Here is a 71,436-nt window from a genome sequence, read left to right as displayed (position 1 = left end):
CTTAGACATTGTATCTAGTTGTCTGTGTGTGGTTGAAGTTGTAAGTGTGATTTTTCCCTCTCATTATATATTTTAACTGGCTGTTGTTTTTATAGATGATAGCTATTGATTTCTGATTAGTGATTTTATACACCTACTTTATCAATAGCTACTTTCTGATTGATCATTTACTTTTACATAATCACTCTTGCCAAAGTCTTTTATTTTTGCAATTTGGAAGTTTTGAGTTGTACTAAAGGCGTAAACTTGAAAGGCTTATTTTCAGCCCAATTCAATTCAATGCCATCAAATCATTATTGAGTGTTAAATATTGCTATGCTAGGCATAGTAGCCATACAAATAAGTTTATCATCTAATGAGACAGATACTGAATTTATGTACATACAATATGAGGTTGCTATAAATGCTATGGAAGAGGCTTCTGGAGTTTTGGTTTTTGTTTTGGAGGGCGAAGGAGTCATGATAAAAGATTGTCAGGTTGTATAGGAATTGGACAGGCAGAGATGCAGGAGTGTGTATAAAAGCAATTCAGGCAGAGGGATCTACATATAAAAAGAAAAATGCAGTCTAAGAAGACTACATGGTGCACATCGAGGGGATATTATGTGATTCGAATGGGTTAGACTAGGGGGTATAGGAAATAGAATTAAGAGAGAAAAGGCAGCAAAGGAAGGAGGGGACAATTATTATGTTTACATTCATTATGGCTGGAAATAAGGGGTCACTGAAGGGTTTTGAGAAGGTGAATGTCATAATCAGAACTACATTATAGGAGGATTAATCTGTGACAAATGGTTTGCAGCAGGAGGTGACTGGAGTGGAGGAAGGGAGATCAATCAACAGGCAGCCTAGACAAGAAATAAGAGGACCTCCTCTAGGATGTTGACAGTGGAAATAGAAAGTAGGAATAAAATAGAAGTGACACTGTGAAAATAGTTTTAAAAACAAGCTTTAAAAACTAATTAGACAAATAGATGAGGAGGACGAGGAAGATAGTGAGACTTTAATTGGCTGGTGATACAATGAACTGATTGGCAATAGCTGATAAGTCAGATGAAACTATTAAAGAGGAAAGAAAAAGCAACTAATCTGGTTTTGATATATTCATTTTGTTATAATAATTATCAATCGTTTACTGAGTAGGAATGTTTATCTCTATTTCAAGTCAAAAGAAATATTCTTTTGTAAAGATTTAGGATCACACATTAAAATTGTTAACATTTCTTTCAACCTGGATGGATTTCTCCCACTAATGTATTTAATCAAAATTTTCAATAAGCTTGGTTTCAAAGGAGAAAATGAAGGACAACCAAAAAATAGGGATATTAATAATAGTGGTAATGCACAATTATAGATTATCAATAGGGGATGATAGTAGATGTGTTTTCCCAATATACCAGGAAGCTCAAGGGGCAGAACAAACAAGACAGCCCTCCCCTAATAATTCATTTTACCCTTTTCCTCCAGATATGCTTCTAGTCACACATACGGAAGGTGGATTTTTCTAGCCCCTGCCTCCTGTATTCAGGTTTTCCTCCGAAGTGACTAGATAGAACTTTAGGAAATCATAAAATAGGCTCCTGACTCATTTCCCTTCTGTGGCAGATGTGGTGCCATGTGCCATTTCTTTAAGACAAAAGGAGAGTGGAGCTCAAAAGCTCATTGAGAACTGAGAAGCAATGAAAATGGCCAACATATGTGTGAAGGTGGTCAAGAGTCACAAACCTCCAATTATAAAATAAACAAGTCCTGGGGATGTAATGTACAGCATGGTGACCATAATTAATAATACAATATTGTGTATTTGAAAGTTGTTAAGAGAGTAAGTTGTAAAAGTTTTCATCACAAGAAAAGAAGTTATTTAACTATATGTGGTGACGGATGTTAATCAGACTTATTTGTGGTGATCATTTTGCAGTACACACAAATATCAAATCATTATGTTGTACACCTGAAACTAATATAATGTTATAGGTCAATTATATCTTAATAGAAAGAAAAGAAGGAGAGAAAGAAAGAAGGAAAGGAAGGAAGGAAGGATGGAAAGAAGGAAGGAAGGAAGAAGAAGTGGAAGGAAGGAAGGAAGGAAGGAAGGAAGGAAGGAAGGAAGGAAGGAAGGAAGTTGGAAGAAGCCAGAAGGAAGAAGCTTTGAAAGAAGGAAGGAAGGAAGGAAGGAGGGAAGGAAGGAAGGAAGAAAGGAAGGAAGGAAAGACAATGGGCAACAAAGAGGAGCAGGAATACATCTCCAGTGTCATTTGTTTCTGGGAATACTGACATATTGGGACGTGGTGGAAAGCTGAATCTCCCTCTGCCATACCCACTCGTTAAAAGTAATTGTTACCTAATCCTTGGACTGAGAAAGGGCTTCCGGTAATTTGGGGAAGGGCATCAGGCTCTGTCTTAAGGTTGGGCTGGCTTTGTTCCGGTCGAGGTCAGCACTCTGTGTTTGCTCTCTCAGCGGCATACTGGAAGAGGTTGCATCACAGACCTCCCAGGCTCCCCTCCCTCCTCTTAGCAATGGCTAATGCTTCACTAGCCTTTGCAGGTGAATTGGCTGCAGAGGAGAAAAGTTGAGCTGGGCCAAAAAGGAGGAGCTTAAACCTGTGTGCGCAATCTGGGGACCTGACTGAGTAGAGGTCGGGGGCCTGGTAAGAAGGCCCCGTGATCAGGTCTAGCCAGTGGCGGCTCTGGCCATCCTTGGAACTTATATAAAGGGACAATTGGAGCCTGGGAGGCCACAGTGCTGACACTTACAGGGCTCGGAGCACAGGGCACCCCAACATCATGAGTTGGTCCTTGCACCCCCGGAATTTAATTCTCTACTTCTACATTCTTTTCTTGCTCTCTTCAACATGCTTGGCAGTAAGTGTGCTGTCTACAAGACATATTTTTGTTTTAAACGGAAAGCTGAAAAATAAGAAAATATATGATAAACTAGTAAAATTTCTGCATTTTTCTTCTCTAGTATGTTGCTACCAGAGACAACTGCTGCATCTTAGATGAAAGATTTGTAAGTAGTTTTTATGTTTCTCACTGTGTTTAACCTGGAGAGGGGCAGAGTAATAAAAGCAATTCTCTCACAAATATTATTTGGCATTTTAAACTCTGTTTCTAACATAGGCTAGGTTTTACCTGTTTTTATTAATAGATTTTTTAAGGGTAACTTTTATCTGTATTTTAAATCACTCTACTGTTGTATTTTCAGGGTAGTTATTGCCCAACCACATGTGGAATTGCAGATTTCCTGTCTAACTACCAGAATGAAATAGACAAGGACCTATACACTTTGGAAGACATCTTAGGTCAAGTTGAAAACAGAACATCAGAAGCCAAAGAACTGATCAAAGCGATCCAAGTCAACTATAATCCCGATGACCCACCAAAACCAAGTAAGAAACTAAATACCAGCGACTGAGAAAGTAATTTGCAAAGTTCTCCTGCTATTGTTTTAGTTGTTCTATTTGCCTAATCATTTTTATGTCTCTGATCCCATATTACAGATAAGATAGACAGTGCTACTAAGGATTACAAGAAAATGATGGAAGAGATTATAAAATATGAAGCATTGATTATAACACACGAAACAAATATTCGGTGAGCATTTTTGTTTTAACTCATCCTCCAAGAGTGATTTCGTTTTTATTTAATATTCCGCACTTCAGTGGAAGTAATCTTTTTTCTGCATTTATAATATCCATCTTGAACATAATGGAGGTAGTACTTTTTTAGTGCAATATGAATTGTATTGAGTTATAATTGCTTTTTCATTATCATGTGGGAGAAAGATGCTCTAATGTCTTCAAATGCTGTTATCATCATATTATCACAATGTTTTCCCCACCCTCATTTGTCTTACCACATAAATTCAAATGGGAATTTGGGTGCCAAAAGTAGAATTCTCTTTATAACACTGTCAACGGATCAGTGGTGAGGAATTTGCAAGCAGAAGCATAGGAAGGATCTTAGCTACAAAAGTAAATTATATTGACGGTAGAACAGAAAAAAAAATGTGTTTTAAGAAACTGAGTGTACCAAACATTGTAAAGCTGTGTCGATCATGGGACAATGACCTGCAATTATGCATTCTCCTCCTTTCACCTGGAAGAGAAATGTCTCTGTTAACAGCTTCCGTGGCCTCATAAACTTTCTGAGCATAGGGTCACAGATACAATTTTAGTTTCTTCCTCAATTTTTTTTCTGAATTGTTTTCAAAGCAGCGTAAGAAATTACGATAAATGGTGGATGATGGCTAGGGAGAAGGAGCCCAGGAGGGATTTCTCCTCTTTTGGTATCAGAGGGGCATGGTTATTATTGCTGTGATTATTATTAGCTTTCTACGTTGCATTATTATTGCCCATCATTGAAGTTGAAGGAGACGACTGTGCAGAAATTTTCTAAGGTCCAGTGGAGACCTTAGAAATAGTTTGTTTATCTTTCTTTACTTCAAAGAAAGACACAATAGTCTGTGCATCATAGACAGTTTTCTATCATTTCTGAATATGTACAAGCAACCCTGTGAGAAATTCCAAAAGCAACAATTTTCACTTACCCCAGCCTTTTCCAAAGCTATGTAAATAGAAACATTAAGAAGGTTGGAGAAGTGCCTGTTGCTTTATTTTATGTAAGATAATGTCCCAGATACTTTTTCCATGTAAGTTATAGATTAAAGTCCTTAAATAGATCTTCAGTAGATACACAAGTGAAAAAGAAATGATGCTTCAGCACATGTGAATTACTAAACAGAGTCTTTCCTTCTTTAAGAATATGCAGTGCTAAGAATTATCATCAAGCAGTCTTCCTATGAACCAGGCTCTTTGCCCACTTAGGTCATTATCTGCTGCCTTTGACGCAGTTGGTAAAAATCAGAAAGAGCATTGTTTAATGACAATGACATTTTTTAATTGGCAAAGACTTTGTTATCTTCTTTTCCAGAAAGCTTAGAATTTTAATTTAGTAACATAATTTTATAATTTTTTCAAAAACAGAATAATAGACCAGAAAATAATTCTTGAGAAGACAGGGTAGTATTTTTAAATTAAAATATGAAATTATATCTCTGAAAGGAACACTCTGCTATCTTATTCTTCTGCTTGTAGATATTTGCAGGATATATATAATTCAAATAATCAAAAGATCCTTAACCTGAAGCAGAAGGTATCCCAGCTCGAAGGACAGTGTCAGGAACCTTGCAAAGACACAGTACAAATACAGGATACAACTGGGAAAGGTAAGTGAAAGGTCGATGTCGGGATTATGTTCATCAAAGCTAATATATGAAGTAAAGGAGATTTTATGTATTGGAATGTATAGGAATAGTTTTGAAAGTGTCTAGCCATTAAATCTAAAGTGTCCAATTGCTTAGACTTTTCCTAAGTAGCTAAAAATAGTGTGAAAGGAATGATGATGTGAGAAGAAAATGTGGGAAATGAATAGCTTGCAACATGTTAAAAGCTTATTTTTAAGGCTGAAACAGTTTTTGCTGGATTTCATACCACAGTAAAGGTTTCTTCTTCTTTAGATTGTCAAGATATTGCCAACAAGGGAGCCAAAGTGAGTGGGCTTTACTTTATCAAACCTCTGACAGCTAAGCAGCAGTTCTTAGTCTACTGTGAAATCGATGCATCTGGAAATGGATGGACTGTGCTTCAGAAGGTATGTTTTTCCTCACCATGTGTGTTTAATAAACACCAAAATAAACGTCTGCCCTGCACTGGATACTTTTACAAGTGCCTTATGAACATGAACTCAGGTAATTTTCACAACTTCCCTATGAGGTAGATATAATTATTACCACTTTTTACAGAAGAGGACACTTCGGCACAAGAAGTTAAGTAACTTGCCCAAGATCACATAACTAGTCTGTGAAAAAGTCAGTCTGGTTTCAAAATTCATGCTTCTACTCTATGTTAAACTAGCACTGCTGCTATAGATTCATGATAATACACAATCACAGCATCATAGTGACAGAAAACTAGAAGAGACCTCTTTCATCAGGTAGGTCAAGACCTATGGCTGCCCATTACAAGAAGATGAAGTTCCCCAGAGGACAGAGTTGGGCTGTTCCAAGACAAGGACCCTCTGTTTCCTCTACCAGCCTCTGACAGCCTCTGTAACTTCTGTTGACCTTTGACCTCTGTTACAACTAGTCCTGCAGGGGGCGCTCAGAGGGAGGGAGTGATGGAAGCTCTAGTTGGTAAACAGGTTGAGCAATAATAGGTTGACCTTTCCAACATCGGTGCAAGAATCAACAATATCAAGCTGGAGTGCTGAAGTCCTCCAAGTGTCTTTTAAAAATTACCGCTAATTTAGAGTTTACCATGTGCCAGGCACTCTTTTAAGTATTTCTCTTACATCCTGTCTTATAATCCCTGCATGAACCCTAAGAAGTAAGCATCATTATTCTTATTTGACAGATGAGGAAACCGAGGCAGCTTAACCAAAGTCATTTAGTTAGTAAATGATGGAATCATACCCTCCATATTTTCGACAAATGTTTATAATGTTTTCTTTATGTGCACTGATAGTCTGATCTCTCCTTTTGCCCATGCAATTGTGTATTTAGAGGCTTGATGGCAGTGTGGACTTTAAGAAAAATTGGATTCAATACAAAGAAGGATTTGGACATCTGTCTCCTACTGACACCACAGAATTCTGGCTGGGAAATGAGAAAATTCATTTGATAAGCACACAGTCGGCCATCCCATATGTGTTAAGAGTGCAGCTGGAAGACTGGCAAGGCAGAACCAGGTACTGTTTAGAAAGGACTTCTCTTTGTTGTCTGGAATGTGCACTTTGCAACCATCAACAGACCAATGGCAGAGACAGCCTGACAAATGCAAAGAGCACATCCAGCTCTCTTCCCCAGAAGTCAGTTTGGTTCTTGGGCAGTGCAAAGAGACAGGCCCTAACCAGGCTGGTCAGAGTGCCTTGATACAGTCTACTTACCCTGGACCCATACAGAATAATTGCTAATATTTATTGAGCATTTAATATTTACCACAAATTGAGCATGAAATTATAATTTAATCTAATCCTAATAACTCCATCATGAGACAGTTACTCTTATTAATCCCATTTTACAGATGGACTTTTCCAAGGTCACATTGCAGGCATATGGTAATGACTGGATTTGAACTCAGGTCGTTTGACTCTATAGCCCATCCTCTTAATGACTATCTTGGCTGAAAAGCAAATCCAGCTTCTTCAGATTTCCTAGTGGTTTAATTACCATTCATTCAGTCAAATCCATGAGCTACATTAAAATTAAATTAGCTGGCTCCTTTGCTGAGATAGATCCCCTCTATTCTCAGAGCTATCTGAACATTGTATATCTAATTAAAATTCAGAAAAATATCCAAACCTCTTGTTATGTCCTTGAAATAACGAAACGTATTTTGTGGCCAAATAAGTATATTTATTTTTAAAATTATTACCCAGAAGGTACCATAGTCAGTAGATTTGCTCCTGTCAGAACACCTCTCATTTCCCAAATACTGGAGATCAGGGAAGAAACTAAATACTTTCTGGAAATCTCTCTTCATGCACCAAGGCCCTTTCTTCCCTGCACTCCATAGAATTCTGGCCCTTATTCACAATTTTCTTTTCCAGGGGAAGCTCTCTCTGATCCTCTATCTCATGTTTTGTGGGCCAACACAGGAACCACTTCTTTCATACAATGCTCTAGGAAACCCTCCTTCTTGTCTCTACAATGCTGCCTTGGGAAATAAAAACCTTTTAGCACCTCACCCTTCAGATGGTATGAGTGGCTGAAGGAGCTGTAGCTCCTTGAAGTTGGGTACATTAATTAATAGTCACTCACTGTCAGCTAATTACTATGCTTTATGATAACTGTGTGCACAATGCTAAAAACACTTAGATAAAAGTGGAAAATATAAAATTAGTCAGATTAATCCACACACCTGGGTTTGATATTAGGATCCTAATAAGCAAAGAGCATTAAAACGACTGAAGTTTTCAGTTTTCGGCGAGATGCCCTAAAGGCTTCTAGACCATTGTGGGTGGCACTGATGAACTCTGAACTGGTTCATACAGCTATTGCCTCTTGCCAAATTTGCAGAAAACCTTATTCGATGAGCACATTTCAGATATAAGAAGCAAAGTTAAAAATCCTGAACAAGTGTCCTGTGGAAGATGGAACTTTTGAGGTCCCTAATGAGACTCAAGATTTGATTTCTCTTTGGCCTTCTTTACAGTACTGCAGACTATGCCATGTTCAAGGTGGGACCTGAAAGTGACAAATACCGTCTAACATACGCCTACTTCATCAGTGGAGATGCAGGGGATGCCTTTGATGGCTATGATTTTGGCGATGATCCTAGTGACAAGTTTTTCACATCCCACAATGGCATGCAGTTCAGTACCTGGGACAATGACAATGATAAATTTGAAGGCAATTGTGCTGAACAGGATGGATCTGGTTGGTGGATGAACAAGTGTCACGCTGGCCACCTCAACGGGATTTATTACCAAGGTATGGCTTTCTCCCTTAGATATATGAGTTAGTGTATAGTCTTTATCTTTAAAAAAGGTATAAAGAGATAGAAAGAAATGAGAAATGATTAATAAAGAGATTAGGGGGCTTATTATATAGTTCTTGATTTTAAATCAAAATTGTAAAGTACTATGCTTATACCTCAAATTGGTCCCTCTACAAGAAATCCACTTGCTGCAAAATATTCAGTGGTTTGTCACTGAGCTTGAAACTACCACTATCAGAGATGACACTTTGAGTTAGGTATCTCCTCCAGACTTACCATATATGTAATCTAGATGAACTAACATTACCATATTTGTGCTTGTTAACACGTTATAGTGTGGCTTAGCATCATGGAAGCTATGTATCAGATATAACCAGTGAGCAGTGAGCAAGTGCCTGGAGGATTGGAGTAAAGAGCAGGGAATTATTGAGAAGGGCAGGGGTCCATGAAAGCTTGAGAGAAGAGGAGTCCAGCCTGAGGAATGTAGACACTTATTTTAGGATGGGTGGGGGAAGGAGAGAAAGGCAAGCTATAGTTTGCTTTAAGGCTGGAATTGTCCTGAACACCGATTTTACTTACTGACAGCTACTGTTACTATCCAACAGTTATGTGTGGAGAAGCCCGCTGGTGCTAAAAACCATTAAGATGAGCAATCTTACCTCCTCAGGGTACTGTACCAGCCAATAGATGGTTTAAAACCTTCCTAAAAATTATTTAAATTTACTTTTTGGTTTTCACAACACTTTTTTTTTTTTAGAAATCTAATTTATCTTTGCACCTACAAACCATATAATTAGAAGAAATTCTCATGGAAGGTGCTTGCAGAGCAGCCATGTTGCTAGCCTGTGGTATACACCACTGTTAGATTCAGACAATGCCTTACAAAATTACATGCGATCTGATGCCCAGGGACAGGGAGTTGGCAAATCAACCTAGTCTCCACTTTATAATGGGGATGCAAAATAACATTCCAGGGGAGTTTTCTAAAGTCTCTTATACTTTGCAGTAAAATTGTATATTCAGATGACCTGAGACCATCTGATCTGGAGTTGTGACTCCTGCCATTCTAAATTGTTTGTAGAAAGATGGTCCATATAGCCAAGTCCAGGATGGCTAAGCTTAGGGAGAGAGACCAGTTGGGGAAATTGGGGTTCTAGCCCTATTAGTAGTGAATATATTTAAAGTATGGATGTGGCCAGGAAATACAACACAGATGTAAGGGATTATTTAATAATAAACTTATTTTAACTGATACTTTCAGTTAGTGTTATATCAGTTAGTGAAAATATCAGTTAGTGATATGACAATGGACTTCATAACTGACAGTTTTATAAACTCTCTGAAGTAAGGAAATCCAAGAGCAATGATATGCACCTCTACAATTTGTCTTAGGTGGCACTTACTCAGCATCATCTACTCCTAATGGTTATGATAATGGCATTATTTGGGCCACTTGGAAATCTCGTTGGTATTCCATGAAGAAGACCACCATGAAGATCATCCCATTTAACAGACTCGCCATTGGAGAAGGGCAGCAGCACCACCTTGGGGGAGCTAAACAGGTCAGACCAGAGCACCACGTTGAAATAGAATATGATTAAGTCATTTTGCCCTGAGAATTAAATGTACATTTCTTTTAACCCACAAAGTTTCAGAAAGTTTTCTGAAAGTTTCTTCTCATTTTCTTATACCGTATTTATTAATTTTGTCTTTTGTTAAGGACATTTAGCTTTAAATGGAAATTAAAACTTACTTTGAACTGTATTCCCAAATTAGTGAACTCAGAGTTATTTAAAATGTGTTTATCTGATGAGATAACATTTTAGCATATTTCTTAGGTATATGTGAAATAATTGCCATATTTTTTCATTTTAATGATCACACGTCATTTTGTCTTGGTGATTTTAAAAAACTATTTCTTAAATATTTTAGTACATGCTAATAAAATAGGAGTAAATTCTAGCATTTCAAATGCCTATTTTTTCCATGTGTATTACCCCTAAATCATTCATATTTAATTCTTTTTAAATGGAGAGAATTATATCTCTTTAATATATTTTTGTTTTGGTCATAGGCTGGAGACGTTTAAAAGACAATTTCAAAAGTGATTTACTTTTTTTAAAGGACTTTATCTGAACAGAGAAATATACTATTTTTCATATGGGACAATGGACTTGTAAAGCCTCACTTCATTTTAAGAGAAAAAAAGAACCCATGTTGAAAACTCCACTAACAGTTTTATGCTGGTGATAATTTATCTACATGCCATTTCAATAAACATTTTGTTTCCTAAGACTAGATACGTGGTACCTATGATTGACCATTAAAAATCATCACTTTCCTTCAATTTGGTAATTACAGTTGGGCGATCATCGGTAGTTGCTGAGTTTTCACTTTATGCTAAATATTATACCTTTTGGGGGGGGAGTTATGATGGAAATAAAAATCATAGCTTTTGCTGTCCAGGGGATATTAGATAAACACAGGAAAATACAGTAATCCAAGGAGAAAAAATTTGATATAAAAACAAAAGCACAAGTCACAACCACATAATTAAAGTGAATAGTGCCCGAAGTGCAGCTGAAGACATAGGCTGTTTGGGGATTCTCCCAGCAAAACTTTTTGAGTCCAGACTCCAGTGGCCAGATGTGGGCACTCTGAAAGGACCAAAACTCAGAGCAGAGAGCTTTATGGAAACAGTCTTCTCAGTCCCTCACTAACAAGTCAGCAGAGTGGAGCCATTACTTCGTTCTGAATCCAGGGATCTTGAAATTAGGGAGCCCCAACTTTCTGTAAGAAATAGTTAAGTCTTTAAGTTGGTATAAGGTTAACCGTGTAAAGTAATTGACTAAAGCTATGAAGGGAGGATCGGGTTGTTCTGAAATCCTAAGCTTTGGCTTTGGATTCTCTTCTTTTGCACAATTTCTTTCTTAATTCTCTCACTTCCTTGTTCTCATGCATCCTGATTTTAAAATATCCCATTGAAATAAAAACAGTAAATCAACCAGATATACAACCAAGTGCTTGCAAATCTTTGGGAAATAGGGATGTTGATTTGTTGTTTGCAGCATTAATTTATTCATGTATATGTAAAACATTCATTCAATTAACATATATTGATGTATCGAATGCCACTGTGCTGGATACTGAGAATATCGCGTACAGTACTAGCCTCTCTCCCAAACCTGCTTTATTCCATCCAGTTCTCAAGTTCCAAAAAAACGAATAAGTCATCCTCCAGTCTTCCTTATTCCTCCTTCCCCATATCATAGATCCACCCCCTAAACATTTATCATATTCATTTCCTTTTCTGTACACATTGCCACATTTCAGCTGGGATATACAACATCTCTTGCCAGGATAATGGCAATCTCCTTCCTGTCCTTCATCATGCCTCCAACCTTTCCTGCTCCCACCTCGTCATGCTCTGAACTACTTCTAAACTCAGAATGCATACAGTTTACCCTTTGTCAGTATATAATGTCCTTTAGGTGGGCGATTTGGTCATAGATAGGAAGAGTCATATAAATAATAATATATTTTGATGCAATAATATCACCCCAGTGGTTTATCCCAAGAAAATTATCTTCGAAAAAGAAAATAGCTAGGTACAGAAATATAAATATAGCCATATATTTAACAACAGTGAAATTATTTAGCAGTAGAAGAATGAATAAGCAAGTTTGTTTTATTAGAAATTATTTAGAAATTATTTAGCAGTGGAAGAATGGATAAGCAAGGTGGTTTATTAGTACAATGAATAGAAAACATTGATTACATAATAAGCATTATATTTCATTATGAACATGGAAACATTTACAAAGTAATAAGTGAAATTTTGAGATAAAAACAGTTCTACAATGTTTATATGCATATACATTTTGAATAAAATATAATCTTGTTTATATGCATATACATTTTGAATAAAATATAATCTTGACATATATGCATTATTTGTACATATTTGTTCTTCCCAAACCAATCTGTAATGTAAAATTTGATAAAAATACTAAACACAAAATAAAGAAGTCAAAAAGTTTCTGATTTTTCTCACAGTCACTTGTCCAGTGGTTTTTCTGAAATAGCAATTATAACATTCTTTCAAAAACTCCCTGTTTTTGTAGCTGTTCCAAATACATATTTGATCTGCATGTAGGGTAGTCCAGCATTGATCGGTAGGGAGGGGCTTCTAACTATCTCTTTATACACCTCTATATTGTTTGACTTGTGATGAATACATATTAATTTTGTTAATTTTAAAACCCAATGAGATAGAGAAAAACATGAACTTCAAAGTTCTACTTGTTTAGTTGTTAATATTCAGTGGTGAATGTTGAAGGGCTACAGTTTAAGAACAAAAGCATGAGATGTACGTCCAGACTTAATTGGATCACATCTCCACAAATAAATGGAAATTGAAAGGATTATCTTGTTTGATAAACTTTTAGAAGTCTACTTTTAAGTGAAACAAAGAGTTTGGAGCCTCATAGACACAGATTATTTTTCTTCACAGCTCAAATCACAGATAACTATTACCCCACCTTTCCCTTTACTTTCCTGGGCATAAAAAACTCAGGTCACTGCAAAATAGGGAGTCTCAGTATAATGTGCTGTGCACGGTTACACACTTTGAAAAACCTACAGAAAAGAAAAGTATGGGAACAAATATACTGATACCATGACTTCAGATTCTGCAGCTACAGGGCAGAGTTCTTTAATCAGCAGACAGGAGTAAACATTTATTGGACAAATATCAAGATTTTTAAATATACCTTTGAAGTACTATAGCTTTTTTTTCCCAATTCTCCTTATGTTTAGTAGTTACACTGTAAAGACTATGTTTCAGACTTGTGCGTGGATTGAAAGTGAGTGGGACATGAAGAAATATAAGTATAGATGACATATTTGAAATCTTTACAAAATCTAAAATTCCTCGACTCTGACTTTAACCAGTGTAAATTAGCCAAGGTATTTATAGTAGATGTGTTTGGTTTATTCAGATGATGAGAGTGAAAAACAAAGTATACATTTAATCCTGGGGAAAATATATCTACCTGATGATTTCTTATTGGTTTAATGTAGCTCAGGAAAGGGGAGGAAAAAGTTAATGATAATAAGATGAGTTGAAGATGGAAAATGAGTTAGCGATGAAGAGTGTGTGTGTGTGTGTGTGTGTGTGTGCGTGGTATGTGTGTGTGTGTGTGTGTGTGTGTTGGGCGCCCATCCCACAGAGGTAGAAGTGGAGTTAGCCAGACTCCTAGTACATTATTCTCATTCATCTGTGCTCAGCCACTTGATTGATTAGTTCTATTTTATTCCAATTTCCTTTTCTCCCCTCTGTCTCTATAATAAACAATCATTTAAAGAAGATGTTTGATGTGTGTTTCTTTATTTGTCTGCAATCCTATAAATCATGGATTTTTCTTTTGAACGATGTGTTTTTAATTATATAAGTGGCATTATGCAATAAATCAGTGTTGCTCAGAATACTGGTCCCCAAATTCTTTGTTACTGGTCTGTGTTAAATGAAAAAATTGAAAATAATCATGTAGAAACATTTTTCCTAAATTATATTTGCTCTGATTATATTTATTAATATTTTTCCTTTAAGGAGGAAAACAAACAAACTAAAGATAGATTGTTATTGGCCTTGTAAACATGAGCTTTGGCCCTACTAGTCTGCTAGGTGTGGTCCACTGTGAATATTAAGAATAGTTTTGACCGTTGGACTGTAGAACACTCTGTTGTATCAGGTTCGAAGACCTTTTGGGAAGACTGGCTGGCACAACTTCAAGCTCTTGCTCATTTCAATTTCATTGGGAAATATTTGAAGCTACAAACATATATCCAGGATCATGACATTTAATAAAGTCTACAACTGGGTCAAAAATGTGTTTCCCAAATGAAAATCCAGTATTCTTGGCCCTCACTCCTATTTCCCAGGTCCTCACCCAGGGTTTTGTCTGCTAGTAACTTCAAAAGCACAAATGACCTGAGATAGATGGGAATCCTCTCTAGATAAATCTAAATGTTGACTCTCCCTAAATAAACAGAGTAGGGCAGATTCCATTCTGTGATGAAAGTGACCTCTTTCAAATCCTTAGGGGCAAATAGTTAAAGTATGACTTAAAAAATATATATATATATAAAACTTAACATTTAAGAGACCTTGAGCAGGAAATGTTTTCCATCCTAATTTGTTCTCCTTACATCATAAAGCTGTGGCAAGGGTCAAATAAGATCACATATGAAATTGCTCCAGACATGAAAAGAAAACAAAAACAAAATTGAACTGTTTTTTTTTTCTGTTAAGATTGGTATATCTACATGATATTTGAATTGAATGGCAGTCAAGTTTAGAAATATAATTTTAAAATGTTAATTTTTTTTGCATTTATATTTTAATTACCTTTCCATTTCGGAATACTTTTCTTACTTACAAAAAAGTTTTAAAGATATCACAGAGACTTCCCTATGTCAATCACACAGTTTCCTCTAATTTAGTATCTTACAGTTCATTTGTCAAAACTAAGAAACCAACTCTAATAGTTACTATTTTCTAACTCTCACACTCTATTCAGACTTCATTATTGTTTACACTGTCATTTTTTCTGTTGCAGAATCTTATACTGGAGTTTTAATGTGTAGATACAGTTTTGAACTAAAACATACCTACAGCTATAGAATTTCTATTCTTTCTACACACATTATATACCACACAAATAAAAACTATTCCAGTCCTGCCAGATGTGATGGCATAACAAGTGTGTGAATCCCTGCATCTAAATACTTATAATTTGTGGAATATTACATTAATTTCAAAAGGATGAATAAATAAAATATCCTTCTCATTAGAGCTAAGGAAAATAAGATAGTCATCTCTGAGAAAAATGCGGTGGTTGCAGTTAAGAAACTGGAAATTTCCCAAAACTTTTTCCATTTTTACACTTGTAAAGATATCCTTATTGTCATGTGCTTTTAAAAAAAATAGACAATGACCCTTGTATTATTTGTTGCCTGTTCATCTACATGGCTTTCTGTCTAAACAAAACCCAATTCCCCATAGCTGTTAATTGGGCTTGTTCAGGGGGTGGAGAGCTCAGCCTGTCACTCAGAGCAGTGCCAGGCCAAAAGAGTGCCCTACAAAAGTGCCCAGTTAGAGAATTCTGGCACTGGAGAGATGACATGGGAACTTTCTACGTTGGGGCATTGAGATAGACATTCTAGGAACAATAAAAACTACCATTTCTGAGGCTTGTAATGTGTATATCCAGCATGTTACATCTACCATTTTATATAACCCTCACAACAACCTTACAAAATAAATATTGTCATCTCCCTTTTATAGATAAGTAAACTGGTTCAGAGAATTAGTTTGTCCATGTCACTTAGCTAGAATGCAGATCTCTCTCTCTCTCTCTCTGCAAAGCGCATTATCCTTCTGCCATACTGTGCTGCCTTTCTTTCCTCCCACAAACACTCATTAGTACTTGCTCTAAGTCTGGCATTGGACTAAACAGTGTGCATTGGCTTCATGAAGCTTCGTGTGGGGAAGACATGAAATAAACAAAAAACTTCCCAAATATATATTATCCAGCAGTGATAAAGTACTGTGAAGAGAAACAAAACTGGATTAATGGAATAACACCTGAGGGTGGCTGCTCTTATGGTAGAGTGGTCAGAGAAGGCCTCTGCAAAGAGATGACACCAGAGCAGAGCCCTGAATGAAGAACCGGAGTGCAAAGTACTGGTATGTGAGGGAACCATGGAACGATAAAGATGAGGCCCTCGGGTGGTACCTCGGAAATGCCCTGACGTGACACCAGAATGGTGGCATTCAGTCCAACTGTCTTCTGTTAACTTACTTTTAATCAGATTATGTCCAACAAAATCACTTTAAGCCCACCACATTACTCTCTGGGAACTGCTTTCATATTCACTTCTCAAGAACGGCACTTCTTGTGGGCAGAGGAAAACACCCGAGGAAGTCAAGCCTGGAACTCCTTTTCCTGTCAGACATTTTGCCACTTCAGCCACCGTAGACAAGTGTGATCCAGCTTTCCACAGAATCATTGCCCACCCAAACTTGGATGGAGCTCTAGGGCTCCCTCTGAACTCTGCAGTTGATTCTAGCTATCCAAGAAAAGCACATCAAGAGTGAGCTTGATCAGGCAAAGAACCTTCCACACATCAAGCAGTGAAGGAGGAGACAAGGAAAGCCTTGTTGTAGGGCTTTCATCCGTTTATAGCAAGCTTCACATGCCTATGCAGCCTACGGAGGCAGCAGATCAGCTTCACAACAGTGGAAGGCACTTATACTTTTGCTCAATGAGGGCCCACAACTTTTGGGGAGAATATATGCCAATAAAATATGTCAATTCTCAAGTTTATGATCTAGTGGAGGAGATGGACAATACTCCTACAATGCTAAATGCCAAGAATAGTATATGGTGTACAGAAGTATGGAAGAAGAGATTGTTTTTATATGGAATGATGAAGTCAGTTACTATGTAAGGTGTCTAACAAAGTGCCTAGCACTTAGTAAACACTCAATAAATATTAACTAATACTATGATCAGAATTGGCTTCACACAGGAAGCAGAACTGGAGGCAAGGTAAGATTGCCAGACAAATTATGGGATGCCTTTATATGCATTTCAGGTAAACAAAAAAAAAAAGTCTTTTTTTGTATAAATATGTCCCAAATATTGCATGGGACATATTTATACTAAAATGTATTTGTTGTTTATCTAAAATTCAAAATTTAAATGGGCATCCTGGTTTTTTATTTGCTAAATCTGGTCATTCTTAGCCAAGGAAACTTTTGATATGGCAATAAAGAGTGAGGAAAATAAATTAGCAGGTCCAAAGGCATGAAAACAGGAGAGAAATGGTGTTTTCAATGGCACTTTGTGTTCTCCAATGATTGTTAACACTTACTGAGTACTGGACTTTGTGGCAATCACTGCTTCGAGGACTCTACAAAGATTGATTCATTTATTCCTCACAAAAGCATATGTGGTAGGTTATCATAATCCCCTAAATTTTAAAAATGAAGAATTTGAGGAGATAAAGTAATGCATCCCAAAGCCAAGAACTGGGAAATGGTACAACTGGGATTATGAACCTAGGATGTTGTTTGGATCCAGGGGCTACTGTCTTAACCGTTTTGGAAGAGGAACATAATCTGTTCAAAGTAAGCTTTTTTTAAAAGTCATTTTTCAAAACTCAGATTATTCAACCATAATTCTTACATAAAATGAAATATCATTTGTCAACTCTCTGCTTCACAGTGGGATACAGCTAGCCTGCCTCAGCCACTCTCCATATTCCCGCAAGTACTCAAGTCTGGATACATCCTCCTGCGTTCGCCTTTGGATTTCCAAAGTCACCTTGTTCCTGGAATGTAGGATCTTCCCCGAACTGCTGCTCCCTTTGCAAAAGTTTATTGGAAGCAAACAAGTGTGTAGGGGTGGATTAAGCAAGAACTTCCAGGACACCAACCTTGGAGAAGGAACAAGTAATGTAGAGTGCATGTTGACTGTCTAAACAGGACAAAGATAATGATTAATCAAATCTCCTGCAGATTTAAATGGCATGGAAGCTGAGAGTGGAGGTGAAACTCCTTTCTTGCAGCTGGACTGTTCCACGTGAGCCAGCCACACCCTCAGAGAAGATGTTTTCCATGAGAATCTTCTGCCTAGTCCTGAGCGTGGTGGGAACAATTTGGGTATGGTCTCCCTTATTTTCTCTTCTTGCTTTCCCTCTGGTGTTTATTCCTCAACGAGTTTGCAGACCCAAGTCAGCCTTATGTATGTCCTCACTGTTAGCTTTCTAAGCCTTTGGCGATGGAGTCAAGTTCCTAAATGGGCCTGACACCACAAGAGTTTATAAACCTAAAAGGGAGACTTAGTGAGACCAAGTGTATAGAATCACAGGGGAAGGGTTAGCATCTGTAATCAGTCTTACAAAATTGTTTTGTTTTTTTTTTTAAGGAAAGAAATCTTTGCCATCTTTGTCGTTATAAAGCCTCAAGATAGTTAATGCTAGTTAACAGAACAAAATATTCTCATGACAAGAGTTTTTTAAATCTAATTATTAATTTCTTGCTATTTGTCCATAATAAGCAGAACAGTGTTTTAATATAGTTCTTTCTAAAAGGTGTTTTTTGTGTTTCATTTAAGACAAGTAAAAAGCAAGTTAGTTACCTTTGTGAACACATTACACAGCAAAAATCAGAAAGGATTAATTGATAAAGTAATATGCTTTTTTGGAAACAATAGTATTCTTTTAAGAGAATTACTAAATATTGCAATAATTTCTAAAGTTGACTCCAGAAACCTATACGAAAGGAGAGAAACTTCATTCGATAAAGTTTGTGAAATACTTCAATCTTATAAAAACTGAGTTATACCCAGTCCACAAATTATTCCAATTTATTTCTTTCCTTTTACCACTCACAAACCCTAATACCAAAACAGAAGAAAACTAGAGGACTTCTAACCTAATTTTCTCCCTCATAATAAAATAATAAGTACAAATTTTTATGGGAAATAAAACTAACATCATTTGTTAAGATGATATATTGGATAATGCATAGCTTTCAGTTATTTCTCTCTGTTATTGGCATATTTTATTTTTGCCTATTTTCATTGTCGTGCCATTTTATTCGGAAGTATGTTTGAATTTATAATTTTATTCCTTAGACAAAAAGATTGTATTTGTTCCTTTAAATAAATTGTTCTTGATTGCTTGAATTAGTATTATTATTATCCAGAGTTTTTTTTAATGAGACAACAAATATTAACTAATTATAAGAATAAATTATCTGAGATTTAAATAGTCATAACAAAATTCTTATAAGTTGGTGGTACAAAATAAAAATAGCTAAACCCTAAAAAAAAAAAACCTCTAAAAAACCTAAAAACCTATTAAGATAATAAATCAATTGTTGGAAGAATATTTTTATATCTTATTTCACCTCGTAGATCACAATAGAATTTTCTCAAATCTATATGTTTAATTATAAGTTGTTCAAAAAAGTTGTCAGTCATGGACCATTATTTTTGCTTTCAGTCTACTTATTCTAATGTCAAATAAAAAGAAACTATTACATGAGTGAGCAACCTAAAAAGCGTTTCTCAGTCTGAACTGGCCACATTAGTGTCCTTGGTATATACTTGCTCAAATTATGGACCCCTAAGGTCATAATAGAAACTTGAAGGGCAGATATTAAACTAAAATAGTGCAGGCTTTTTCCAACTGAAACAGGAATTATAGGAGAAAGAACTTTAACTTTTCCAATAATCTTTCCACCTCCAGATGTCAGTGGAAATTAAAAGGTAAATTATACTTAATTTTGTTGATTCAAATACTTTTTCTTTTATAATGGAACCTATAAAAGGCCTACCATTTTTAAAATGCTTATTTAATGTTAAACGCCGTCAAGAAATGTGTACATCTTATTTCTTTTAATTCTCACAACTTCATAAAATGGGGCTTAGGACTTTCATTAAAAAGATAGAAAACCTGAAGTTTGTAGAGGCCCCCAAAACTGGTGCTGTTGATTTTGGGGAGAGCCCCTCCTCTTCTCTGGGTTTGACAGGCATGCCACTGTCTTTTCTTTATCTGCCTACTGTTGCTCTCTTTTGTGCGTGTGAACGAATCCTAAAAGACTGCAGAGAACGATCAAGGTGAATTTATAGCTGAAGGAGGAGGTGTGCGTGGCCCCAGACTTGTGGAAAGACACCAATCTGCCTGCAAAGAAACAGACTGGCCCTTCTGCTCTGATGAAGACTGGGTGAGCAGTGGGCATGGGGAACGGGGAACCCTTCCTTGATGCGCTAGAAGTGCACACAGACTGACTCGTTCAGTCACAGAAAGTTTACAGTAGAAATAATCTAATGGCTCCTTATATGTCAAATTTAAAAAGGCAAATGGAAAGAAAATCAGTCCTGAAAGCACTGTAAATGATCCCCCAGGCTCTGGGCCATTAGTGGAATTAAGAGATTAGATTTTAGTTGTATGTGCAGGAACCTGAGTATGAAGGCCTCAAGATTTCATGGGGCTTTATCTATGGTTAAACGGGCCCTCTTTTCAGAATTTCCCTATGACCTCAGACTAGTCCTCTTAAACTTTTAAAGAGATTGGGAAGGGGAACAATGGAGGCTGCATGGAAATCTTCAAAGTCGTACTGGGGCTAAGGGATCCTTAATTTAATCTTTTCTCTTCACTTTCAGAGCCAAAAATGCCCTTCTGGCTGCAGGATGCAAGGGTTGATTGATGAAGTCAATCTGGATTTTACAAACAGAATAAATAAGCTCAAAAATGCACTATTGAATTATCAGAAGAACAATAAGGACTCTTCCTCGGTGACCAGGAACATAATGGAAATTTTGAGAGGAGATTTTGCCAGCGGCAACCGTGAGTATTATATATTTAGTGCTTTAACTTTATAGCACACGAAAAACAACATCAAAAGTCCTAAATACAATGTCTTCTTATAACGACTGCGATTTTATTCCAAAGTGCTTAGTATAGAAACACATGCCTCTATGATATCCTTAAATTTTTAAGGAGGGGCTTACAATTTTGTTCTTTTTATAATGTAAAAAAAAGTAAACTTAGAATTAATTGTTTAAGATCACAATGTAAGTCAGAATTTTTGACTGAAGACTAGAATTTAAGTGTTTTCTTTTTCAAGAGTATGTATTGAAAATAAGATGGGCTCGACTTTTTTGAGTAGATATTTTTGTTTCTGTCTTACAGAGAAGGAAACTGAGAGGTCAAGGGACTTGTCTAAAGACACATAGCTGTCAGATGGTGGAGCTGGGAGTTCAACCTACAGACTCCACTAGGCTGATTATGTAGTTTTGTTTTGTTTTGTTTTGTTTTGTTTTGTTTTGTTTTGTTTTGTTTTTAAATATAGAGCCGTGTTATAGCTTGCTTACAGGATGAGGGCTGAGTCTCATTAGGATCAAGAAACACTGGTTTTGCCCTGAGTGTGGGCAGCAAATTTAATGAGACTCTGGTTCCTGAAACTTTGCTTGACCCTCCTTTTATATCTTCAGGAGACACTTGACAAATTGCAGTAACTGGCAAGTGAGCAATCCCGTCAAACTAAAAAGAAGAAAGCTTAGAAACAATTTCAAATGTGTAGGTAGGAAGAAACCTCAGTAGGACCACCTAAGAACATTTTCAAGTCCCATGATTAAGGATATGAGGAAAAAATAGGAATATGACCAAACCAATTAGTCTATCTCCTAGTTGTGCCTTTAAAATTCCAAAAATATTTCTTCTGAATTTATTTGGTTTACTAATTGTGAGTAGGACACCTTAAATGACATCCATGGACGATTGCAGGATATAATATTGTCCAAAATTCAAATGCCTAATAGATGTGGAACTTACAAATTAAATATTGAGAGAACAAACTATCATCTAAATGAAACGAAGAATATTTATAAGTAAATTTCCTTTTTTTGCTGGTTATTGCAAGCAAATCACTCAGCAGCTACTTCGATACCCATGTTTTCCATTTCAGACAATGATAATACATATAACCAAGTATCGGAAGACTTGAGAAGCAGAATTGAAGTTCTGAGGCGCAAAGTCACGGAACAAGTACAGCACATCCAGCTTCTGCAGAACAATGTCAGGGCTCAGCTGGTAGACATGAAACGACTGGAGGTAAGGAACTATGTGTCTCTGTCACCAGATTTCCTTATTTTTGAATAGCAGGGAAAAGGAAGGCAATAGTCATGTATCGAATGCCTGCTACATGTGGTGTGAAGTGTTATATATCCATTATCTATCTACTACGTAAGTCTTATTTCCCCCACTCTACAGATGAAGAAAAAAGCTCAGAGATATCAAGTAAATTTTCCTAGAGCACATAGATAGTAAATTTCAAAAGCAAATATTCAGTCCCTGCCGGTCTTATTCAAAGCTCTGACACCGCCATGCCCGAGTCGTCTACCTCAGTTTCACTGAAGATCACTTCATTAGCATTTCCTTTCAAAGGGAATAGCAACTTACTCTTGATCTGTTCTAAGTCTAAGATGAATTCAAATAGTTCCTATCGCTTCTCCCGGCTAGCCTTATAATACCCAACATCTCTTCCCCTGAAGATACTACATAAATGGAAAATAAAGTCTCGGTCAGTAGGTCTCCAAGTCAAAGAAGTGAAAACAGTTTCTAAGAAACAAATTAACTACTAAGGACTCAATAAACCTTGCTCATTTATTTATATCTACCCTTTTTCTTTATCTTTCTACCCCTCTCTCTAGGTGGACATCGATATTAAGATCCGATCTTGCCAAGGATCGTGCAGTAGGGCTGTAGTGCGTCAGATAGATTTACAGGATTATAAAGATCAGCAGAAGCAACTCGAACAAGTCATTGCCAAAGACTTACTTCCCCCTAGAGACAAGCAGTACTTACCAGTGTTAAAGATGAGCCCGGCTTTAGACTTGGTTCCCGGAGAGTTCAAGAGTCAGATTCAGAAAGCCCCTCCAGAGTGGAGAGCACTAACGGAAATGAAGCAGATGAAAATGGTTTTGGAGAGGTCCAGAGAACAGGGGAGTGTCCACGGAGACTCTGCCTCTCACGGAACAGGCTCTGCGCCTGAAACACCCAGGAAACCTAGACCTGATAGTACTGGCAATCGGAACCCTAGTGGAGCTGGCAACTGGAACCCTAGTGGAGCTGGCAACTGGAACCCTAGTGGAGCTGGCAACTGGGAGTCTGGGAGCTCTGGATCTAGTGGTGCTAGCACTTGGAGCCATGGAAATCCTGCGTCTGGAAATTTGAGACCAGATAACTCAGGGCATGGAATCGCCAGGCCTTCCAACCCAGACTGGGGCACATTTGAAGAGACTTCAGAAAGTTCAAGTACAGGGACAAAGAAAGAGTACCATACAGGTAAATTGGTCACTTCTGAAGGAGGTAAAGAGCTTCTGATTGGTAATGAGAAGGTCATCTCTGGTGGCCCGACCACCAGTCGTCATTCATGCTCTAAAACCATTACTAAGACTGTTGTAGGTGCTGATGGTCGCAGAGTGGTGACAAAAGAAGTGGTAAACTCTGAAGATGGTTCTGACTGTGACATTACAACTGACTCAGACTCGTTCCATACTTTCTCTGGCAAGGGTGGCCTAGATGAGTTCCGTCTTAGGCACCCTGAAGAAGCGGATTTCTTTGACTTAGGAGAAACTGGCTCTCGCCTCTTTGGTACACCTGAGTTCCCTCCCGGAGGTAAAACTTCAACTCATAGCAAACAACTTATAACCAGTAGCTCAACTTCCAGCAGAGGAGACTCCACGTTTGAAAGCAAGAGCTATAAAATGACAGATGACGGTGAAAGGGAAACACATCTTGAAGTCATAGGACCGCGTGGCCTCAAGAAAAGCCGTGTTAAATCTCGCTCTGTCAGAGGTATCCACACTTCTCCTTTGGGGAAGCCTTCCCTGACCCCCTAGACTAAGTTCACTATTCCTGCAATGTGCTCTCAAAGCAACTTGCACTTCTTTCCAAGCTCTCTATCATGCTTTATTAAAATTACACTTTTTTTTGTTTGTCTGTCGTGCTAGACTGTAAGTTCCACTGGGGGCAGGGACTTTGTGTATTGTGTTCATCTCTGTATTCCCAAATGCCTAACAGTACAGAGGGTCGCCACTCAATAAATACAATGTTAAACGAATGAATGAATCCCTCTGAAACTCGATTTTGAGTTTGTTTAACCAAATTATTTCACCATTCAAAGTGTGTGTTGTTGGAATTTTGTCAACCCAATTTCTTGATCGTATTTTTAGAGTGGATCTCGGTTGAAATTAAGATCAGATTAAAAACAAGTACGAAAGGATGCTTAGACATCTTTGCTGATTACTTGTTATTAATCAGTATGTGCAAGTAAAATTCCAAATCTTTTGAGGAAAATTCCCTTTGCAATTTGTGGGTATAAATGCCACTCACCTGCATACATTTCATTCCAGTGTAAGTGCTTCCTTTCTCCATGGAGGGAGGGAAGGAAGAAAGGGAGGAGGGAGGAGGAGAGGGAGAGTGGGAGGAGGAAGGAAGGCAGAAAGAAGGGCAGGAAGGAAGAAGGCAGAAGAAGGAAGGAAGGAAGGAAGGGGAAAAAGAAAGAAAGGAAGGAAGGAAGGAAGGAAGGAAGGAAGGAAGGAAGGAAGGAAGGAAGAAGGAAAAGAAACCACTATCTGCCTTCATTTAATCTGGGCCATACCTATCTTTATAAAGTTAAATGAGAGTAACTTCTTCCAACCAGCTTAATTTTTTTTTTAGACTGTGATGATGTCCTCCAAACACATCCTTCAGGTGCCCAAAGTGGCATTTTCAATATCAAGCTACCGGGATCCAGTAAGATTTTTTCTGTTTATTGCGATCAAGAGACCGGTTTGGGAGGATGGCTTTTGATCCAGCAAAGAATGGATGGATCACTGAATTTTAACCGGACGTGGCAAGACTACAAGAGAGGTTTCGGCAGCCTGAATGACAAGGGAGAAGGAGAATTCTGGCTAGGCAACGAATATCTCCACTTACTAACCCTGAGGGGCTCTATCCTTCGGATTGAATTAGAGGATTGGGCTGGGAACCAGACTTACGCAGAATATCACTTCAGGGTAGGCTCTGAGGCAGAAGGCTATGCCCTGCAGGTCTCCTCCTATGAGGGCACCGCGGGTGATGCTCTGGTGGAGGGTTCCGTGGAGGAAGGGTCAGAGTACACTTCTCACGTTGGCATGCAGTTCAGCACCTTTGACAGGGATGCTGACCAGTGGGACGAGAACTGTGCAGAAGTCTATGGGGGAGGTTGGTGGTACAACAACTGCCAAGCAGCCAATCTCAATGGCATCTATTACCCTGGCGGCTTCTATGACCCAAGGAACAACAGTCATGAGATGGAGAATGGAGTGGTCTGGGTTCCCTTTAGAGGAGCGGATTACTCCCTTAGGGCCGTACGCATGAAAATCAGGCCCCTGGTGACCCAGTAGGCTGAAAGAGTGGAGGTGAGAGCACTCTGTTTTCTCTTAGTGAAGTGGAGAAAAAATAAGGAAGAGTTGAAACTCCTTACAACCTAAAAAATTTCCAGGTGCTATTTTATTATTCTTTGTACTGTAGTTAAATGTAACTGAGACATATTAGTGCTTAAAAAAAATAAAGTTATGTGAGTTTTTTTAATCTTTAAAATAGCTCTGTGGGTTTTTAAATTTCTGTAAGGGTACACCAAGGGATATTCAGTACATCAGGAAAAAGGAGGCAGATAAAAGCTTCTCTCTGCAACCCTTGAGGGTGTTTGTTGTTTTAAGAACTTCTCCCATACCATTCAAAGTCAAAGGACCATTGTCAAGCAAAAAAGTTATTTCATCCATTCCATTTGAATAATTTTAAACAAATATTTTAAGTTGCACTAAATTGAACAAGACTAGCTTTTGTAGAGGAATTTGCTAACTACTTTTATCTCTTCTGTTAATAAGTAAATCCAGGAAGGCAGGAGAAACATTTTTTTCATAATAGAAATAGAAATTTATTCTTTAAGTTTTTCAGTGAAGACCACAATGCACACTTAATTTTTCCCCAGATTCTAACCAATTTCTTCAAAAATACCTGGAAAATGCATTTAAAAAATTAAATATTTATAAGTATTCTCAAAGCAGATGACATTTAGACATTAATCAATAATCCCCACGGCATTCATTTCACTTGATTTTTTCCCAACAATCATAAAGTATAGTCTGTGATATATTAGTTGTTATTAAAGTAAAGATATTTGTTTGAAAGCATCTCACAAAATGATTTATACTATATTCTTTATTTCAACACACTTACATTGTTCAATATTTTATTTTGAACTAAGTTGCATCTTTGATCTTGGTGGCCCCATCCACTGCCCCAATTTTTAACTCATATTTTCTATTAGTGAGAACTACTTGCCATTTACTCTTAAAAATGTATTAAAATATCCCAAGCACATTGGGATCCCAGTACACCGATTGTCTTTGCTTGCATAGTTTCTATCCCAATGAACAGCACCTTTTCTCCTTGGAAGACAAAAAAAAAGGGGGGAAGGAAAGAGGGAAGGAGGGAGAAACCAAGAAAGGAAGGAAGGAGGCTAGAGCTATGAACCAGAGCCGGAGGAGCAGAAGGAAAGCGAGAACGAGAGCTTGCAGAAGAGTCACATATGAAGTCCCAGTATTCTCGCATTTCCTTATGTGCAATTAAAAATCCTTGCTACGAATAAGTGATACAGCTCCAAATCTTCAGATACTTGAATAAAGACTTCTTCAAAGTCAAAAGAAGTTTTATTTATTTCAGAAATCCGAGTTCCGTGTTATCTCTATGCCCATCCCGTTGACAATCGCCCGTATGCCTCCACAGAGCTTGAGTCGGGGGTAGGAAGAATTTTATATTCCAGAATATCACACTATTAGGGACAGAATCGGGTCCCAAAATGAAAGTGACTCTGCATGTGAATGGTTATTAATTTCTCACTTATTTTGAAGGCTTTGAGTTTATTAGCAAAGAATAAGTAACTTCTTTTATTTTAATAAACAATAGCCAGTATTAGTAGAATCATGAAATACAGTTTGGTTGTGAGAAATGACAGCACAGATCTCTCTTCCATTTTACCTTATCTTTAACTTTTTGCTCTATTTCCCTTATTCCTGAAATTAAATATTAATTCGGCTTCTCTGACTCTCCTTCACATGGAAGCCCACTTCCATTTTGTTTTCACCTGGTTACCACTCTCTTGAAACTGCTCTCCTTAAAGCCACCGAGAACTTTGTAATTCTAAATTTAATGTCCTACACTCAAGCCTCTTCCTGCTTGCTTTCTTTTAAACACCTACTACTATTGTTCCCATCTTTCCTCTTCGATCTGTATTTTCTCTTGTTTCTGGTATACTATGCCCATCTGTTGCACTTTTCTCACTTTCTAACTGGCAATTCTTTCTTAGGCCACTCCTTAAATGTAAAAGTTTCTCATTACAATAATATTAGCATTTATTTTCATCAGTTAGGATTAAGTTTGACCCATGTGGCTTAAAACGGAAACTTATTTCTCGTTCACAGAAAAATCTACAGGAATATGTCTCCATATCGTCTTCGGGAAGCCATTATTCTAATAAATGGCTTCCATCCTCAAGTTTACTTCATGGTTCAAACATCATGTCCTATAGGAAAGACAGAAGAGAAAATGAATACCTTCTCTCTTTTAAGGAACTTTCCTAGATGTTCCATACAGCACTTCTGATTATATCTCATGAGCCACAGCTTAGTCATATAGACATACCTGGCTGCAGGAGAGGCTGAGACACCTGACAGTTAGCTTAGATACAAGGCTATTCTAATTAAAGTTAGGATTCTGTGGCTAAGGAGGAGAGGGAGAATAGAAGTTGAGGCAGGCAACTAGGAGTCTTAGCCAGATACCTAACCTCTCTTCACCTCTTGCTTCACCACCATTTTTTCGTTCATTCACTATCCACAAAGTTATCTTTTAAAAATAAATCTAATTATGTCTACTCACTCTATGAGTATATTTTCTCCTTGGTTGATTTGACAATCATCGTAGCTTCAGTTACCACCAACAGGTTGATGATAGCCAAATCTAAAACTCAGCTCTCACATTCAGATCCATAATTTCAACTAATACTGAACATATCCAGTTAGACATTTCTCATTAATCTGTCTAAGATTGAACTAATTACCTTCTCATCGATACCTATTGCATCCTTTCTATTTCTTATTCTAGTCAGAGGCACTGTTAGCCCTCCAGTTTCCTACTCTAGAAAATTTGAGCTTCTTGCCAGCTTCTGTTTTTTCATAAGTTCCTATATCCAGTCTATATCTACTCTAAAACTGACCATTCTTACAGCACTTTTATGTTCTTATGTTATCTTGTGTTAATCTTTTCCCATTTGGGCTATTTCTCTTAACCTCATGATTTACCACCTTCTTTTGTTCATTCATTCCTCACAAAATTACCTTTTAAAAAATAAATCCAATTATGTCTTTCTTCCGTTTAAGGCCTTATCTTAAGGTTGAGTTAAAACGAAACAAAGCAGAAACAGAAACAGATCCATAGATACAGAAGATAAACTGATGATTGCCAGAAGGGGAAGGGGATTAGAGAAAAATATGAAAGGGAATAAGAGTTACAAAGTTCCAGTTATAAAATATATAAGTCATGGGGATATAATGCATAAGAAATATAAATAATATTATAATAAGTATGTATATTGACAGATGAGTACTAGATTTATTGTAGCGGTCATATCATAAGGTACGTAAATGTAGAATCTCTGTGTTGTACACTTGAAACTAATATAATATTGTATGTCAACTATATTTTAACCAAAAAAACTAAAAAAGAAAATCCTCGTAGCTTTTCATATAAGCTCTTTCACAAATTGGTCCTTTTTCAACCACTACTGTCATTCAATCTATACTTTAATCATTGAATTTCTCACTAGTATTGAAATATCAAGCTGTTTAATAAGTCTATGCCTTTCTACAAATTGCCAAGACTCCTATTTATTCTTTAAAATATAGGTCAATAACTTTCCTTCTGTGAACCAGGAATTGTCCTCTGGGCCCTCATAGTTCTTATTTGTATCTCAAAAATAACATAATTAATCTCCAACTCTAAAAAATAAATCTAATTATGTCTACTCACTCTATGAGTATATTTTCTCCTTGGTTGACTTGACAATCATCATAGCTTCAGTTACCACCAACAGGTTGATGATAGCCAAATCTAAAACATATTTATGTTATTATGGCACTAGATTGTGAAATCCTTTAGGCCAGGACTCAATTATGTAGTGTTTCCTGCCCTACATAAGAGTATCTCATCCATTCCAAGATTATACAAGTAAGTTTTTTTAAAGTTCCTTTAAATATTTTTATTGTTTTTATCTTTTACATTTAAATATTTACTTAACCTGAAATTTATTTTAATATGTTATGAAGAAGGTCTACTTTTGTTTTCTAAGGGAAGGATAGCCAGTTATGCTGAGACAATAATTAAAGCATTTTTTGCTACTGGAATTGAAAGCCAATTTTGTTCAAAAAACTTTTGTTGGATCTGCTTATACCTTGCTCATCTTCATCTTTAAAGTATACATTTTGGATAAAGTATTCTCTCCCTTACCCTGAACTTTTTTGGGTTTTTTTTTTTTTTTTTTTTTTTTTTTTTTAGTCTGTAAAAGTTCTAGTTTGTTTGTTTGTTCTCAGGATACTTAGAAAAGTCTTTAACTTCCAGTTAGTTATTTTTTTAGGGGGTTGAGATGAGCCATTTTTTTTTTTTTAATAATCCTGACCTCCTGTGGAATTGGTGAGTCATCTTTTAATTACTGATTCTCAAATATTTCATAAACGACTTAATTCAAGCAATTATTTAATTCTATTTTAGAATTTTTAAGATATTCTTTGTGGACAAGTACATGATTAATTTTTGTAAATGTTTTCTAAGCAAAAAGAAGAATCTATAGTTTTACATTTACAGGTTACAAGATTTTTATATTACCAAACTTGCTGATGGTATCATTTAAATATTATATCTTTTTCTAATTTATGTAAATGATTTATCATATTTTGAAATATGTGCATGTATGCGTGTACATATATTTATATACACATACATGTTTGTATGTGTGTGTCTGTATATAATAAGATCTGTCTCTGTGGTTTTGTGTACGTGTTTGATCCTTTTGTGTTCTAGGAGTTTTATTTTGTGCAATTGGCTCTTTTATTATCAAGTGTATGAAAGGTTATGACTGTTATGTCTTCTCCATTGATCGAACTTTTTATCATTACATAATGCCCCATTTTTCCTTGTTTCATCCTTTAGAACTGAATTTCACCTTGTCAAATATAATATTGTCATCACTCCAATATTTTTCCTTTATATTTACCTAGATACCTTTTAATTTAATTTTTAATTTTTATCACTTTGTTTAGAAGACTTTCTTAAAATAATAGGTGATTTTTTAAACACAATTTTATTTTAAGTTCACTTTTTAAATTTTATTTTCCCTTTCCTTAACTCTTTGGATATTATTCCTTTATTTTCAAACTTTCTTTCTCACTTTATTTAGATTTTCTTATAAATAATCAATAGAATTTTGAAACCCACTTTTATTTTACATTTACTTAAAATTTTTTGTGTTCTCTTTCCTTAACTTCTGCTCACTCATGATGCTTTTTTTCCCTCTCTCCCTCACCCCCATATTCTCTTAACTTGCAAGTTCTATTTAGGTTATCCAGTTCAAAATAACCCTTAGTCAAATGAATAGATGGATGGATGAATGAATGAATGAATGAATGAATGAATAAAAATACCTATAAACCTGAAAATTTTGTCAGGATAGTACATGGTTTTTAAATATTTCCATTAGAGAGGATAATGCTGAATTAAGGATTTTGATCCTGAGTAAGGAATGTAAAAAATATCCAGCTATATTTTAATTTTACATTAGGTACATCAGTCTTCATCTCTTAGCCTGCAATTGTCCTCGATGCTCTCCTTTAGCATGCCATAATATGTGAGGAAAACTTCTTAATTCATTTTTTCTTAAATGCAGGAACTGTATTTTATTTCCAGTACTTCACACAAGGCCTGGCACAAAGTCATGACCCAACGAAATGTTAGCGAATTAAGGAAACTAAGTGTCAAAAGGAATTTGATAGGTCATTCATTTAAGCTTCCTACTAAATGCACAAATCCTTTCTATATCTGTTGATATTAATTCAATTTTTTTTTAAAAAAATTACTTACATTTTGATTCTTTCATTTTGTTTACGTATTTACCTTCAGTTTCTAGAACCCCTTTAGAATAAAGTATTACATTTCTAGAAAATATTCTAATGATACTTTTAATTGACAATTGCTAGCATTCCTTTAATAAAGGTGAGAAAATTTTATAAATTAATTTCTCCGATGAGAAAATAGTAGTGTAGGGAGGTTAAATAATATAATAAGGAGCACATCTGGGGATGAAGCTTACGACAGTGTTCTTACTGGCTAACCACCTAAGTTCCATGCATCATTTATTATGAGTTCTAGGATAATGACACTACCATTCATGATAAACATGAGAGTATTTTATATTATAACATTTAATTTTAATTATTTTCCCAGTGATATTACTGATCTAATTATACTCATGAGTTCCCCTTATAACCAAAAAAGTACATGTCCAATTTAGTTAGCTGACATAAGGCGTGCAGCTAGTGAATCCGGATAAGATCTATCCAGCCAAATTCACTAATCTCTAATCATGTCTATAAAAGCCTGAAACAAAATGGCATCATATTAATACAAGTATATGCAGGTTGCAAAAATCATAAATTAAATATTTGTTATACTTGAACAAAGTGATACAACATTTGCTATTTGCTGAAACAACTTGAGACATAGCAACATTTAGATTTTGGTAGCCATGAATATTATACAATTTGCTTGTAGTTAATGAAATTTACAAGAAACCATTTTTGAGATATATTTTATTTATTTATTCATGCACTTATTAATTCACCCATATCCTATTTTGAATTGAATCCAAAGTACTTTATAAAGCTCATTTATTGAGAAAAATCTTTAATTCATAGGGGGTAGGAGTGGCAAGGGCCTTAAACATTACGGAAGGGAACAGTATGATAAAGAATTTGCACTTGGGGAAGAGATTCAAATTAATTCTTATAAAAGCTAGATATTATGTCTTCCATCTCCACAGAGTAAAAACAACACTTCAAAACCACAGAGGCAAGAAAATTTAAGATAATCTGCTAGGTTTGATCTAATTAAGCCTCTGGCTATTAAACAATGAACTCCCTGTTTATCAGCTCCCTGAGGAAGGTGGCTACATGTTGATTGCAACAGAGCACTCTGGAAAACATTTGCTAAATCTACCTTTGACTCTATCTACACTAGATCAGTGACCTCAAGTTTGCATGCCTACATAAGCTGTTGCAAAACTGCATTGAAAGTATACCCTTTTGAGAGATAAAGCAAATGTAGCAAACGATGGTGAATCTAGGTGAAGGACATAGAGGTATTCATTAAACAATTCTTGTAATTTATGTCAGACTGAAACTTTTTAGAATAAAAAGTTGTTGGAAAAATATAATTCAGTCAAAACATAAAACAAAAAAACGTATCGCCCACTGGTCACTTCTTGGTTGGGAGAAGAGAAAGGGTACAGTGGTTAATATTGGTACCAGTTAAGACTATTTGCATAAGCATGTGACTCTTCCTGCCTAATCACTTAAGAAATAAAATATTTGAATAAACAGAGGGTAATGTGTTTCTGGTTGCTATCCTATATACATAAAGAATAGTTAAGAATTCATATAAAAGATGATTTTGCTAATAGAAAATTGGTAAAAAAACATGAAAGATAATTCTCAAAAGAAGATAGACAAACCGTCATTAAACATGAAAATTTAAGCAATTGTCAGTATCATAACATTTAGCTTTAGTGGGAGAGAAAAAATTAAAAAATAACAAACACCTGTAATCTGTATGCCAAGGATAACTTGATACGATCTTTCTGGAGAATAATTTGACAACACATATATTTAAAAAACCTTTAGAATGCCAAAATCCATTATTTCCCAGAAATTCTTCTTCTAGGAATTTTTCTAGAAGGAACTAGATAATAATGTATATTATATAGTATACAGATTTTATATACATGCAAAAAAGTTAATGTAGAAGAATGCTAATTTCAGTATTATCTTTATTAAGAAAAGTTTGGAAAAATCTAAATGCCAAGTGACAGAGACTTGCTTAAAAATTAGAGTACATTCACATGATATAATAGTCCATGCTCATTAAAAAGCATATTATAGAAAATAATATTATAGTAGAGTGTTAAGTACATGGAAAATTTTCCATTACATGATAAGATAAATTCAGGTAGTAAAATGTACAGGATAACAAGAAAAACAGAACCTAAGATATTAACTGTTTCCCTGTTAGTGTTGAAATCATACATGGTTCTACTTTTTTCTGTATTTACCAACATGTCTACAAATAATATGTACTAATTTCATTATCTAAAATCACAATTAATGTTGTTAAAATACACAAATTATTCCATTTGCTAAGTTTAGCTATAATGAGGCACCAACACATTGTGACTTGCTGCAGAGCTGAGCCGTCATGGAAGCTCAAGCAGGGAGCATCAGGTGACACGCCTCAGTGGATAGAGGTATGAAATTCAGAAATCACAGTGTCAGCTCTGTGTACGAATGGTAGGTAGCATCTTTAATTTGTTTCCACACATCAGAAAAACTATTATCTACATTTTTGCCTCATGTGGGGAAATCTGTGTCCAGCTTAAAAGGCAATATTCCTTGGCTATGCTGGTTAGCTGTTTTCCTTGGTTCCTAAATGCAGAGAACTGGAAGTTTGTGCCCCAAGTCCGTATATCTTTCAGAGTTTGTCACATACTTTCAGTCTTAACTGTATAATAAAATATATTACACTTCTCATGCTACAGCATGTGATTAATAATTTTCAACTAATCTTTTTATTATCTTCATAAAAGTCATGAGTTCATCTTTTTAGACACTCTTTTATATATTCTAACTGGGGGACACTATCTTTTTATTATTTTCAAAATTGTGATGCTCAAAAGGGCAAAATCAGATATGTAGCATTTATTACCAAATGCTATCTTAGAACGCTTACTCCTTTCTGTAGACCTAGATATTACATACCACCCAGGAATGGTCTCTGTGTTCCTGCTACTTGTATATTAGCTAAGAATTGACCTTCAGATTATCTACTAGAGTAGTTTTTAATTCGTGGCTTTATTTTAAGCTCCAGGAATTCGTCACATCCTCTGTGAGTATGTAAAGGTCATTGAGTGAAGGTCTGCGGAACACTGCCCTTGGATTGGAATCTTGCCATCTCTCATTCACAATTCAGTGGGCTTTTGCTACAGTTAGTCTTGCTGCAAAAGCTCTACTTTCAAGTATTTTGCATATTGAGTTTCTGTCTGTGCCTTTATTGGAAAATGGGTTCTACATATTTTTTTAAATATGTAGGGATATTTAGGATATGTGATACACGATATATTCATAATCATTGAATTTAGTCATCCAATATTTATAAATTTATGGAAATCAGCCTTTTTGGGAAGCTGGTGATTCTAGAATCAAAGATGAGTAAGAGCTCATCATTGGTGAAGGACAAAGGTATGTAAAACGATCAATTGAGGTTAAGGTGAGGCTTGAAAACGAAGAGCAATTTGCCAAGTGGATTTGGGGGAAGAACACTGTTAACAAAGGGAGCATCATGCAAAAGGACCTGACCTTTCCTGGAATTGTGAAAAATTCACTGTGACAAGAATGTAGATGTGTAGGGAACAGGGGCAGGAGAGAGTGCTGGGACCAAGCGGCAAATCATTTTCACTCCCGGATAAGGAATTTGGACTTAAATTTAAATAACAAGGAGATAACATAAAGCAGAAAAGTAACTTGGTCAAAATTTTCTATTTTTAGGACAATACATGTTATGGCAGAGTAATAGAGTACGGTTAGGGATAGAACAGAACTTACAGCAAGGAAACCGGATAAAAGTTGAAGTTGGATTTGATGAGGAATTAAGAGAGTGACATGTTTCCATGACAGGAATAAATCACCTTTGCTTAGATGCAAAGGTTATGAGAATGAGCTTCAGCACAGTAAGTTTTCGTGAACATCTGTGGCGGTGATGCTACATTAAGGGAAGAAGGACCAAGGTCATGGGGTCGCCCAGGGCAGTTGGAGTGAAGTGATGAGAGAATATAAGGTTAAAAAAAAACCCAAAAACAAATGTTGAGTTGATATGCTCATTTCTTGGGGAAACATAGAAAGAACAGAAAATCCACTTCTACCTGGGTTCCGGTGTAACTATGTAAAAAACAAAAACCCAACTGAGGCCGATAGGCCTCTTTTCCTGGGGCAATAGGTAACTGCTGCTTCCTACCTCATTATTTCCAGAAGAAAAAAAAAAGTGAAGACTTGATCCTGACTTTCTTCTTGGGATCTCTGATCCCTAGTTCTGGCTAAATGACAGAGTGGTGGTTTTTCCATAGCACAGAGAGAGATTCTGAATTTTCAAATGTTCAGTGCCAATTTGTTAGCTTGTTAAGCTTGTGAATGTTCCCCTTTTCTTACAGGTTCAAAGCCTACCTCACTGACCATGTGGATTACAAAATTTAAAAGAAAACATTAGTTTATTGCAACAGAGACTGGTTTAATTAATAAATCTTTTTAAAAGTTTTCTGTGACAGATCTTACATAAATAAATATTTAAAAGTGGACTTTTAAACATAAGCTTTTATTTTGCCTCACAGTTTTTCATAAGGATAGAAAATTCCTCTTCCTAATGCGAAACTTTTCACAATCGACTGGAATTGAAATTATGAACAATGATTGTCCACAATTATTCTTTTAGTTACTTCTTGATGAATAATATAAATGAAGAATAAAAAAAGAAAATGGTGTAATAATTTTAATGTCATTTATCCTGAATACTTTCTTCAGAAAGTCACACTCACAACCTTTTGATAATTTGATATAATATACGAAAGAAAATTCCAATGACATAATATACAAAAATGTTGTTACACATGGAAGAATAAAAATCTATGTTTTGGGGACTATTACTGTGGGAAATAGGGCCTGATCTTCATGGACATCTTCTTCATCGAATACCAGGACCCCTTCCAGTTCATCCATACCACTCCGTCGTCTGTGCCGTGTTTTGCCATGTCCCAGCTGTATTGTCCACCCCAGTAGTATCTGCCATTTGGATTGGCTGCATGACATCTATTATACCACCATCCGCCACCATCCTCTTTAGAACACTGTTTTTCGGGATCTGCATTTACCCTGAAAGGAAATATATTTAGGGCTATTAGAACTACAAGTCAAGTCCATGCAAATTACCCACAGGGCAGTGCTGTGTGCAGTACACCTTCCCTCTGGTTTTATAGGTCAAGTCACACTAATACACCAAAGGCTTTCTCTGCCCTATAGCAAGAAAGGGAGAGAACTGAACCTACGTGGCAAATTCACTTATATCTTTTATTTTATACTGATAGCTTTCGGGTTCCTTAGTATTAGAAAACCCTGAAAAACTACATGAAGGTTTCAATATACACATTAAATACAGAGATACAGAAATTTATCTAAACACTCATACTCAGAAGGTCAGAGTGCTCTCATTCCAGCTCCATCTGTTATAGTTGTATGACTGAGTAAGTTACTTACTCTCTCTAAACTTCATCTGTAAAATAAGGGTAATAACGACAACCTTACAGTTGAAATGCTTCAGAGTGATACATAAAGAGCTTAGTACAGTGGCTAAGTGAAGTGAGACTTATCAACCACATTAGTTATCATCATTAATGATCCTAAGCAGCAATGTTAGAGGTGGCTTTTACAGCAGGTGGGAAGAACTTGACACATACCAGCCATCATTATCTCTGTCGTACGTGCTGAAGAACATGCCATTGTGAATGGTCATTGTTCGGTTTTCTCCCACCAGTTGAGAGGCTCCTTCCATGAGGGCGTTGCCAGCTGTTCCCTTATATTTGTTCACTGAGATTTGGTACTTGTCAGCCTCGTTCTGTATAGTGAATCCTCCATAGCGTGCCTTCACCTTATCTCCTTTCCAGTCCTCCATTTCAATCAAAAGTTCTGTGGGTCCCATCTTAGTAAGCTGGCTAATTTTATCATTTCCAAGCCAGTACTCACCTAAAGGTAAACAGAATAAAATCTCACCAATAATAAAACCTTTAGAAACTAAAAACTGCCTTTCTTTTCTTTTCTTTACCTTTCACACTTTTCGTAAACTCTTCTTAACCTCCTGAAATTCCTAAAAACAGACTTCTAACTGTTTTCTAAAGTGAAAAAAATATATATTTTAAACAGAACAATTTTATTTTGACTCTCAATTTTTACCTGGTAGGCCACAGTATTTTTTCCCATCTTCATTGGTTGCAATATTTCCAAATCCTTGTTTATATGGATTCCACTTCCTGCCAAAGTCAACACTACCATCTTGACGATTCTGAATTACTGTCCATCCTTTGATTGAAGGAAATAAAAACAACACATGTTAACCACTGACAAATAATGTTGCTTTTAGGGGAATATCTGAATTCTTTGTCCACTTAATTTATTTTATGCCCTCCTATATTTAGTGCTTCAAAATAGATATAATAAAGAAATAAATATGAGAGAAAAACTGTAAAAATCTTTTAAAACTACAAGTGTTGTATCTTACCCCAAATTGCAAATCTTAGATATTTTATAACTCTTAAAATATCAAATTGAATTCCAAATCAAATGGCTCATTGTTAGTTATGTTAAAGCTAGGTTTTATATCCTGGCATTTAATGGTATCAAAATAATTACAGAATAATTTGTCGGCAACTATCAAATACTTACCTCCACCTTCTGTGTTCATATCACAGTATACTCTATATGGTTTGATAGAGTTGTGAGGCTGAATGAGATACAGTTCAGATGTTTCACCTCCATTCCTGACAATTTCCTCACATTCTGCAACCATAAAATAACATGTTATATTCAGAGAACTACGACATTATTACTTGGTCTTTAGTCACCAATTTTATAAAATGACTGATTACATAGGTTACTGAAGAATGTTTTATTTTAGACATTTAAGAATATATCATAGAAATTGAATCTTCCTTTTACTGAAAAATCAAACTCAGTTTTGAGTTCTATCAGCCAAGGGGATGGAAAAACCCTTCTCCACCTTTCCTGTCCTGTGACATCCATAAACTGCCAGCTGGAGAAACTCCTGCATTTGTTCTTTGTTCTGCCATCTATTCAAGCAAAGGTGTACATTACACACGTGGAGCTACCACTATCATTAAACGACATCCTGCTCATCAAAAATATGCAAATACATTAGACTACGTCAGAACACAGTACACTAGGGCTATCATCCCAATGTGCTGTAATGTCATTTCCAGAGCAGGGAAATCCACTGGACTTTTTCTATTCTCTTAATTTTTAGAGAGTGTGAGTTCTTCTTCTGGAACCCTTCAGAAATATGTTTAACTAGTTACCTTTGCCAGACACCACAGGAACATTGCAACTGACGGTGCATGGGGTGCGGCAGTATTCCATCTGAGCTGAGACATCAGATTCTAACTTCTGTATTTTGCTTCTCAGGTTTTCCAGGATTGAACGGAGTACACGAAGGTTAAGCGGGATATTACTATTCACTGTCTCATCTATGTATAATCGGTGCTTTTCCAGCTCTGAGGTGTACTCACTTATTACATTTTCATTTTCTGGAAAAACGAAATTATGTAGGAATAGTTAGCATTTTCTCCCAATAAGAAAACTAAATGTATTCAACCATACATTGTGATTTTGATTTTCTGAGAATAAACTAATGGACATTGAGCTACCATCAGGCAGTCATGATATGCAGTTGTACTTAGGGGAAATTATTTGGTACATGGCATATACCAATTAACATATAGTCTAGCTACTATACTAGTAATTTACCTTAGGTGTAAGTTTAAAAATTGCGTCTAATAATAATAGGTTGTTTTTTCTTTGGTGAGGAAAAGAGTAGGATTTAGGAAATAGTATTAGACTTTCCATCTCAGTTCAACATTTTATGGAGTGGATTGAGTTGATTTATTTATCTATCTCACATAAGTATAGCAGAACCTTAAAATTTACAACAGAGAGGTCATGATTCCTTTGAAAAATGTCCAAATCTGGGAAGGCTGCTCGCGGAGATGCCAGACTCACTAGCTGATTCCTAATCACTAAACCAATCTCACTCAATTCAGATCTCAAGTTTCAAAGGTTAGCTATTATTATTTGCAACACAACTGAGGATATTATAGATTACCCTTATAATCAAAACCTCAAATGTTAAATCTATAAATGTTCGATTTTTACTGTGTGAATATTGTCTTCTGAGTCACAAATTTCTTATAAACTAAAAATAAGGACTCACAGCAAAATTTTTCAGAGAAAATCATTCTTGCTGATGCTAAAGTGGGAATAAGAGTTGAATAATGCTTATCTGACAAGTTGCATGTGAAGGTGCCTTAGCAAGGACCTTTGAGTAATCAGGACCATACTGAAAGAGCATGAATGCTATTTGGGCTAATCCAGAAATGTTAATCTCCTCATAATCATGGCAGTCCAACAGTCCCGATCATAGAACAGAATCAAACAGAAAACATAAGGATATCTACCTTTTATTTGCTTCTGCCTCTTTTTCCACATGTCTTTTAGAACAGTCATATACTGAAAGGTGGTAGAAGATGTCTGGGAAACAGACTCCACATTATTATTTAACTCATTCACACTGTTTCTGACTGGCCTTTCCTGTTTTACCAAAGTTTCTTGCAACTGACATCCTGTAGGACACAACACTCCCTGCAAACAAATAAAAAAACAGCCATTAGATGAAGAATTTGGGTTATGGGTATTTGCGAAAAAAGCACATAGTGAAAATTCAATGATATCATTAGCTGATATAAAAACTTGTCATTCAATTTTCTTTACACAAGACCAGAAATTCTAGAGTCTTCATAGTCCTAATAAGATGAAAAATAGTCCTTATCCAGAATAAATGTAATTAGGCTATGAAAATTTCACCACCCGAATAAACGAAGCGGGCAAAAATCAAAAGTAAAGGCAATACCCATATGTCCTCATTTGTAATCTTGGGCCCAGAACAAAGGAAACTAGAAAGGAACCCTTAACCAAAGCTCAATAAGTTTATGTATTTATTTCCAAAATAAACAAACAAAAATAACAACAATGGCAACGTGGATCAAGGCAGCTATAGGAAGCCATGATGAAGACAGGCTTTCTACACATGGAAGACCCACTGCAAGAGCATCAGTGCACCCACCAGGTCTGGGTCAGCGTGAAGACAGCCCCCAGCATCAGGGGGTTTTCTTTCTACTTTCTTCATGCTGGCAGCAGCTTTGACTGGACGAGCCCGATAGCCTCCTCCACTGATGGGAGGTGGGGCAGGTCTCAGGCTGGGAGCCTCTTCTCTCTTCTTGTCAAGGGGTCGATGACCGCGGGCATCCAAAGAGGCCTTCAGAGAACCAGGTGGAAATGAAATGTAGCGTGTTATAGAAGAGTTGAGAGGTAACTATTCCAACACTCTCATTTTATAATTTAGGTTATCACACAACTGATGACTGGCTTAAGGTCCATCGACTGGCTAGTCGTTGGTGGTAAATCAACAGGTTGCTTAGGTCTCTTTAGTAACAATAGAAAGAAAATCTGCATAAAGCTATTGTACCTCAGGTAGTTTTTTAAAAGAGGCCCTAAATAAAGCTGCATCAGATTATGAATAGTAATAATCTCAGATTCCTGAAACCTATAACTGAGACACGCAAGATAGTGTGTCTGGTATGTATTCTTTCTGATATACTGTCAGGAAGAGTAAATATTCTCAAGCCACTTGGTTACTAAATTCCTGTAATTATTGTTAATTATTTCTCCATCTTTCATTTTTATAAATTGATGATCAATTTGCCTAACTCCTGTATAATAATATCCTAAGACAATATAGATTTACTAAAACGCTAAATTTACTTAGAATTTGTCATAAGACAACCTTGGACTCTAACATGTTTGAAGAGGAATAAGGAAGGCACTCTGGAGCCAGGCTGCTTGGCTTGACCCTACCGCCTACTAGCCATAAGATCTTAGGCAAGCAAATTTATCTGTGCTTGTTTCCTTATCTGTAAAATAGGGATAATAGTAGTTAGTATCTGCTGCATAAGATGATTTGTAAGGATTAAATGATTTATTGCATATGACACTCTCAGAAGAGGACCTGGCATGTAGTAAGCACTCGTTATTATTTTTATTGCAATCATACAAAGCAGGTACTATAGTTTAAGTAGTTTTTCCACTACTAATCCTAACCTTAATCATATCTTCTATTAACAAAAGTATTGATCTAAACCATTTTCATGAAATTTTCTACATGATTTCTTTATCAAACACCATGATTTTTTCATATTTAAAGTAATTCTCAAGATAGGTGCATTGTGATTAAAATTATTTGTTAACAAAAAAATATTACACTAAGATAATGAAGTGAAAAATATGCAGTGCAATATAAAAGGGCTGATTTGAATTAACTGTATTACCATATGGTCTTTGTCGGCAATTACATCTTTTTGGGCTTAATTACAAATTAACAGATGACTAGATCTGAAGCAGAAACTAAGCAGTCTAGCTATTTTGTGAGCCTAGAAGTCATCCAATGACTCTATTTGGAATTTTATTGTCATTTACTCATTAAGTTATAATAATATTCAACATTTAGTGAGAAGGTGCTAGGCTTTAAATCCAGGCAGGCTAGTACCTGATTCCCCTGCTTAACTGCTGAATTTATACTATAATATATGTTATGTGTGATTGCAATAAAAATAATAACGTGTGAAGATTAGGTAAAATATACATGTTTCATTTCAAAGACATGATCTCAGCCAGAGCTGGTCTATTCTAACCAGAATTTTGTGAAACGTAGTTCACTGGTTTATTACAAATCAAATTATAACAGAAGGAAAATATTTTCTTTCTATTTCAGAGTGCTAGTAGACAGCATTGATGGTCTAGCTTTACAAGCAAAAAGGAAATAAAAACTATTTTTTTAATTATATGGGTATTTTGGTTTATGAAAACCACTTATTGAAATAACTAAAAATAGAAAATCCATTTTGAAGCCTAAACCAGTAAATTGTCTCTGAAGGGATTGGTTTGTGAGCAGGAATGTAAAAGTGCTTAGCCAAGTACTTTACAAATATTTACTCTTAAAACATGCTTGACATTTTTCTTACCTAACTCAATTAACCAGACAACTATCTTTTTATGCGTATAGTTTGATATTTAGACACTTAGGTTCCCTTCAAATTCAACAAATGATTCAAAGTGAATCACTTCATTTAAACATATTGTGTACTTTTCTGTCTAGTGTGATACACTATATTATATACAAGAAATTTAATCATGATTCATTTGATACTAAAATTAAAATTCTTTAAATATTCATTTCCCTAAATGCATGTCTATATTTTTGATATCTTCAAACCAATAGGAATAAATCAGCAAAACAGTACTTGAGGAAAAACTGTCCTTCAAATGAATAAACTGGGATACATGTTTCATAACCATCAATAATAACAATAAATACTACCTATGATTTAAATTTTCTCCTTTGGAAAAAAACCAGTATTTCGTTTCCTATCACTGCACTCGATCTATTCTGCTTTTAGATTTAGTTTAAAATTTTCATTCATAAATAGTCAGTAATTTCAAGAGCTATCTATGACCCTCCTTCACCAAAGAGACAACTACTATAGCTTTTTTTCTTTTAAAATACTTTTCTCCTATTATTTTATAGTCTACAAAATTTTCAGATTTTTGTCCTCATACTTGTAATAACATATTGCTAGGACTAAACGAAAACTGTAGTACTCATGAAAATAAGTGAGAAAAACACATCTTACCTTAGGTGTTTCATCTTCATTCTGGGAAAATAAAAGAGATAAACCAGAAACAAGATATTATTATTTTATTTTTATATAAGAAATATTATGTAACATTCTTTAAATAAAATGAGTCCCTGAGATTAACAATTCTACTTCACAACTAAAATCAATGTTAATTTCATTAAAAATAAATATTCACATGTGATTATGATTGTTATATTTTTATTAATAATATTAGTAACAACATAATAATAATTTTTAAAAAGTCACCTCATTTTCATAGTCACTGACATCTTGGGACTGGACTATAAAAACACATAATAGTAGCAGTAATAGATGTTTCATGATTTAAAATTTTTGGAAGTTCCAAGAAACCGTCCTTTGCTTGTGGACTTAACTGAGAGATCTTCAATCTTATATATACTTGAATCTTCTGTTAGATATGACTTTAGAAATGGTTACCTTCCTTAGTTAATATTTAATTTTTTGATTCACCTGTTGGCTAAACCGTTTTATCACTTGAGCAACATTTTCCCAGCAAGACTTATTTACTTGTCAACCAACTATTCTCTGTTGGCCGAATTTGGAAACACTGAAGTTCTTCAATCCATTCAATTGGACAATATGATAAGAAATTAGGACATTCTTAAAGATATGTGTATCACATTTCCCGTAAATTAATGTGGATGGTGCAAAGGCTTAAAAATAATGTGTGAAGAAAGAAATATTTTTAACCCAAGCGCATAACATTGGACCTACTCACAAGGCAACCACTAACATTGTCGGCTCACTGAAGGTGTACCACAAAGGCCATGGTTTGAGGTAATCATGTAATTCGGTTTTTGAAAAGGTCATTAAAATAAAGAATAATGTTATATCACCATGTGTTTATCCTCTTGCAGACATTAATCAGAACAACAAAATTACAATTCATGCCTTATTTTATGATAGACAAACATCAAAAGAAAGTAGTCTTTTTTTGCTTTGACAGTGTTTCATATTTTGTCCTTTATTAATATTAAGTTAAAATGTTCAACAAATTTTAAACATTATTAAAATAATTAGTAGATTACAGATTCCTAAATCAAAATCATTATTATGGTGATTGAGTACATACCTAACACTTTATTTTTATATTATATAATATATATTGTATTGTTTATAGAACAATGTTATTTTAACATTAGTGAAGTCTTTATGCATCTATTTCAAATATAAGCTCAGACACTAACGTTGGTCCATTTCTTTTCATCATTTCCTATAAGCCAATAAATCCATCTGTCTCATCTTTTCATTCATTTGTTGCAATCAGGATTAACAACTCCTATAAGAATTAATAGGGAGACCAAAATCAACAACACATATCCCAGCAAGTGTGCTGCTTTATAGCATTTTCTGTTGTTTGTTTGTTTGTTTGTTTTTATGGAAGGTGAAACATTCTTATTAAAAATTTTTCAATATTTTATTTTAAAGACAGTGAGTTATCCAGGTCGGATCAGAAGAATATATTTGAAACTGCTTTGAATCAGACTCTTGATAATGGTATGAGACCCACTAAATTTTTTTCTTCTCTTGGTAAGATAGATTGCATTCCCAAATTCTTTTCATTCGGATCTATAGAAGCAAAGTATTATGTTTAAATTAAGTAAAATAATTGGATTTTTCTATGTTTATGTCTCATTTATTAGTACTGAGTTAATTTTGTACTTTAAGATTAGTTCAGTGTTAATTTTTCTTAGTGAGCACACAATCTGACTGAAAAAGGAAATGTGTGTATATGTGTGCGTATTAATTAAATTAAGGTGCAAGAATACTTCCCTTCAAAATGTAACTGAGAAAAAATTTAATAATCTAAGCAGTGTTTTATTTAATGATGTCAGATTCCTATTGATTTAAAAAGACTGACTAATATATACCAATTTTATTTCAATAAAAATAAAAATAAATAAAATTAAAAGACTATGTTAAATAGACTAAAACAATTTTTTTTCTTTTGGGATAACATTATCATATTATTACTTCATTTCAAGCACTGACATTTCATCAAGTAGCAATAGAACCATTATTTAATTTCCAGAAGTTTTTTAATTTTAAAATTTCTTCTAGCATATTATAGAATCAAGTATAACATTAAAACGAAAACTCCTTTACATTTTCACTTTTTTATACTCTGCCTGGCATTCTTGCCATCATCATTAAGGAAGTGGGAGGAAACTACTAGAATGGAAGAGCAGAGACTTAACATTCATTCTACAAATAGTTCCTGAGAGCCTCCTATGTGACAGGTAGTATGCTTGGTGCTGGGGAAACACTAGTGAGCAAGATAGATGTAGCAATCATTTGATAAAAATTGTCGAATGAATGAGTTCACTAGCCGTCATTGAAACATGCCTCAGAGGCCAACCTCTGATAGTGGTTTATTTGATTTAATTTTTGAAGCCACTGTGTTATACAGATGATGAAATGAGGCTAGGTGAGGTTAAGTACACTACCCAAGGTATTAAGTACTAGTACCAGGACTTGACCCAGGCCTGTCTGATCCTACAGTCCATGCACTATGCCCGTTACACCATATTGCCTAACAAAGTACAAACATTATAAAGAATTTACTGGTATCTTTTAAGTTTGTTTGTCGTTGTTGTTTTGGCTAGCTCATTGTCTTGAGACCATAGTGTCTCAGACTGGCACACTCATTCTTAGCCTTTATTTTCACTTACATTTCACTCTCCTGTAACGGTATGGGTGTGAATATTCACATCCACGTGAGAGGCATGGCCGATGCAGTAATAATAACTGAGTTTTTTAAAGTTCTAGTTCTTGTTAGATATTTTTTCCTATAGAGTTATAAACAGCTGCATTAACACACTAACGTGCTTAATATTACAAAGTAAATTACCATGTTTTCAAAAAGAATGACTATATTTGCAGAGATTTTGCTTGCTAAAGTACTTAATTTCTTTAAAACATTGATGCCATTGGTGGAGGAAGAAGGGAGTACTATTTGTTCAGTTATGTTTTCAGGTCAATAGTGCATTGCTCTTCATATTTGGGAATACCATTACATAAGCCAAGGGCAGTAAATCAGTGACAGAGAAAACATCATTTGGCCTGCCCAGCAGCTGTCTGGCATAAAGGCAGATTTTCGGGCACCAGTTGCCAATGCACTTGTTGATACTTTTACAATTCATGTGAGGACCAGTTTATAGAGCACAAGGCAATTTGTGCTCATGAAATATTTATAAAGCACCTATTTTGTGGCCAGGTAGTATGCTAGGGGCCAAGGACACTCTGGTGACCAGAAGAGGCAAAGTGCCCTGTACTCATGAAGCTTCATGTCTAGAGGGTAAAGGGAGCCAGCTTTTGTCACCCTAAAGCTGCCTTTTGGGATATAGATTTTAAGCTGGTTATTAAGAAATAAAAGACTCAGAAAGAACATTTCCCCCGACTCTGCCCCCATCTCTTTCCACACACACACACACACACACACACACACACACACGCGCATGCACACCCTTTGCTAAGATGTTTATAACTGACAGTGCAGCTTCATTATGTTCCAGGCCTTCCTAGGCATTAACTGGAATAGCTCCCTCACTGTCTCCTGTTGTCACAGAAGCTTTCTTCTCAACTGTGTTACCAGAAAACACCCACCCACTAACACTACCTCAGCATTTGGGCCCATTCTTACCTTTGTAATAAACTATTAAAGACCAAACTCCTGGAAAAAACGTCCAAGGATTCTTTTTCCATCTCAGAAACTCCAAAAGAAATGATAACTTTCACCATTCCTTCCTCTTGAATTAGTGATGAATTACAAATCTAAAATTCATGGGACAAAGGACATATGGAGCCGAAAAACTTGAAAGAATATTGTGCATAAAGAGCATAGTGTCTAAAAAAGATTGTTTATTTAACCCTCTAAGCTCAGAGAAATAGAAAGAAGAAACGATAATATTCATCATTTTTATGAGTATGAAAATCAGAAAACACTTTCTGTAAAAAATCCAATAGGAAGCTGATAAAAATGACACTGAAGTCTACACTTCTGTGACCTACCACTGCTCAAAGGCTAAGGACACAAGTATTTGAAAGAGATAAAGAGATCCCCCCATTGGTGCGTTTTAAAAAAGCTTAACTAATGAAAGGAGGCCTTTCTTAAAATTTGTACTGTTGTTTTCACAGAACAGACATAACGATATTTATATTAATATTTTTCCTGATATAGCTCTACAGGAAAGGGAAACAAAAGAAAAAAAAATGGGACTACATCAAACTAAAAAGATTTGGCACAGCGAAGGAAACCCATCAACAAAATGAAAAGACAACTTACCGAATGGAAGAAGATATTTGCCAATAATTCATCTGATAAAGGGTTAAGGGCTTAATAATTTATAAAGAACTCATACAACTCAACACCCAAAAACCAAATACTCCTTTTAAAAAATGGGCAGAGGACCTAAATATACAGATATTTCTCCAAAGAGGACATACAGATGGTCAGTAGAAATACGAAAAGATGCTCAACATCACTAATCATCAGAGAAGTGCAAATTAAAACCACAATGTGATATCACCTCACACATATCAGAATGGCTATCATCAAAATAAATCAACAAACAGTAAGTATTGGCAAGGATATGGAGAAAAGGGTACCCTTGTGCACTGTTGGTAGGATTGCAAATTGGTGCAGCCGCTATGGAAAATAGTATGGAGGTTCCTCAAAAAATTGAAAATAGAACTACCTTATGACTCAGCAATTCCACTTCTGGGTATTTATCCAAAGAAATCCAAAACACTAATTTGAAAAGATATATGTACCCTTATGTTCATTGCAGCATTATATACAATAGCCAGGATATAGACTCAACCTAAGTGCCCACCAATAGGTGATTGGATAAAGAAGAATAGGTGCATGTATACAATGGAATATTAATTAGCCATAAAAAAAGAATGAAATCATATCATTTGAGACAACATGGATGGACCTAGAGGGTATTGTACTAAGTAAAATAAGTCAGACGAGAAAGACAAATACCATATGATCTCACTTATATGTGGAATCTAAAGAACAAAATAAATGAATAAACAAAACAGAAACAGATTCATAGATAATAGAGAGCAAACTGATGGTTGTCAGAAGGGAGGGGGGGTTTGGAGGGCCAGGTGAAAAAAGTGAAAGGATTAAATACAAATTGGTAGTTACAAAATAGTCACAGAGATGTAAAGTACAGCATAGGTAATAAAGTCAATAATATTGTAATAACTATGTATAGTGCCAGGTGGATACTAGACTAATCCGGAAGAATCGTTGTGTTAATTATATTAAAAATATATTTACAAATAAATTATTCACCATGTATGTGCTTCAGGGAAAAAAAAAAAAATCCTCTTACCCTGTTCAAAGAGCAACAGTGACCCCTACTGCTCCAATAAGGCAGCTCTGGGTGTCAGCCAGGACGAGGATTCTCAACCTTTTCGTAGTGTCCTGGATCCTTTCATGAATCCAAAGAAACCTATAAAACTCCTGCACCAGAATAAAATTCATGTTCTTACATAAACACAAAATTTTTACACAATATAGGTAATTAATGGATCCCTGAGCTAGATAACAGGGTCACTGAGCTTTATCTAAAACTTTCAAGTGGATAATATAATTCTGTAGATTCAGGAGAGCTTTTTAATAGGAGCATCATCTGGTATAATTTACTTCAATAATTACAATATTTTTATGAGACTGGACTTATATTTTCAGGAAGATTAATAAGCTAATAGACCTAAATTATATTGCCATATCTATATTAGAAGCTTGCTTACGTGTCTATAATTTTATTGCCTTTTAAAATCATGTTCTTTTGTATATTTATTACTGTCTATAGTTATAATACGATTTAGTTTCCCTATACAGTATATATTTTATAATTATGGCATTTCCTTGCAAACCCTGCTAGCATCAGTGGCCACTATTAGAGAAATCAGATCTTAGGGAAAACTCACACGCAAATTCAGAGATGATTGCATTTTTCAAGTATGATCTTAATATGTTTAATTAAAATTGATGAATTTCTACATGAGATTATCAATTCACTTGGCTATACTTTTGATCGGTTCTCCGAACCGCCCTCCTCCTCTCCCCCCCCCCCCCCCCGCCCCCCCCCCGCCACCTTCAAAGTTTATGCAGTATGCTCTGGGGACAACAAGATCAGGGGAACTGATTATGGTTAAAGAAAGCACAGACAATGAAACGTTTGTGTATTCAAGTTTGCAAACACTCAACTACACCAATTTTTCTTTTTACGGACAAATACTCGTTTTCCAAGAGGCTCCGCTCCTGGGCCGGAGGAGGAAGGCCCGCCCCGCAGCGCCGGGAGGCCTGCGGGGACCAGAGCGCGCTGCGCGGAGCTGCGTCACTTCCGTCGTCAGGGCACAAGATTCCGGAAGGGGCTGCGCAGTTGTGGCGGCGGTTTTTGCGTTGTTGATTAGTTTCTTGGGTGCCAGGGTGGCGAAATACGCGGCCGCATCATGGTCGAGGTAAAGTGAGGCGTGGGTCGTCAAGAGCAGTTTGCTGGTGCACTGTGTTTCTTTGGTGGCGGGCGTAGGGGATCGAGGGTTTTGGGAGTCTGGGGAGAGGGGAGGCTGCGAGGGGAGGCTGGTTTTGGCCGAGGCCGAATAGTCTCAAGGTTTTCAGGGAGAGCGGAGAGGCTGGATGAGAGCGCGAGTTAGAGGCTCTGTCTGGGGAGTAAGCCTGAGATGATTCCTCTAGTTCTGATCTGACCCTTAGGCACTTGAGCTGGACACTGACGTCGCGGGCGGGGATTCTGTCCATCTTCGCCCACCGGTGTTCACCGCCTGCACAGTAGTGTCAGTGATTCTGTATTCTACACGATCGGCTGTCTTCTGTGATGCTCACTTTGTTTATTTTAGCTCTTCCCCAGGAAAACCTTCCAGTCTTTAATTTTCACGTCTTTCCCTAGTTCGAACGACAATTCTATTAGCAAGCCTTGACTGTCTTTTCTCAGAACTATTTCTGGACTTTTGTGCATACCCACTGCCATTACCTTAATTCAGACCAACATCATCTTACACCTAGACAGGTGCATTATCTCCTAGCTGGTCTCCTTTCTTCCATTTTTGTTACAGCGCCCCCCATCCCCCACCCCCGCCGCCTCCCAGTTAATCTGTTTAAAAACGTAAGTTGGGCCTGCTTTTCTTGCTTAAAACCCTTTACTGGCCCTATGTTCCTAGAGCAAAAATACAGACCGTTGCAATGGTCTTAAAAAAAACCTTGCCTGATCTGGACCTTGTCTACCCTTGCAACCTCATCTTGCATCACAACGCACCCTCTTACTGAATATATACAACGGTTTTTGCAGCTCTTGGCATTATTTCCACTTCTGAACACCTTTGTATATGGTGTTTTCTGTCTGCCTGTATTGTTCTTACCTCTTCTGTTCAAGGCTAACTCCCTTTCTGCTTAAATATCACCTCGGAGAGATCTTTTATAACGATCCTAAGTTCTTGCCCCATTCTCTGACTCAGTCCCTTGCCTGCTTCCTTCATAGTACTTATCAAAGTGTGGAATTATTTCGCTTATTTTTTTTTGTCTGGTTCCTCTTGATCACAGGGATCATGAATGTCTTTTCATCATTCTCTTGCTAGCTTCTAGCACAGTACCTACCAGACGCATAGTGATAGCTCAGTAAATTTTTACTGAGTAAGTGACTAATCTCGGGCATCACTCAGTTGGTATACTTGAGGCTGTAGCCAAAGAGGAGCTTCCTCCTCTTCTCTGAACTTGACTGCTGTAGCTTACTAAAGATAGCTATGGTGAGTCATATGAAGTTTTTTACATATTTAAACATGTAGTATAACAACTAACTTGTCTTTAATTTAGGTTTGATATGTGTGATTTGTAGCTTGATATGTAACTACACTCTTTCTTTCTAGGAGGTACAGAAACATTCTGTGCATACACTTGTGTTCAGGTCATTGAAGAGGACCCATGACATGTTTGTAGCTGATAATGGAAAACCTGTGCCTTTGGATGAAGAGAGGTAGGTATAGTTTCTTTTCAATCGCTAGAATAATTAAACTTCTAATATTGGGGGAAGAGAGCAGGGAGAGGGGGACCTTTAAAGTTTAGTGAGTAACACTAACACTCATAGGATATCTATTCAATAGTGAATGGTGTTTGGGCATAATTTAAGCTGATTTAACTCTTTTTTTGGCCTTATCTTTTACATTAATTAATTGCGTTTTACAAATACCCAGTAATTAGGAGAGTCCCTTTTAGGTGTTATATTTTATAATCAATCACTTTGTATGTGCTTTCAGCTTCCCTCCCGCTGCTCTCAGAGCCTTGCTGAGCTGAAATTGTACCTGGCCAGTACTTCTACTCCCATCTTTTCTCGTTAGTATGACGAAGATTTTTGAGTGGTGGCATATTTTTGGTTCTACATCTCCAGCTCCAGTCTGGGATTGCATTATGTGCAGTGTTCCATCTTTGTCCTTTACCCTTCTTTGAAAATTTATTTAGTTCCTCAAAGAAGCATTTATATTTAATTTGTAAAGTAGCCTATTAAAAGTAATATAACAAGTGCATTTCTTTTTAAACTGTTGACCTAATTGAATACTTTGATTAGTTCTGTTTTCTATATATCCAGTAAAGGTTACTATAGAGGCTTTTACGGTATTTTTATATTTAGACATTCAAAGGAAAGTATATTGACTCTGAAGTTTTTTAAAAGATATATTAGTTTCTATATATTTTTAAATCAGTTAGACCCTTGATAACACATCATAAAAGTTTTCTGCTTATTGGTTAATTGAGTATTATTTAGACTTAGTGGATGCTATGTGATGGATTGTGAATAAAAGTGTGGAAATGCACTGGAAAATTTGAGCTTTTTAAAATGCTGTTTAAGTTAAAAATCTTAATAAAAACTTTTCCTACATGATGAGGCAAACTTAAGCTATTTCAGTACTTGTTTCCTGGCTATCTGTGAATATATTTAGATTGGTGAATATATCTAAAGTACTCAAAGATACGTTCTTATGTTTATAACTTTTTTAAATAGTCACAAAAGGAAAATGGCAATCAAGCTGCGGAATGAGTATGGACCTGTTCTGCATATGCCTACCTTGAAAGAAAATTTTAAAGAGAAGGGCCCTCAGAATGCGTCAGATTCATATGGTCATAAACAATACCCTGCCAATCAAGGTGAGTCTGGTATTGTCAGAAATGTCAAAATTTTGATGTGAATTTTTAAAATAGGTAAATGAAAGGTCGTATTAGTGCCCCTCCTGGCAGGGCTAATTAGAGCTCTACCCTATTTAACACTCGTACTGGTGTTAATGATGTAAATCTTGATTTCTTCATTGGAGTGATAAGTGAGATAACTGGTTAGTGGATTTTTTTCCTTATAGGAAATAAAAAAAATGATAGTATAATGGTGGCAGAACTTCTTAGGATATGGAGAAGGTCATGGTGGAGACTAAAGGAAAAATTCCTTATCTGTGGGGAGACCATCTGCCTCTTTTGGCCGTAATCCAGAAAGATAATATTAAGCACCGAAATTGTAGCGAATAAAGATAATTAAGAGATTCCAGAGGGAAACCATTTACTTAAAAGAAAAACCGGAGTGGATTATTATTTTATAGGATGATCTCTCTACACAGTTTTGCTGTGTAGCAAATACAGAAGCTTTCTTAACATCATGTCAGCAAATGGTCAAGGAAATCACTATGTATATTGCCAAAAGAAAATGATCAGCTTATCTTATTTCTGAGGCTTGGATTTAATTGTTAACATTTTAGAAATCCAATTGATAGTTTGATATTTAATTCATTAAAAGAGATTATACTAGTACATAAGATAAATTTTGCCATTAATTTCTCTCTTTTTTTTTAAAGGACAAGAAGTTGAATATTTGGTGACAGGTACACATCCATATCCACCAGGACCTGGTAAGTGAGATGTTACATATTGAAAATGTCTTACTGTCACATGTATTTTCATGAACATGCTAATAATGATTCCCATTGCCTAAAAAATACAAGATTAGCCAGGAATCCATGCATAGCTTTTAGATGATAATTAATACTTAGTATCACATGCGTTCGTTTGGCAAACTTTCTTAAGCACCTATATTTTTTCATGCACTGTGCTAGTAATTCAAAGATAGTAAAACTACCCCAGGCTAAGTCAAGCATATTATTTGGAGGTTTAGATAGACATGTAAATATTACCAAGTTTATAAAAGTGATACTGGAAATGTTAATATAGAAGCAGATGTGATAGAAATGTTTCCTGGGTGTTTGGGTAGAGGAATTGACACAGGAATAGGCACACAAATGGAGTCGCCAGTATAACAGGGTAGAGGAAAAAATAGCTTAGTGTATGTAGGTACTCTTAATTTTGGAGGACAGGATTTACCATAACGAAAGTACAGGTGAGTCAGTGCTGCTTGTTGTAGTAATTTACGTTTACGCTTCAAAATATTTTGTTAGTATTTGGAGAACTGCTAATTTTTATATCTGATTATCCCAAGATTATAGATATTTAACTTCACTATCTAGGGCTTTGTGATTCCAAGCTGCTTGTGATTAAATCAGATTTGAGTTATGTGTTAAGCAATATTTGCTGTAAAAATGAATAGCAAAAGACATGCAAAACATAATCAGTTTTTGTAATACCACCACCTGGATGTAATCACCGTTACCTTTTTGGTATAGTTTTCTCCAGTATTTCAGTTTAAATGCATACAAGTGGAAACAAAGATAGCTACTAAAAGGAATTTTTTCTTTTTTAAACAGGGGTTGCTTTAACAGCAGATACTAAGATCCAAAGAATGCCAAGCGAGTCAGCCGCACAGTCCTTAGCTGTGGCGTTACCTTCTTCTCAGGCCAGGTATGAAATACCCTTCTAATTACAAAAATTTTGAAAGCATAGTTCACTGTTCACATTTTTTCTCATTTTTAAATTTATTTCTTTATAATTATGTATTACATGGCATTCTTCTTTAACTGCTTTAAAAATTTAACATAAAATTTGTTCTGCAGAACATGAGACTAGAGGCATTAATTACTTAGAATGTGATGTTTCTTGCCTCAGGGTTGATGCAAATCGTAGTGCGCCTGCTGGAGGGGAATACCGACATCCTGCGGCCTCTGACCGTTCACAGCCCGCAGGGATGACTTCGGTGAGTTTCTCTGTGTCAGATCATGCTGCAAGTTTCTACCTTTTGGAACACGTTGCCTTATTTCCCTTTATCCCAAGAGTCTTACCTTAAATATTAAATGAACATTTTCTTGCAGTCGTTAAATAGTAACCTGAGCTAATTTAAGTTGCTAGCGAATTGACATATTTTTTAGAATTTAAAATTCTGTTAATTCTATGTCTGCTTACGCATTTACATAATATCTGTTTGATGAAGATAATGTTGCTCTTTATTATCCACTATTAAAAATACAAGGAATGTTATTCTGAAATTGTATTAGTATGTTTTAGATATGAAAGCTTTTTTCAAAAAAACTTTAAGTTGATTTATATAGTTGGCATTGAGAGCTATTAGTATTGTAGCTTCATGGGCTATACAACTAGTGTATAAATGAGCATTTAGAAATACGTAAGTTTATCTAGGTAAATTGCAGCTACTGTTGTTATTGGTGAAAGTAGTTAGAGAAAAAATAACTGAAAATATGCTGTCACTTGGAATAAGTGGGCTTTACCTCAGTTTATTATGCAGTTGATCTGGCGTTATGGCGTGTATGAATTTAATCCTCCCACCACATCTCTTTGTTAGCCTCCATTCGCAGATCTCTCCTGAGCCTTTCTGCCTCGTTAGGAGGAAGTAATATTAGCTTTTTGAGGGTAGGAAGTATGGGCTTAAGTATTTTTTGGATAGATGCTAACAGTATAGAATATGTCAGCTAGAATACCTTTTAAAATAGTATTGAAATATTTTGGGGGAAGATAAACAAGGAACTGTCAGTCTCTCCTTTGCCGTATGAATGATGTTAAAATATGACAATGAAAGGCAGTGGTGTTAATTCACTTACAGTCACTTAATAATAGGCCCTTTGTACAGCATTTACTACTCTGTGTTCATCATAATAACTGTATGAGGTAGACACTTAATTTCCATTTTATAAAGGAGGCACAGCTGTCACATAATTTTGACTTAGGATCAATCAGCCAGTTATGGGCAGAGCTGGGTTTTGAACTCGTACAGTGAAACGTGCTCTTAAATTTAATGTTCTTCCTCTCTGAGATTTTTAATTGCTATTTAAAGCTAAAATTAACATATAGAAAATATAGTTTTGATTAGAAGTCTTAGACTCATTTTCTAACTGTACAGACGTTTTTAGCTGTCCTTTCTCTTCATGTAAAGAAAAAAAGCTTTCATAAATTCCCTCTTTGAATTTCCGTTTTTGAATTGATAACATGGAAACTTAAATATGATATCTTTAATAATAATGTGATGTGTTCCATATCTAGGCTGTTATGGAGGGTGGCAATGCCAAGAACTCTGCACTGATGGCTAAAAAGGCCCCTACAATGCCAAAGCCCCAGTGGCACCCACCGTGGAAACTCTACAGGGTGAGCGAATCTGTGTATTATTCCCCTGCGTGAAACATGGTTACTGCTTTCCAGTTGGCAGGGGCTGAGTAATAAAGTAAGGAGGAAAAGGAGCGAATATGAAAACTGGTAAAGTGATCTGAGGTGGTTTGAGGGAACTATCTTAAAAGCTATCTTTTAAGATAGCTTAGGCACTATCTTAAAAGATATCTTGGGAAGGAGATTAAGTAAAAGCTATACTTGTATTTTGTATAAAATACAGTATAAAATATTGGTAGAAGGCTACTAAATGTGAAGAGATGAAGTAAATTTAGGAAAATGAGTATTTAATAGGGAGGCCAAGGGGAGAAACAATATATTAGGACATTTCCTTGGCCCTACTGATTATCTTTTCAATTCTAGTAAAATAAAACGATTCAAAACGTACCAGATCTAAAATAAAATATGTAGTTGGAAAAGTACATCTATACGTAATTTAATATATATACTAAATTTTACTTTTTAAATTATACGATAAAATAGATTTTATTTCGGTGTAGAGATTTATTAAATTTTAATGGATATGTAGACTTGGGTAACTACTACTACATTCTGGATGTAGAAGTTACATCAATTTGAAACACCCCTGTACTGGTCTATTATAGCCGTACCCTTTTCCAGGCCTGGCAACCATTTATTTAACTTCTCTATGGTTGTGTCTTTTCAACTGTGTTGTATGAATGGAGTCATTCAGTACGTACCTCTTAAGACTGCCTCACTTCACTCAGCTTTGAGATTCTTCCAAGTTGTTGCAAGTATTATTCGTTTTTATTGCTGAATAGTATTCTGTTGTATGGATATACCACATTTTGGGTTTTCATTCACATATTGAAGTACTTTAATAGTTATTCTAAAATCTAATTGTCAGATAACTTTATAATCTTGTATCATTTGAAGATGTGAGGAAAGGCAATTCAAACTTGAATCGAATAAACTTTAACTTATGAATAACGAGTTGAAATTGAATAACCTTTAATTTATGTGTCTACCCATTCCACCTTTTCATTTTTAATACAGGTGATCAGTGGGCATCTTGGCTGGGTTCGGTGTATTGCTGTGGAACCTGGAAATCAGTGGTTTGTTACTGGATCTGCTGACAGAACTATAAAGGTAATAAAGAGGAAGAAAAATATAACATAACTTTCTGTTTGCCATGTACATTTAATCTATTTTAAGTTATTTCCTCTGGTGGGAATTGCTCTTATAGCTCCTCTGATTTCTTAGACCTGAGTATGGAGTAAAATTTATTATATATACTGGTTAAAAGTTCTAAATAATTCTCTGTCTAAAGAGTGGTATTTAAACAACAGTTTTTTTCCAAACGGTACATGCTGACTACTACCACTAATTCTTTTATATTTAAGGTTTTTCCTCTCTGGTTATAAAATTAAAGAATGCTTATCTATAAAAAGTGTGGAAAATATAAAAGAACATAGACTCATATGTAATTCTACTACTGCCAGATATTTAAATGAATTTCTTTTTAGTATTTATTTCTCTGCATGTATATCAATGTGTTTTCTTCTGCACTTTTTTCCTGTGTGTATAAATGTGTATCTTTTAAAAGTCATGTTCGATATGTAATTTTGAACCCTGCTTTTTTTCGTGTAACATTATATCAAAGGCATATTTGTGTGAAAAATCAAACATCTTTTTAAATGGTCCCATTGTATTATATCATTTAGGTATTCTGTAATCTATTTTCCTATTATTGGACACTATGTTTTTAGTTTCCTAACTTTCATTATCACACGTAATGCTGAAATTAATCTTTGTACCTAAAGCTTTTTCTGTCTTAAATTATTTATGATAGATTCTCAGAAATGGAATTAATGGGCCAAACATTTTTTAAGTTGGCACCCAAAGTACAAATTATTTTCCAAAATGGTGAATTGATACTTGCAGTGTACAAGAGGATTCTTTTCACCTATTGACTGTATATCATTAACAATATTTACTAGTATGATAAACAGATATGTGTAACCTAACTTTTTAAAAACTGTATATACATAATTTCTAGTGAAGTTGAACTTTTTGATGCTTTATTAAGCTACTTTTAGGGTTTTTGGATTTTTCGTTGAGTTATAATTGACAGACAACATTAGGTTAATTTTAGGTGTACAACATAATGGTTCAGTATTTGTATATATTGTGAAATGATCACCACAATAAGTCGAGTTAACATCCACCACCACACATAGTTACAGAAGTTTTTCTCTTGTGATGAGAACTTTTAAGATTACTCTCTCAGTAGCTTTCAAATATGCTTTACAGTATTATTAACTATAGTCACCATGTATATATTTCATCCCCGTAACTTATTAATTTATTAACTGTAAGTTTATACCTTTATGTATCCTTCACCCCTGGCTTCTGGGGTTTTTCAGGTTTTTTGCTTTTTTTTTTTAGATTCCTCACGTAGTGAGATCATGTGCTATTTGTCTTTCTCTCTGACTTATTTCACATAGTATAATGCCCTCAGGATCCTTCTTTATTGTCACAAATGACAAGATTTCATTCATTTATATAACTGAATAATATTTCACCACATTTCTTTATCCGTTCATCCATCAATGGACACTTAGGTTGTTTTCATAGGGGTTTTTTTAAGTTATTGCCATCCTTGGCTAATTTAATACTGTGGTATTCATACTTTTGTTATTAGTGATCCCTTTATATATTAAGAATATTAACCTTTTGTCATCTGTTACAAATATTTTTCCAGTTTGAGCATGCTTTTTAATTGTTTTTTCCCTGTATTTATGGGGAGGGGGTTGTTTTGCAAATTTAGAAATTTTTATGTGTTTATGTCTTTAACTTTTTGGAGACTTAATTTTAACATCAAGATTCTAAAACTTTGGGATAATCAGCAAAAAGAAAAATTAAATATTCTTTGATTGCAGATCTGGGACTTGGCTAGTGGCAAGTTAAAACTGTCATTAACCGGGCACATTAGTACAGTGCGTGGTGTAATAGTAAGCTCGAGGAGCCCATACCTGTTCTCCTGTGGAGAAGACAAGCAGGTCAAATGCTGGGATCTTGAATATAATAAGGTGAGTTTGGATTTAAGCATTTAAAAGATGCACCATTCTTTTTCTTACAACTTATAGGAATTTTAACTTTCCTCCTTTACTTGTAGGTTATAAGGCACTATCATGGACATCTGAGTGCAGTGTATGGTTTGGATTTGCACCCAACGATTGATGTGCTGGTGACCTGTAGTCGAGATTCAACTGCACGGGTCAGTGGAACAGAGCGTTGTGTTTAGCTGTAAATGTATTGCATCTTACAGGATGCATATTTGAAATTGGAGTCATATATCTTTTGATAGAAACTTGAAGATAGTTACCATGACTCACTAATAACCTAGTTTCTCAGTTTCTTGGCGATGTTTTTCCATCGTCATCTTTAGTTCTGAAGCCTCACCATTTTGATTTCTGGGAGTACCCTGTCCCTGAAATGTGACACTCTCACATTCCATCCTGTCACCTCAGCTATTGTCTGTTGGCTGTTTCAGTCAGTAGTCCCATTTTACCCATTCTTAGACTTTCAGTCCCCTGGTATTTTAGCTTTTTTTCCCCTATCAATTGTCTCTCTACATTGCCTAGCCAGCTTAGAGATTAGCTCTCATTTAAGTGCCTTCTTCATTATATTTAGGCACAGTTGTGTAGTAAATTCTCATCCTTAAATTCATTCAGTTACATGCCTGAGATATAAACACCTGTTCTCTTTGACGGTATGTCTATTACGTTTTTATAGATTTGGGATGTGAGAACTAAAGCCAGTGTACATACGTTATCCGGACATACAAATGCAGTTGCTACGGTGAGATGTCAAGCTGCAGAACCACAGATTATTACTGGTACGATTAATACTTTTCAAGTTTACAGTAAATTCATATCATTGTGATTCAAATCATTGTGATTATACATATATTTTTCATATTATGACTCATTGTACATGTAGTGTTTCTGTGCATTTGAAATTTGTAACATTTCATTTGATAGTTTTTCTCTTTTTACATATCATAGAATATGTCATATACAGTATTATGTAATGTCTGACTAGAAAATGGTGATGTTAGATAAATTAAGCATTGTTTCATAGTATCAGAATTACCGATTTAGAAAATTAAAGTTAAAGGACAGGATACCCTGAGACTAATAACCTTTAGAGCTGTTTTGAGTCTCGTTTCAATTAAAACAAGATTAATAACAATGGATCTTTAAGAGTAGAAAGTAATTCCTTGATGTATTTCATTAACTAAAAATCATTCGAGTTTTTTTCTCCCTCTCCATTTGTTTTGATCTTCACAGTTGCTCTAGCTGATCAGTGGACAAGCGTTTATTAACTTTTTTTTTAAGAATTAAATTTAAAACCAACCTAAAATTTTAGAAGCAATTAGCCAAGAGTTGATATTACTTTCTTTTAGTATATATGTGTCTATGGAAGAACACTTTATATTTTGTTACCCTTAACTTTTACATTCTTTTCCCTGATCTATGTTTTGGGGATTTGTGTGTTATTTTCATGCAGGAAGCCATGACACCACAATACGATTATGGGATTTGGTGGCTGGAAAAACAAGAGTCACATTAACAAATCACAAAAAATCAGTGAGGGCTGTGGTGTTACATCCAAGACAGTAAGTGTATTCTCTTAATTCCTTGTGTTTCTTCAGTTCTTAGTATAGTACAGAAATACCAACATCAGTACTGCTTTTGGTAGTCCTTTAGACACTGCCACCTCTAGGTCTCTACCACTTATGAACATGAATTTCTTTTATTTTCTCTTTGTAGTATTTTGCTTTGTGCCCTATAGAAGATGAGGAAAGTTTTCTACATGATAAAAAATGATAATGTCAAATGAGACAATATGAATAAATCATGGTTAAAAGCCGAATGTCAAAATAGAAGCTAATAGCTAGATTTAATGTTTTGGACATAAATATTATTTATTGTACACTGAGATAGACATAGAATAGTTTAATTCTCGAGGAGGAGGACGTTCATATACATAGGGGAAAAGGTAGGAACTATGAGCATGATAGTCATGGTATCCTAAGAGGCGGAGCATAATATCCCAAGCTGTTGTTTATGTCACGCCACTCTGACATTTTTCTGGGCACATTCATGTCTTTTCTCTCTCCCTCCTTCTTTTTCTTACCTTATTCCCTCTCTTTTTCCTTTTCCCTGTCTTCCTCACTCCCTTCTCCCTCGTTTCCTTTCTCTCTCTTCCTCTTGCTCTCTTTCTTTCCTTTCCTCCCTTTCATCCTCTTGCCTTCTCCCTGCCTCTCTTGTTCTTTCTCCAAGATAGTTGCACAACCCTTTGCCCTTTGTGTGAATTTAGGGGTTTTTACACTTACTGCTCTAGCTTGATGTAGACCCTTGGGGAAATGTGAGGAGAATAAAACATTAATCTAGGACTTAAAATACATTAAAAATAATTTGTAAATCTGATTTAACTTGGAGCAAATGTCTTGATATTTTCACCTCTTGGTGTGATAATATTTTGATACAACGACATAGATCAGTGAGTATACGTGCAAAATACAACTGCGATAAGCTTTTTCAAATCTACCATTTTATTTTACTTGGTTTACTTTGTCATTAATTGTTTTTAATCTTATTTCAGTTACACATTTGCATCTGGTTCTCCAGATAACATAAAACAGTGGAAATTCCCTGATGGAAGTTTCATTCAAAATCTTTCTGGTCATAATGCTATTATTAACACATTGACAGTAAATTCTGATGGAGTGCTCGTATCTGGAGGTAAAATCATATTTTTATGATAAATGTGTTTTGTCGTTTTTTCTTTTAGTGAATGAGTAAACATTGGTAAAGTTTCTGAGCCATCACACCTAAGTATTATAGCAGAACTTGCCTAGTTAATGTGTATTTGAATGTTTTTATATGTGTGTTCATGCTTATTCATAATCTATGCAGTATATTTCATAGGTCAGCCATTTTTAAGTTCACATATGGTAAATGTAAGCTAGGAATTTATGCTGAGAATAGCCTAAAGTTTGGCAATATATTCTGGAATTAGATGTCATTTCGTGGTGCTTTTTGAGATCTGTAGTAAATTCTGAATTGAACACAAATGAAAGTGGACAAACCAGTGTTAAGAGAAGCTTGAGTGCCTGTGTCTTGTGTGTCTTTATAAATGTAGTTACTACCGTGATGCTTGGCTAATGGTTGGTGCTTAATGAATGTCTGTCAAGCTGAGTCATTACAGGGATTACCAAGTTTAACTAGCTCTTTCCCTTTAAGCTGACAACGGCACTATGCATCTTTGGGACTGGAGAACTGGTTATAATTTCCAGAGAGTTCATGCAGCTGTGCAGCCTGGGTCTTTGGACAGTGAATCAGGAATATTTGCTTGTGCTTTTGATCAGTCTGAAAGTCGATTGCTAACAGCCGAAGCTGATAAAACCATTAAAGTGTACAGAGAGGATGATACAGCAGTAAGTTCTCTATTTCACATTCATTTTAAAGTAAATCAGCCATGCCAATTTTGCAAGTGTTTTATCATTTTAACATTACCGAAATTATCACAAGGGAAAATAATCTTTATAGTATTAAAATATTTATCATCTTGAGTAGTATCTGCTTGTAGATTTCTGTATTGTTTTCATTGATGCCAGCAAATCCATAGATTATTTTATTCCAGCTTTCCTTATTACAGTAAATGGGAAAATCTTACACTAAGAATAACACCAAATAAATAGATTGCTATGCAATTAATTCTAGAATCGTCAGCTTTGGTGTTACTAGAATATCTAAATAGCAATTTTGTTTGAGATGAAAAACCATACACTGGATTTGTAGTGAAGCCATTTATTCTTTATTAGATTCAGATAATGCAAAAAGTTTGTCAACTGTTCCTAAAATTGTTGAATAACTGCTAAATATATGACGCCAAATAGTATACTTGAATAGATTAGATACCTTATTTTTATTAGAAAGGAAGTTATTAAATATGAAGCAAAGTAATAATCTTTTTTTTCTTACTTTTCTATTTTTAGACAGAAGAAACTCATCCAGTCAGCTGGAAGCCAGAAATTATCAAGAGAAAGAGATTTTAATGTGGCATTGTCTTCATGGTGGTCTCTCCCCCCGCCCCCGTTTTTGTTGTTTTTTTTTTTTTTTTTTTTTTTTTTTAAGCTTGGTATTGATGTCATTTTGTGCTCTGGCTAGGACCACAAAGCAGAAACTCATGCTCGAATCATTGCTGCTTCATATTTTGTATTAAAGTGTAATTCTAAAATAAACAGTTTGAGATCCTAGGAAGATGCAGATATCAAGCATATGCAGGTTGTTGAATATAACTATTCTAAAGATAGACTATTTTGTCAGTTTTATTAAAAGACACCCTCTTTTTTTTTTTTAACTTACAAAACTGCTTACATAAATGATGTGTTTTGAAGGGAGCAGTCAGTTTTATTTTTTAATCCTTTAAAAATAGTTATCTGTGACTGATAATTTGGGATTAAAGGATTTGAAGCCCTGATTTAACTGATGTATGTTTATTCCACAAACAGTTTTTGCGTGCATGCTCTGCAAAGTTCTGCGCTAGATACTGTTCAGGAAATAGACAAATAAGATATGCTTGTCCTCCAAGACTTCTAGTTTAGTAACTTATTGTAGAATGCTATAATAGAGGCGCAAGCAAAAAGCTGGGGTAACAGGAAAAGACCATTAATTTTTCCTGGGAGAATCATGGAAGACTTAATAGAGTAAGTGGTATTTGAGCTGTGCCTTGAGAGGGCAGAGAAAGGAAGGGGTATTTATTCTAAGGAGGCATAAAGTGAATGCAACCGACGTGTGAAAGCGTGTGGCGTGTTCTAGGCGCAAAGTGCCCTCTGCTGCAGCTGAGTGAGTACAGGTGGCGCTGGTGGCGAAAGCTCGTGTTTGGAGTTTGGTTTTTATTCCACAAGCAGTAGGATGCCCATATAGGTACCAAAACCTGGGGAGATTACTGGAGATAGTAATGGAGGTATTTGAAAGATGTAGCAAGGTCTGCAATCTTTCATGAAGACTTTATAGAAAAAGTATTAAGTTTCTGATACCTGTGGTTCCTAGTAAATACGAGTTTTATAAACCATGCCCTGAGGATCCTGATTCCCCATCAGTCAAGATTTGTCAGATTTTACTTTCTGTAGTTAAAAAACACAGTTACAAGAACAATTGCTTTAAAATGTTTTTCAAATGTTATAATTTTGGATAAGCATTTCCAAATTACACGTATCCCATCCTGCACTCTATAGGTGGCAGTATAATCATTACGATCTTTAGGTGGGTAGTTTTCCAGAGTATATTGAAAATGCTTGAACTCTTGCTAGCTCTTCATTAGAAATAAAATTAGGAAACTGTCCAATAGGAATAATCCGATAAGTGAACACAAGCAAGTTCTTTGTACTTTTCTTCTTTAACAGTTAAAACTAGCCCAGATGTCGTATTGACAAAGGACTGGTTTAATAGATTATGGTACCTCCGTGCTATTTATTTCTATCAGTTAAGAGTAAGGAATTTATCAGGACTAATAAGATGAGCAAACTTTACTCTTATGTAAGGAAAAGTGCTTTTTTTTTTTGTAAAATAATTTGTTAAAGCTCTAAAAAGTAATGGAGAAGTAGCACCACGTCAGTGGCTTTGTGAAGGAGTGGAATTGTGGGAGAACTTTCATGATTGGCTTTATATATTTCTATATTTTAATTTTCTGTAAGCATGTATTTTGTAAACTTAGAAACCCACAAGTATCCCTGAGAGATTCTAATATTCTTTCTAACAGAAAAAAAAAAGATATGAAGTCCCCAAGGCCAAGAAATCCCCCATTATTCCATTATCCTGCCTAGCAAAGCTTGAACTATCCTGTTGTTAGGTCCAAGTATCAAATTCTGAATAGCATTTTAAAAGTTCATTGCCCTGCTTCATGCTGTTCCGTGTTATGGTGTTCTTGAATCCTCTTTCAAACAGATCATCTACCCTATGTGGTCATGAATCCCATGAAATTTTAAGCAGAATTTCATGTATGTGCTCTCTTTATTTGGCAGAACCCCAACCAGGTTAAACCCAAATCTCTTAGTGTGCCTGTGCTGTAAGTACACTCAACGCTGTAAAATGCTGCCAGCATAAATTAGAACAGCCACGCTCACTGAGCTGTTGATTTATGACCACAAACCTCGAGTGGGCCATTCACAGCAGCCACATACACGCTTTCATAGTTAATGTCTTCTGCCTCCTGGTCAGAAGGATGAGCTGCCCACCTGGGAACAGTTCCAAGTACACAGTTGTTGCCTTATGCTCTTGTCTATGTAAGGTCTTCGTCCTACAATGAACCCCTTTCTCTTCACAATAAATTCCTTGTTGCCAAATGATTCTCATCAACAAGTACGTTTTATTTAAATATGTTTGTATGTATTTAAATATGCCTGCCTTAAAAAAAGACATAATGTTCCCTTCTACGTGTGCACCCACTTTTTATTCCTTTTTATTGCTGAACTAGAACATTTTTATAATCTCATCTCTAATTTCCTCGCTTCCTATTCTCAACAGACTCTAATCAAAAATGTGTTAAACATTGTTCTTAGAAAAAGAAAAATAGAAGAAACAAAGTATGAGGGAGTCGGTAGGAAATGATGAAATAAAAAGGGAATATAGATTTAGTAAATAAACCTAAATGACTTTTTGGTACAAAAATAAAAGTAAAACTATAGATAATGAAGAAACAAACAAGAATCAAATATCCTAATTAAAATGGTGGGAGGAAAGACCATTTTGTTTAATCCTATGCCATTATTTTTAAAGAGCCAAGTAAAATTATTAAAGAAAAATTCTGTGAGTCCAGAAGATACCAAAAACCTAAACATTAATTATTGGAGAAGAAACAGTTGTCAAGGAGTTAACCTCTACCGCCACCACCCACGTACATCAGTCCCTAAGCTCATAGAGCTTCAGAATGGAATTCAAATTTTAATGCACTTTAACTTTTTCTGATACTGAAAGATCTCGCCCAAAATAGGGTTGTGTGGCTTTTGGGCAACAGATCTTTTCCTTCCTGTGTGAAAGGCTGGGAGGTACCATTTCACATCTGAACCATTCAGTCTCTGGCATCCTGGTCACTGAGGCTCACAAACAGGTCCAGGCGTGCAAAAAAGTCTGCATATATTTCTAAAAGGGATCTTCTTTAAAGAATAAATGTTGGAAGAACTATGTTAGTAAGATCCATTCCAAGCCTAACCTGTGACAAGCAACACATAACGCTTTTGTGCTCTTCCGCTGACCCTGCCTCCTCTTCATCAGCTCTATTGTCGTATGAGTCGAAAAGGTCAGCATCACTTGTTCCACCGGACATGAAAGGAGTGACCGTGTGGTATCTGAGCACTTTTTTCCTGAGCTGCTGTGGGTCAAGACTGAGGCAGATCCAGAGGAATCTATTAAGTGCCTTGGGGATGAGCCACATCGATGAAATTCATCAGCATCATAGAATTCATCTTCGCCGCCAGAATAAGAGAACTCCGGCACTGTATTTGGAGAGAAGTTGACATGGCTCGGAGAAGTTAGACTGCTTCTAGGTGGCGAGTGCCCACTGCCTGTACTATTTGGTCTTGGAGTCTGATGATGTCCCAAGGTTGCTAACACAGGTCCAGCTGGTAGGGAAGGTGGGTGCTGCTCTGACACAACTGAGTAGGGAAGACAGGAGGGAAGACAGCTGGGAAGGCATTGTGTGGATCACAGGTTCCAGGGGACTAGGTCGATATATCGTGTCTGCAGGATTATTAGTACTTTTAGCAATTTGCAGCGACACAATGCAGTATTTAATTGATTTTACCGTGCTATTTGTTGTCTCTTTGATGAGAGTTTCAATTTTTTTCTCTGTTTGTCATCTTTGCGGTTTTGAAGTTTGTCATCAAAAAGCTTGCATTGTTCTATCAAGATTTGTAGGTAAGCATCAGCCTCCGTAAGTTTCTTATCAAAGTCTTGGAACTAGAAACAAATCCTGAATCCAAACCTCCATAACTAGCGAGCAAGAAAGCCATTTGCCAAGGTCCCTGCCCTCTATACTCCCAGGGGACGGAGCCGGGGTCCACTTCTGAGCACCCCTTTTTCTGCCCCTCTCGGCCAGCTAGCTGGGTGGACCTGCCAGGTTCAGCAGCCCATCTTCTCATCTTAATTTGGTCACAATAACTCTGACCGAGGACCTTATAAAATTCTTTAAACAAACGAAACATCAAATGTTCAAGAGGTAACCTTGTCTTTTTCATTCTTTCTCTATTATTTAAGAAGAATAAATTTTGACTATAAAATGTTCATACATTATTTACTGTTTTTCTTTTTTAATTGAAGTGGATATTGGTGATGATACAGGCAATTCAAGTGTCTACAGAAACATGCTGGAGTGCAACTTTTTGCAAAGCTGCCCACAAACCAGGAAAGTAAGTGAGACACACACATGCCTTGTTAAATGCTCTTTAGGAGAAGCGATGAGTAGACACTAGACACCGACTCGTGAATGAGCTCTCTCTTCTGACTGCCTATGCATGGCCAGACTGTGGCTTTAAGATTAAATATCCTCAACTGAGTGTGTAAAGTTATATTAAAATAAACTAGTCTTCCATTCTAACGGACAGAATGTCAGATAAAAATGATCAAAAAATTCCTTCCCATCGTCGAAAGGCCATCGATGGTGGCAGCCAACCAAATTAGGGAAGCACTGACATGGTGCTTCTTTAAATCTTTTGCAAGATTATGGTGAAAAGACAGTACTTATTTGGGAGAGATGGTTTAATATCTACCCAGTAGGAGAGACTAGATGTTATTTATATATTTCTTCATTATTTTTAAAGTTTATGTTTTAAGTGTAACCAAAAAAGTTACTGCCCATGGTACCTAGTATGCACAAACTTACAGGGCAGGAACATACAGGGCCAGCTGGTCCCAAACGACTGCCTGGATTAGTGTGAGCCCTTTCAAGTTCACACCTGGTGGCTGTTCTGTGCATTCCCCCTGGAGCTCAGCTCCATCCTTTCTCCTCAGTGACCTCAGCCACAATCCGGGAGAAAATATTTACAAAACACATATCCAATCAAGGATTTCTATTCAAACTATGCAAAAGACTCTAAAACAGCTCCACTAATATTGGGGTAAAGATGTGAACAGACACCTGGCCAACGAAGAAATAAAAGGATTCTATGGAGAGTACCTTCATGGTGATCTGGTCACAAATTCCCAACTGGGCAGGTCATGGTGGGTCGTCACACCCCAGGCATATAACTTCTTTACTAAGAGACTTATCTTTGCCTTGAGCAAGCCCTGCGCATTGTTCCTGTTCATCTAGGCTAACACCCTTTTGTAATGCTTCTTTCAGACCCCTCCTTCTGAAGTGTGAGAGCACATCATCTTGACTGGTCTGTAATCCAATCCTGGCCTTACTTTCTCTCACCCTTGTGTAATCTTCCTCACATTCTCTCCTTAATTCCAAACACATAAATGAAAATGCAAAACTGATATTCTCTTCAGCATTTGAAATCTTGCTCTCAAGCATTTGTCATCACTCGGGCTCAAATAAACTCATATAAAAATTCTCTACATGTTTGGACATTTCTTACATTCACAATAGATAGTAAATGAGCTTGCAAAAATGAGCTCAACGTCATATATTATTAGAGAATTACAAATTAAAACAACAATGAGACAGCACTGCACACCTATTAGTACTGCTCAACTCCAAAAAACTGACACCAAATGCTCGATGGTGCAAACTACAGGAACTCCCATTCCTTACTGGTGGAATATACAGCCACTTTGCAAGATAATTTGGCAGTTTTTCCCAAAGCTAAACCATTCTCTAACCTTAGAGTCCAGCAACCATGTCTCTAGTGTTTATACAACTGCTTTGAAAAACTAGCACGTAATTATGCACAGCAATTTTATTCATAACGGCTAAAAACTTAAATTAGGATATCCTTCGGTAGATGAGTGCATAAACAAATTGGGATACATCCAGGTAAGAGGGAGCCGAACATGCCACCCCACAAATATGTCTCTTTGGCGTAAAGATTATTGTGAACTGGTTAATTTAAAAACAAAAAAAAACACAGACAGGAAAATCTCTAAAAATAGAGTATACGTTACCCATTTGTGAGGGTCATGCCCGGCATGGAGGCACAGCCTGCTCAGTATCAGGATGACTTGGTGTGTGTGGGGACACTGGGCCCAGGCCCTGAGGGTCTTTGGCCGTGACTGTCCTGCAGCTTATGATTTGGGAGCCATTTGTGGGGGAGGCAGGTTCACAAAAAACAGGTGAACCTAAGATTGGCAAGTTTATTCCAAGTAATAAAGTGAGTAGGTAAAACTTTTTCATCATTCTCCTTAAGGGAGAAGACAGAGTGAAGAAGCAATAAGGGAGGTGGGGAGAGGAGGGAGGGGGATCTACCAGGAGCAGGAGCTCAGCTTTGTCAGAGAGTGAGGACGTGAGATGAAAAGAGTGAACCTCGAACCTAGTCTGACGAAGACGCACATGAGGAGAATGAGGGAAATGGCCAGATGGTGACAAAAAGAGATGGAGAATGCAGAGTGTGGGGTGCTGAGCTGCGGCCAGCCCCTGGTTACTGACTATGCATGGCCTGCGGGTTTGAGATCTCTTGGTAGCCTTGGCTGAATCTTCACTGTTTTCCCTATTCTTCCATATATGCCCTTACGACCCCCAGATCTTGAAGTTCCCACCACACTGTGCCAGTTCTCTGAAACTGAGAGTGGCCCCAGCCTTGGACGATGCACCTTATGCCAGGGCAAAGCTGACAGACTGTACCCCAAGTACATGGACAGGTCCACTCGCCACAGCTGTGCAGGAGGGGTGGCTGTTATAGCAAAGTGCCCGGGGGAGCCTGATGTTCAGCTCCTCTTGCAAATGTTGCACCCGGAGTGGAGACCCCAGGCTCCTTCAGACCCAGCCCCCAGGCAAGAGCCCGGGGGCCCGCCACAGCCTGCCTTTCCAGCTCTCCCTGGGAGCTGCAGTCTGACTACTGCAGGCCTCTCTCTGGTCTTTCCACACTCAAGCTTTCTGCTCTCAGACCCGGGTTCCTTTCGGTCTGGTTTCCCTGGGCTGCCTCTTTTAAACGCAAAATGAATTTTTGGTTTGCACGCCAATGCCCTGAAATGTGGTAACTTACATACACTTTCTAAGCACACTATTACTTCACAATGTGCCCTTTTAAAAGTAGGGAGCCGAAAGGTGAGGGTGGCCAAAGGCACACGTAGGTAGTTGACTCAGGGTGTACCAAGCCCTGGGCCCGGTTTCACCTGAAGGTTCCACATGCCAGTGGGCAGGTCCAGGCACAGATGACTGCACCTGGGGCAAGGCCCTGGGTCTGACACATTCCTCATTGGCTCTGAGGCCTTTGGAGAGAGAAGAGATTTTCCTGATGACCTTGACTCTGGTGTTATTCCCAACATTCACAATAGATAGTAGCAGAAAATAACTTTTCTGGTGACTTCAACTCTGGTGTCGTTCCCAAGATTCACACTACTTGGCAGGAGAGGATAGCTTTTCCTGGTAACTTACACTCAGGTGTTAAACTCAAGATGAACACTGGATGGCAGAAGAGGAGAGTGTTTTCTTGTGACCTGGTAACTTTCAACCAGATATTATTCCCAAGATACCCATGAGGTGACCACAGAGAATAACTTTTTATGGAGATCTCCACTCTGGTGTTATTCCAAGATATGCACAAGGAAGAGCATTTCCTGGTGACCACCGCTCTGGTGCATTCTCAACATGCACACTGGATGGTAGCAGAAAGAGTGTTTCCTGGTGACCTGCACTCAGGTGTGATCCTCAACATGCACACAAGATGATTGTACTGAATAAATTTTCTGCTTACCACGGCTCTGGTGTTATTACCAAGATGCCCACGAGATGACAGCAAATAATTGCTTTTTCGGTGAACACACAGCTGTTGAACCACAAACGACACACGAGATAGCAGCATTGCACACGTTTTCCTAACCTCAACTCTGGTGTTATCCCCAAGATGCACACTAGACAGCAGCAGAAAAGAACTCTCCCTACTGACCTCCACTGCGGTGTCATCCCCAAGATGCAAAGTAAACGGGCAGCGGAATATAGTGTTTACAGCTGACATCCACTAAGATGTTATTCCCAAGATGCACACTAGATGGCAGCAGAGAAGAAAGAATTTATCCTAAAGACTCCAGTCTGGTGTTATTCTCAAAATGTACACTATACGAAAGCAGGAAGGGCATTCCCTGGTGACGTCTTCTCCTGTGTTAATCTCAAGATGCACACTAAGTAGCAGAGGAGAACGTCGACTCACCTGTTATTCCCAAGTTACACACCAAATGGCAGCAGAGAAGAACTCTCTTGGTGACTCCACTCTGGTGTTATTTCCTAGGTACACGCTAGATAGCATAGCAGCAGGAAAATACTTTTTTACCTTCTTCTAACATACTTTTCACCTTATTTTCACACATTAGTTGTAAACCAGGGTAGAGGCCTTTTAATAAGCATGTATTTTATATTTTGTCAGAATTTTTCATTGGAGATGTCTTTAACCATTTCCAGTTGCTTCAAAATATCCCGCTGGGATCAATTGCATGAAATTTACAATCAGTACCAAGAGGATCTGATTTCAGCATAGCGTGTTATTGGCTGACTTGTGTGCCCCCCAAATTCCCATGTTGAAGCCCTAATCCCCAGCACCTCAGAATGTGACTGCATTTGGCAATGGGTCCTTTAAAAAAGGGCCTTGATCCAATATG

The 71,436-nt window shown here is 36.3% G+C and overlaps 4 protein-coding genes, 1 long non-coding RNA gene and 1 pseudogene across 7 annotated transcripts; 3 read left to right on the top strand and 3 right to left on the bottom strand.

Moving 5' to 3' along the window:
* Positions 1–2,698: 2,698 nt before the first annotated feature.
* On the top strand, positions 2,699–11,176 carry FGG (fibrinogen gamma chain). 2 transcript variants are annotated; one of them, XM_039876189.1, is made up of 10 exons: positions 2,699–2,862; positions 2,966–3,010; positions 3,206–3,389; positions 3,501–3,594; positions 5,097–5,227; positions 5,519–5,652; positions 6,563–6,747; positions 8,214–8,491; positions 9,891–10,060; positions 10,573–11,176. In XM_039876189.1, the coding sequence occupies exons 1-10, from the start codon at positions 2,785–2,787 to the stop codon at positions 10,585–10,587; spliced, it is 1,314 nt and encodes a 437-aa protein (XP_039732123.1). In that variant the 5' UTR covers positions 2,699–2,784; the 3' UTR covers positions 10,588–11,176. The 2 variants fall into 2 exon arrangements, with proteins under 2 accessions (XP_039732123.1, XP_039732122.1); XM_039876188.1 differs by lacking the exon at positions 10,573–11,176 and having other exon boundaries at positions 2,710–2,862; positions 9,891–10,114.
* Positions 11,177–18,070: 6,894 nt separating this feature from the next.
* Positions 18,071–25,699, top strand: FGA (fibrinogen alpha chain). The gene is made up of 6 exons (XM_039876187.1): positions 18,071–18,228; positions 20,173–20,298; positions 20,738–20,921; positions 22,042–22,187; positions 22,787–23,933; positions 24,798–25,699. The coding sequence occupies exons 1-6, from the start codon at positions 18,091–18,093 to the stop codon at positions 25,502–25,504; spliced, it is 2,448 nt and encodes an 815-aa protein (XP_039732121.1). The 5' UTR covers positions 18,071–18,090; the 3' UTR covers positions 25,505–25,699.
* A 10,125-nt stretch (positions 25,700–35,824) lies between these two features.
* Positions 35,825–43,445, bottom strand: FGB (fibrinogen beta chain). The gene is made up of 9 exons (XM_039876186.1): positions 43,306–43,445; positions 43,054–43,074; positions 40,431–40,622; positions 39,766–39,949; positions 38,611–38,838; positions 37,961–38,074; positions 37,472–37,597; positions 36,979–37,264; positions 35,825–36,397 (listed from the first exon to the last, which is right to left on the bottom strand). The coding sequence occupies exons 1-9, from the start codon at positions 43,378–43,380 to the stop codon at positions 36,169–36,171; spliced, it is 1,455 nt and encodes a 484-aa protein (XP_039732120.1). The 5' UTR covers positions 43,381–43,445; the 3' UTR covers positions 35,825–36,168.
* Positions 43,446–46,531: 3,086 nt separating this feature from the next.
* Positions 46,532–49,421, bottom strand: LOC120613420 (uncharacterized). The gene is made up of 3 exons (XR_005655698.1): positions 49,310–49,421; positions 48,429–48,559; positions 46,532–46,854 (listed from the first exon to the last, which is right to left on the bottom strand). It is a non-coding gene; the product is annotated as an uncharacterized LOC120613420 (long non-coding RNA).
* A 2-nt stretch (positions 49,422–49,423) lies between these two features.
* Positions 49,424–63,171, top strand: PLRG1 (pleiotropic regulator 1). Of its 2 annotated transcripts, none has more exons than XM_039876183.1 (15): positions 49,424–49,563; positions 50,980–51,086; positions 52,110–52,252; positions 52,945–52,998; positions 53,848–53,941; positions 54,146–54,233; positions 55,532–55,633; positions 56,669–56,761; positions 58,555–58,704; positions 58,791–58,892; positions 59,411–59,513; positions 60,188–60,296; positions 61,286–61,425; positions 61,927–62,120; positions 62,682–63,171. In XM_039876183.1, the coding sequence occupies exons 1-15, from the start codon at positions 49,555–49,557 to the stop codon at positions 62,739–62,741; spliced, it is 1,548 nt and encodes a 515-aa protein (XP_039732117.1). In that variant the 5' UTR covers positions 49,424–49,554; the 3' UTR covers positions 62,742–63,171. The 2 variants fall into 2 exon arrangements, with proteins under 2 accessions (XP_039732117.1, XP_039732118.1); XM_039876184.1 differs by lacking the exon at positions 49,424–49,563 and adding an exon at positions 51,367–51,442.
* Positions 63,172–65,621: 2,450 nt separating this feature from the next.
* On the bottom strand, positions 65,622–66,695 carry LOC120613199 (oxysterol-binding protein-related protein 9-like; annotated as a pseudogene).
* Positions 66,696–71,436: the final 4,741 nt, after the last annotated feature.

The sequence above is a fragment of the Pteropus medius genome, unplaced genomic scaffold (genome assembly GCF_902729225.1).
Source record: "Pteropus medius unplaced genomic scaffold, Ma_sr-lr_union100, whole genome shotgun sequence".
Lineage (NCBI taxonomy): Eukaryota > Metazoa > Chordata > Mammalia > Chiroptera > Pteropodidae > Pteropus > Pteropus medius.
This window is presented reverse-complemented; position numbering and strand designations above follow the sequence as displayed.

Coding starts and splice junctions, on each gene's coding strand:
- FGG (XM_039876188.1), top strand. CDS start 2,785: ATGAGTTGGTCCTTGCACCCCCGGAATTTAATTCTCTACTTCTACATT. Junction 3,011..3,205: donor GCATCTTAGATGAAAGATTT/GTAAGTAGTTTT, acceptor TTGTATTTTCAG/GGTAGTTATTGCCCAACCAC. Junction 6,748..8,213: donor GACTGGCAAGGCAGAACCAG/GTACTGTTTAGA, acceptor CCTTCTTTACAG/TACTGCAGACTATGCCATGT.
- FGA (XM_039876187.1), top strand. CDS start 18,091: ATGGCATGGAAGCTGAGAGTGGAGGTGAAACTCCTTTCTTGCAGCTGG. Junction 22,188..22,786: donor TAGACATGAAACGACTGGAG/GTAAGGAACTAT, acceptor CCCTCTCTCTAG/GTGGACATCGATATTAAGAT. Junction 23,934..24,797: donor TAAATCTCGCTCTGTCAGAG/GTATCCACACTT, acceptor TTTTTTTTTTAG/ACTGTGATGATGTCCTCCAA.
- FGB (XM_039876186.1), bottom strand. CDS start 43,380: ATGAAACATCTATTACTGCTACTATTATGTGTTTTTATAGTCCAGTCC. Junction 40,623..43,053: donor ATGAAGATGAAACACCTAAG/GTAAGATGTGTT, acceptor GGTTCTCTGAAG/GCCTCTTTGGATGCCCGCGG. Junction 38,075..38,610: donor TCCTGTGGTGTCTGGCAAAG/GTAACTAGTTAA, acceptor TTATGGTTGCAG/AATGTGAGGAAATTGTCAGG.
- PLRG1 (XM_039876183.1), top strand. Junction 56,762..58,554: donor CTGCTGACAGAACTATAAAG/GTAATAAAGAGG, acceptor CTTTGATTGCAG/ATCTGGGACTTGGCTAGTGG. Junction 59,514..60,187: donor AGAACCACAGATTATTACTG/GTACGATTAATA, acceptor ATTTTCATGCAG/GAAGCCATGACACCACAATA.